We start from the raw sequence: 72089 nt of genomic DNA, 5'->3' as shown, positions 1-72089 counted from the left end.
ATTATACGGTGGTAGGTTTGGATAAGGATTAGATTTGGTGATAGGGTAACATATAATTTCACACAGCATGTAACATCAAGCGCATTTCACACATTACTTAAAGATGTCATGGCTAGACTTTCTGCAGAATACCTGCATTTCACACACTGACAGAAATGGTTACATTACAAACAGAAATGCATGAAAAGCACATCAGAAACTGTGCTACAGTGAATCCTGATCCCACTCGAATAGAGGAATCTCTAAAGTCTGAAGGGCAGCTTGAACAAAATTAAATTTTCTACATGTGAATATGAATGATTTCCAATAATTACTGTCTTGTCTTCCGGCAGCGCCACAGCAAAACAAATGGAAAAGAGATTAAAATGACAAATAATTTCCCCCTCTAACTTTCATTTCACCGCATCAGGTTTAAATTGCTCCCTTAGTCAGTCTACACATGGTCTGGAGTGTGTAATGCATAATTTCTTACATGTTTATCCTTCCTAAATACCAGTTTCTGTCACGCCACTTTGTATGTTGGAACATGAGCACACATTGTGCCTGCATCTGGACCAAAGAGTTTATCCTAAAGGCCTGAATCGTTCTGCTTGCCCAAAACAAAGGCCCCACATACAGCTCAGATAGAAAGATGACATGAGTTTTAATCATTCCATGAAGAGCTATGTACTGGTACAGTACTGACTCCTCTGACTTTGCTTACCCTTGGCAAGCTTTTTGCGCCCTATGATCCAACATCTGAAGAGCTGATAAAAACCCTTCAGTTGCCTCAAAGCAGCTGTGAGGCTTAACATTGTCAAAAAGGGGTTTTTATTTCCCTACCGTTTCGACCTCCTGTGTATATTTTATTGAGCTGTTCTCATCCCACAGCAGCGCACCGCAGCCATAAGCCGCTGAAAATGTATTTCGAAGCTCATTAACACAGGGCGGGCATGCTTGGAACATGTAGCATCCCTTCTCAGAGACACTTGTGAAAGACGGCAAGGGCCATGATGAAGGGAACAGAAATCGTTGTTTTTGATATTCAGAGAGCTTTTCATCTTTCTTCTTCTTTTTTTTCTCCTTCTTTTTGCTACAACACCACATGAGAGGATTAGGAAAGTTAATGAATTATCCTCGCAGGGGCCAAGACAGTGTGTGTAAGCTACATTATCCCACGTCTCATAATATAGAGCCGTTTGAATTTATTGAACTGAGGGCTGAATTTTCCCACACTGGTCTGACCCAGTTCAAGATTATTCCCGGTCCCCTTTCTCTATGCTCAAGATGACAATCTGAAAGTCTTTGCATCTTTGTAAGTCAAAAAATATCATCAAACTCAACCAGAAGTGAAAGTTGACTGCAGAAGGTGAAGCTTCAACACTTCTCTGCAAACTGTTTCTCTGATCTAATCATGTGTGTCTTTGTGTGTATTTGTGGTGAGGTGTGTGTCAGTGGATCCCCTGGGCAACTAATGTTGGAGATTATATGATCCCAAACTTCTCATAAGTGAAAACAGTCCAGAGAAGTGAAATATCGCTTTAAGATGTCTCCTCTTGCCATTGGCGTCTGTTTGCACTGCTTCCAAAGGCGGCCCAACATCAAATGCACCAGCACAAATGATAATAACACAGCAAGACCTTTCTATTTTTCCAAATTAGGTTGAGCTTGAGATCTGTGCCCTTGAGGCCAGCACTGTGACTCCTATTCTTCCCCAAAGATTTTTCTCTTCAGATTTCTATCATATAAGGCAAATATCAAAAATGTGATTTGAATCTTGTAAAAAATGAAAGCTGAAGGGCACCAGAAGGAGTGTAGCGTGGTGGGTGACCACGTACCCCTTCGTTTGAACTCTCTTTTACCAGCATCGATTAAGTCTGTTTAGCTCACTGTCAGCTGGCGGGACTGCAAGTCAAACCCTGGGGATTCTGCTACCAGAGTCACTGAGCTGCAGACCAAACTGCCCCGGAGGTTAATTGAAGTCTCTCAAGTGACTCGAGTGCCCTCTCTTTAATGGGTCAACCCATAAAATGTTGGATTTCTGAACAGCGATGGGAAAAAAAATGTATCCTCTTATGGGTCTTTTTCTCATCATTCCTGTTCTTGAGAGGGGAACTCGGATGTGAGCGGGCCTAAAAACACTTCACTTCCTAAACTTGAACAACAAAGGAAACATCTTGAGCAGGGTTAATGTCATAGTGATAATATGGTTTGCTTTTGTTTCCTGTGACTTTTATTCTTCTTTGTGAAAATGTCTTCTTAATTATACGACAAGTGGAACATTAAGTGGAGCTTGGGAAAAAGTGAATCACTGGGAAACCAGAGATAAAATGACAAAAATCCAAGCAAGATTCCTTTTATTCCTAATTAAAGATATTTTTAATTTTTACAAATATGCAAATCTTTTTTTAAGTTTTAAAAAAACAAGTTATCTTGTATAAATAAATACTCATGGGACTGGATACAAAATGGGTTTAGACTCTCCCCTCCATCCAAATTTTAAAATGTGTGAAGTGACGCAGCTAAACCTCCCTGGTTGACACAGTTCAACAGAAATGTGCTTTTCTGTGCTCCCAACATGGCCAAGTTAGGAGCTGTGCAATCACAAGGTTGTTTTTTTTTTTTTTGTTTGACTTTGTTCTTTAGTTATTATTATATTTAGGCAGACATTTCTAAATGTTAAAGCAGAGGCAAAGGACAGCTTTTAGTTTGTGTTTTAATGTATTTTACTATTTGAACTATTTTGGGAGTAAAAGTTCCAGTCAGCGAGCCTGAATTCTTGAGGCAGACGTGTCCACTGCAAATCACATTTTAAATATTATCTCTGATGTGAGGTTACTTACAGTGTCAAACTTTATTTTTATTTTTCATTTGGAGTTGTTTTGAATGTTTTTGTTATTGTTGAGAGAGCTGTGATTTTAATAAAGGACACTTTACGCAAAATATTTGTTCGAATTTGATTATCTTCTCTGAGGTGGCGCCTGTAGGACCAGTCAGATTTTATGAGTGCCCACCCACACACACACACAAACACACACACATCGGGTCACCCTCTTCTTTTGTTATCATGGGAGTAGACAGATTGTTCAGACATTCCTCACACCTGCAAGTGTAATGATGCTAGCTAGCCTGTTTAAAGGTGCAGTCCATAGGTGATGTTTTTTCTTTGGATATCAAAATCGACCTGCACCACTTAGCAAACAGAAAACAAGCCATGCAACATCCCAGTCTCAGTTATGTTAATTTAGTTATCGTTACTCCCACCTGATTTGCATCATTTGTTGCTGAAGTTGCCCAAATTTCTCCATCTTCTATTTCATGTATGTTATGCTATGTTTTAGGCTAACAAGATGTTACATGCTAATTTCTGAAATCTTTAGGTGTTGTTAACAATTCTCAATGTTTGCCCCAAGCATGCTGACAATAATCCATGTTAACACTATTTGCCTCTTAAATCACATGTATGTCAAAAGTGATATTGATCTGGTCATTTAGTTCTTTTGAGCAAAAACTAGTGTTTTGGGGGCTTATGACCAAGGTGCTGACCTTCAAGCTGTGGCTCTTACTGATGAGTAAACAAGTAGATATTATGGCTACACTGCAGCTACAAGATTACCGGAATACAGTCTCATCAGCAGCAGTGTGTTCAATCGTGTTGACACATTTACAACTGCTCAACCATCTATCAGTTTCAGTCAACAGTGATTACCCTCCCTACACTGAATCAGAGGTATCTACAAATTAAATCTTGAAACATCTTTAAAAACTCATTTACTTAATGCCATACAATACGATTAAAAGCTCTTTCTCCAATTATATTAGGCCAGCGATTACCAAGTTCCATAACTTACCGGACAGTGCAGTCAGAACACACATATGTGTCTGAGTTTACTTTATGTTTGTGCGTGTTTTGTGTGGAAGCAGTGATTTGTTGCACAAGGAGGTTTTTGCAAGAGCACATGTGTGCTTGGTGGGTGTTGGAGAAAAACAAGATGGTGAGAGATGATGTTATTGGCCTGCGCTCAGAATGCCTTCCTTGCATCTCTGTCATTGGTTGGGAGATAATCTTGCCATCGATTTGTAAAAATGCTTGAAGATGAAATGAGTGTCTCTCGTCCCACTTAATCAAGAGGGCGTATTGATCAGGTTTCTAATGAAGGATCATTTAGATAGGGGGGGAGGAAAAAAAGGCACCCGTATCATATCATGTCAGGGAGTAATAGGATGTCTTTATCTGAAGATTCCCGGACATTGGTAAAAGCATGCTGTACATATCTTTAGAGTAGAAACCTGCATCACTTTCTCATTATCTTATTTTCTTTGCTTAAAGACATATTCCAGATTTCAAAACAGCAGTGAATAAATGTGTATATATATATATATATATATATATATATATATATATATATATATATATATATATATATATATATATATATATATATATATATATATATATATACATATATATATATATATATATATATATATATATATATATATACATATATATATATATATATATATATATACATATATATATATATATATATATATATATATATATATATATATATATATATATATATATATATATATATATATATATATATACATATATATATATATATATATATATATATATATATATATATACATACATATGAATATATATATATATATATATATATATATATATATATATATATATATATATATACATACATATGAATATATATATACATATATATATATATATATATATATATATATATATATATATATATATATATATATATATATATATATATATATATATACATACATATGAATATATATATATATATATATATATATATATATATATATATATATATATATCTTATTTTCTTTGCTTAAAGACATATTCCAGATTTCAAAACAGCAGTGAATAAATGTGTATATATATATATATATATATATATATATATATATATATATATATATATATATATATATATATATATATATATATATATATATACATACATATGAATATATATATCCATATATATATATATATATATATATATATATATATATATATATATATATATATATATATATATATATATATATATATGTTTATGGATATAAATATATATAGATATGAACACAAATAAATGTGTAACGTGCAGACTAGTGCACAGTTTAATGTCTGTTTATTAAGTCTTATGTGTGTCAGATGTGTTGCAGCAGGGAAACTCTGAAGACTTGCAGGACTGCAAGCCTCGGGGACCGGAGTTGCCCACCCCTGATTTAGGTAAACTGGAAGTAAATCATTGATTACTTTTTTCTTGCTGCAGAGTGATTCAAGAAGAGACAGGATGCAGGATGGATGCTAAATTACTTCTTTGTTGGGGGGCATCATTTAGTGAAAATCTGCCAAAGTTCAATAGTGTTGCTTTAACTTGAAAAATTTACACCAGTCATGTAGCAGATGGTAATCAACCCTTGCAACCAAAAAAAAAAAGAAAATGTGTTGCTCTGTAGAGACGTGACATGTCATAGAGACACAGGTGATTGCAGACTTGGTCTACACACTTGTCTTCAGACCTTGTCTTTCTTTTTTACCACTTGCCACTTTGTGACCTTAAAAACCTTGGCCTTGACCTTGTGCTGCCCTTACTGGTAGCTTCATTCTGCAACTTGGAAATTTGTGTTTCTAATAGCAGCTATTATGTAATCAAAAGCTGGTAAATTACAGTCCATAGAACATATCTCTGCCTGAGAAGTTTGGATAAACTGAGGTCTTTAGCTATGGTTGATCAGTTAGCTGATCAGGTCTTTTGGAAGGCAACATTTAAAGAGTTAAAACAGCATTTTAGACTAAATCTGTGATGTATATATTTATGTAAAACTGTTTTGTTTTTTTCATCAAAGCATGTAAACATCTCCTTGTAGACCACTAAAACTAAAATATAAAAACCTTTATGCATGTTTAAGGTAGTATCTGTAACTGACTTCAAATAACGCTAAAAGCATGAAAACAAAATAGTTTGGATGAAAAATAAATGAAAGAATAATTAAATTATTGTTTACAAGCAATATTATTGACATTCGTTTTTTTGCTTCTATTCCTGAAATTCACTCTTTCTGGTTATATGCTCCTGACCTATTCATATGTCTCTTTGGATCAGTCTCTCTCTGCTGTTCTTTCTGCTTGCTGTGTCAGATAACCCCACCCCCCAAACATCCACAAACTCTGATCACCTGACTCCACTCTGCTCATCAGCCTCTTCAGATTAGCATCCCCAAACCTCCTTCAAAATTGTCTTTGTGGTTTAGCCGTCACCTATTCAGCATCAGTTTTGCTGCCTTGTTTGTTTTACCTTTCTGTGTTTTAGAGTCCGTCTTGGCTGGCTTCTCCAACTGTGACGCTACTTTTACAGCCAGCTTTTGGTTGTAAAACTAGTGTGCAGCCTTGATTAAAAAGGGCAATTCTGCTGTATTCTTCATATTCAGAATTCAGTTAAAAAAGAGATGAAAGGATATAATTAAAGAACTTATGGTGTGGTGTGTTGAGCAGTCATGAACTACTAAGAAAAAGGCAAAGTGATGCACGTGTTTCTCATGATAGTACATGTAATTAAAGAACCATAAAGGTAGCTTTAGAGGCTTTTTTGTGGTAGCCCATGCACATTTTTTAACAATATGGTAGAAGCACAAGGGTGACATGTCAGTGTTACTCTCTCGAACAGCACCGAAAGTTGAACCATCCAATGAGCCTCTACAAAGTCATTAACAGTCTGAACCTGTGCAGGCATGAAATAGAGTTCTTGGCAGCAGAGTGACCATTATGCAGAGTAAACTGAGTCATGTCCCTCAACAAAACAAGCCTTATGGACTCAGCTCCTTTTCTGTTTGTTTCTAAGCAGCTCTCACGTGTCCTTGTATCCCTAGAACTGGCGTTCTTACACAAAGTTTAAATCTGTAATGCATTTCCCATAAAAGCTGGAAAGTGCCCAATCACACCTAATGGCAGCATGTTAAAACACAGTGCTCACAGCCTCCAGGGGTCCATATACCACTCAAAGTGCATTGACCACTGTGACTGCATATAGAAGGGCACTGTGTTGTGATCAAAAGACAGCAGCGGGGCCATCAGGGATGGGAGACCAGAATCAACCCTCATTATGGCTGCGAGACGTCCATTTGAGAATTTTTAATATGTGTATCCTATTAGGCAGTTTAAGTGCTTTTTGATAATTGTGCTTTGTACTTTTACAGCACTTCAGTCTATTCCCTGTTCAATTTCCTCTTTTATCGGACGTTTGAAATATTGATCTCTGACAGATAAAAGCAAACACCATAATCTCACGCGGGTGAGCTGGAGAGTGAGTGAACGCGCAGTGTGAGGGAAATACACCGGGGACCAGTCTCTTCGCCAACCACTCTCTATTTTATTGCCTTTATTCGTCAACAGAATTTGCTTACTGCTTTGGGATGTTTATGTAAATCACCTGCAGTCTGATAGGCGGTTGATATGACCATCTCTCCTGGTGACCCCCCCCCCCCTCCCTGATTCCCTCAAATCCAGTCTCTCCTCCAGCCCACCCGTCTCCTCCCCTTCCATCAACCCCCCTTGACATTTTGCAAAATGCAGCGCAGGGGCTCCCGAGGTGCTACCGATGATTGCCGCTGCTTAAACTGCTGTCAGCGCTGTCGGGATAACAGTGATTTATCTCCATAGCACTTTATGGAAGTTAGTGTTTTCTGTTAACCTGAGCACTGAAATGCTGCATGCTGCTGGCTTGCAGTCACATTAACCTGAATCAATCACGTCTTGATTTTTCCATAAAAGAAAACCCTCTGTAAATAACACTGGAGCTATTGGCGCACTGAATACACTAAGCTCAGTAGCAGCCCTGCCGAGCTGTGGCTGATCCACAGATATCATTGTTGCCTATTTCCAATATCCTTAGGCCAAAGCGGGGATTTGATGTTTCGACTTGTGCGCATAAATTCTTCAAATTGAGCAACGCTTAATACCAGAACTGCCAAGAGAGAAGCGTGAAAAAAAAAAGTTTCAAATCACAATCTTGCAGCAGTGAAACAATAATGCATATTGATTGTGTATGAAGTGCTGTGTTCTTTGGTCTGAGTTAAATCTGTTCAGTTTTGGATGACAGGTCCCTCTTGAGATAATAAGGGCTGTTTTGATGTTTAAAGCATTGCTAATCTCCTAAAGCCTTGGGCTACTCATCCCGCTGCATATGTGCAGGCCTGTCAGTTTGAGTAGGGATGCAAGAGGATGGTCCTCTGAGCAAATGAATTTTTTTTTTCTTGTTTTTCTCTTTTAGCTTTGCAGACACTATTTGAGATTTACTGCAAACATTTGACCAACGGCCTGCTGTATTGACTGCGTTTGACAAGCGTAATCCTTTTCTTCTTTCCAGTCACTTCCATTCTGCGATCAATCAGAGCATCAATGCCCTGCAGACTGCTATGAAGTGCAGAGTGTTCGATCATGAGCCAGGCACCTTGTGGACCTTCACTATAATATAGTGATTGATTCATCTTCAAAGATATCTTAAGTGGTTGGCTGGGCAAGGTGTATAATGCGTTTTGTTGACTGCAGCCCTTTCCTTCAACCCAGCTTGCAATCCTTTAAAACGGCAGCACAAGCACACGCATCAAAACTGAACGCAAGACAAATTCACCGCATCACTTTTGATGTGATTTGTTCCCACCCGCCCGATAAATTTCTCTTGCTGGGCCGAAGTTTGATTTAAAAAATGGTAAGGCGTCAAACAGTGTACAAACAAGCACATTCCCTTTGAATCCATTTGAAATTTTATTGTGACTTTTCCATTTGGAAATTGTAAATCTGAACTTCAATCGCAAATTGAAAACTGTTCGGAGTAATCTGGCAGCAACCCTGTACTTTAAAGGAAAGTTGCAGCAGCCCTATGTTTTGACCAAACATGGAATGAGACCAAATAACAGCATTTAAAGTTTCAGTGTGTGGCCAGGCCAAATCTGTAGGTTTGCAATACCTTTTATGTCCACTTGAGTTAGTGTGTGTTCAGATTTGATTTACCTGTTTCAGCCAAAGAGCTGCTGTTGCGCTATATCTTATTCAGCTAATGATAGTCAGTAGGGGGGGGTGTGAGAGGTCCAGAAAGGGAATATGCTTTCTAAAAAACGACACAAACCTTTTTGTTATCGAAGAAAATAAAATCTGACCAAATGAAGACAGTGTTGAACTCAAACTATACAGTGAACACTTGTTTGGACTGATTCGTTGGTGTTTGTCTGGAAGAGCGTGTGTGTTGAGGTGCTTTGGTGGGAGCATTACAGAAGTATTAAAGGAAGTGTAGTAATTACAGCAGAGGCGGTGTCAGTGACCTCTAGATTGCACTATCTTGTCTCCTTTGTGCCTGCCTTTGCAGCCCGACTCATTGAGTGAAATTGTATCTTTTCACTTTGGCTCTCTTAAAAATGTGCATGGTATTGGGAGCCAGTGAGGCGTGAAGGTTTTTTTTTTTTTTTTTTCATCCCTTTTCTGAACCTTTCCTTGCAGCCTCCCCCCAGCTGCCCCTCTCCTCCGTCCCCACTGCCTTACTGGGAGGTATTTCATGAACAGCTGGGTCCCGGGAGAGGAGAGGTTAGTGAAAGAGGCGCACTGTGTATAATTCAATGATTATCAGGTGTGTGTGTGTGTGTGTCTGTATATGTGTGTGGCCCTCCCCCCTCCTATTGGCAGGTGTCAGGTGACAGGCAGGCCATGTCAGTGCCTGTCAGCTGGCTTTCTATTGGAGCAGTCACACTGTTCACGACATTACCATAAGCTGATGAAGAAGGCTCAGGCGCGTCTTAACACACGCCCTCTGATCTGAAGCTCAGATGTCACATGGGACTCTCAGACTGTGTCAACACCAAAGCGCCTAAATCTCAACACCCATCTTTTCTTTTACTCTTGGCGTTTGGGTCATCTGAAACTAGAATTGTCCAACACAGGATGCAGAATTCACTCTTAAAAACTCCTCTGGCAGGCATGATGTTTTAGTCTGCGAGGAAAAGTAGACTGAAGTTGTTGCAGGCTTGTTGGCTTCTTCGTTCCTGCTTTCTAAGCCTTCAACCTGTTTTTCCTGAGTTTGGTTCTGCTGGAGGTTCTTCCAGAGATTTTCTCTCCACTGTTGCCTGTCGGGTCATCTACGCTCAGGACGAGGGATTGAATCAAGGTTTTTTTAATCTGAGGGTTTGATTAGTTTGGCAACTTTTTATGAAATAGCATTATGAGAACATAACTACAGTAGGAATGGGACTAATGTGGATTATACTGAATTTGATTTAATTGGATTATGGTTGGATTACAGTAAATGGGATTATAACTGGATTTAACTGGACTGCATCTTTAAATACACTTGTGTTGTGAAATGATTTCGTTGTGAGGTTACTCTTAAAACCTGGAACTGAGAATTCAGTCAGTTCACTGTTGATCAATTTTGTACATTTTTAACAAACATTTGTTGGAAATGTTACACAAGCTTGGCTCAAACACACCTGACTGGAAGCCTGACGGAAACCAGTGCTGCAGCATTTAGTCACTTATTTGTTGACAGACAGAAAATTAGTCGGCAGCTATTTAAAACATAAATCCTTTCTTATCCATGGTTGGATTGTTGCCAGTGTGGGCAGGACTGCGAGAAACTTGTAAATGGAAAAGAATTTTCTCATGATAATATTATTAAGCAAGAACATTTAAATATACTCATACTTTGGTAATAAAGTAAAGTACCAGTCAAATGTTTGGACACACTTTCCTATTAAATCCAATAGGAAAATGTGTCTAAATTTTTCATTGTACTGGACCAATCATGGCTGACATCTGAATTTCTCTGGTTTTAATGAAGGGTGAAGTTGACTGTCTATACTCAGACAAATAGCCATCAGATTTGGCCAAAATCTGCATTTTCTTTGAAACTGTGGGTCATCTAATCCTCATAAAATAAATCCCTCTGTAAGCTTTGCCTTAAGTGGTAAGTGGCCCAAATTAAACCCAACTAGGCCTTCTGAGATGGACTAAAAATGATCTGGTTAAGTTAAACACCATATTGTAGCTAAATGTGCCTTCCTGACCTGCAGCTTAGCATGCATTAGCCTGCGACATCTCTTTACAAAAACTCCACATGCTTGATCATTTTGAATAAACACAGAGGCAATCTGCCCATTACCAGCTCCAGTAATGGACAAATTGAGTCTGGGGTGATTCAAAGATGGTCTTGCATTTGTGCTACCTTTAGCATGCTAATTGCTAATCTCTTCCTCAGTGGGGATCCTGTTTGAGACGGAGAAGGACAAGTGAACTCTGCTCCAACCCTGAAGTCGTTCCTCTGAGCTCCATTGCCAACACGCTGGGCCATTTGTGAGACAGGAAAGCGGACATCAACTCAAGCCAGAACTCTGTAAACCCAACTTCTTTCCTTTTATTTCTCCTGCACTGCACCAGCTGCTGTGCTTTTATCACAGCTGATGATAGTTAACAGAGAAAACCACAAAGTTATGGTTAGAGTTATGCAACAAATCAGATTAGACATATTTTGAATTTTTTGTATCATTATATCTTAAGTATATATTGTTATCAAAAATGTAAATGGATTAAATTCATTTTCACAAAATCTTTTTCAGACACACAAGCAAACAACCATAAATCATGGCCTGTTTGTTCTAAAAGAAGAGCATTAGACTCTTTTTAAGCTAAATGATCCAAACAAATAAGATTTTTTTTTTCCCCAAGTTTTAATGAGAGCATGTCTAATGGCAGCTCTGATCGATAGCATTAGCTGTGACCAAATATATAAAAAAAAAAGGAATCAATGCTAATAAAGTGAGCTCAGCCTCAGAAGAAAGCCTCTGCCTGTTTCACTCACCTCCAGATGGGCTGTCTTCCTTGTCCAGCTCTTTGTGAAACATGGCTGAATGTCTGTGACAACCAGGTCTAGGTTAGGGATCAGATCTATTAACAATTATTAATCGTCAACGTTCCAGAAAAAGCATCAGCAGCTGAAAACAATGAGAAAGCTATTTATCAAATGATAAAAGAAGAACTTAACAAAGAAATGCAAGACAGCTCCAAAAATACCAAACCAATAAGCAAAGAACACTTAATCATTCGCTGCTTTTCTATTATAGTTTTTCACAAAATAAAAGCTAAGTTCGACAAAAAACAGGTGTTTCATTTGAGCAATGTTTAGTGCAAAAGCCTTAATTCTCGTAAAATCTCGTCAGCCGGACGTGGCTTCACAAAAATTGCAGCTGATCCAATGTCGCAGCATTATTTTGAGGTTTTCTACTTGCTTTGGAGAAATTTCAACAGCTTTTCAAAGCCCCTATTTCCCCTTTCATTTACTAAATCTTTTTTTTTTTTTTTTAAAGGTGACACTTCTGCGGTGGAAACGTCGGAAAAAACACATCATGAGAACATAAAAGCTTTTTAGTGATATTTAAAAGTTTTTTTAAATATTGGTGTTTCCATTAGTGATTTCTTTCTTTTTTGGGGGGGGGTTTGCACAATTCTGGGTGTAATAGCAACACAGCTACTGTCAATCTTCCTGTTTGGAAGTAACAGAGCAGGTAAGTGTTAAATGCAATACGAACAGTGTTTTATAATCTCGTGGTGTTTTATTTAATGTATTTAAAGTGCTAATACCTCCAGTCTGCATACCTGCGCTAACGTCCACACTGTCTCACTCTCTTAAGTCTCAAGCACCTGTTAAACCATGAGGACACTTGACTGCTACAGTGTGCTCTCACAAAAATCCTGCCTTTAAAAGCATGTCTGTCTTCACTGCAAGGGAAAAAAAAGAAAAATAATACCAGAAACGAACTTGCATTGCATTGCATTTTATTCTCGGTGACACTGGCATATAGCCATGGGAGATGTGTTTACTTAGGTGTGAAGGTTTACTAGTTTCTGTGAACCTTTAGAAGAAACTATGATCTAAATTAAATCTTATGTAACTTTTTATTGTTGTCGTTGTGTATCATTCAGACCGTCCATGATCTGGTCATAGAGGTCAAGTTACACAAGATCTGTTTCATTTAATCTACATTCATGGAATAAATGTTCATGGAAATTGAATGAACCCTACCCTTTTTTTTTTTCTTTTGTTGTCATAGCGAAACTTGTGATTTGGCTTAACCTAAATTCAAACTCATGTTTCGATACACAACAATGTTTGTGAGTTTAGTTCAAATGTTCCTTTCATCACACATAAATTCACATTAACCTTTGAATAAACATTAATGTGCCTTATTTCTGGGAACAAGCAATGTGGGTTGCACACATAACAAAGACAAAACTCTAAATGTATAAAAGAGCATAGCTAAGTCATATCATATTATCACCTTGCAGAGCGAAATGAAGTTTTTAAATCTGACATATCAGTGCCGCCTGAATGAATAGATACATAAATAAAACAGGTTAATTTCATTATGACATTTTATCTTGTACAGTACATGTTGAATCAAACTTTTGTAGTATTTATGTGGACAGATCACAGTTTGTGATCTGGAGCACAGCGCCCCACAGTGGTCGAGTCAGGAACAGGTTTCCTCTCTCGTCTCTGTGCAGCCAACTGTGCTCCGAGGGGGACAGCACATTTACATAAAGGTGCAAGCACTTTGCGCCTGTGATCATCAGCACTGTTTATCGTTTGATCAGCTATGATTGATGCTCTGTTAATACAAATTTAACTTAGTGTGTTTTCCCTGCCAAGGGACCCATGAAGAGGTTCAATTACAGAGCAATCTCATTAATTCGAGAGCTTGTTACAGAGAGAGGACAGTGTGCTTTTTTAAATTCTGGAATGCAGATGTGTAAGGGACATAATTAGTAGATAAGAGTCCTAATTGGATCCTGCTGTGTGGCTGCAGAGGGTGTAGCCCTTGCTATGTTTTACAAGTTCCACGGTGTGGAAGTACACTTTTTTATAACCTGCTCACATACACGCACCATCCGTCACACACAAAGAGGGAGGGAGTCCCTCGCAGCTCTTTTGTCTTGCTGGCAAATGATTGCCACTGCAGAGGTTTGATATTTGACAAAGTTTTTCCTTTGTCTAAGGGTTTTAAAGGATAGGGAGAGTTTGTGAGAATTGGAATATTGAAGTATTTAGTGGAAGTATTTGCTTGATGTTCAAGCCCCATGTGTTTTAAACTATTTTTTTGTTTTGTTTTGGTTTTCAGTTGAGATTGAGTGCAGTAATAGACGAGCCAGCAGAAAGTCTTCTTTTTCTTTTGGCTACCAAGAATGTAGGGCGAAAACATCAAACAGTCCTGCTTGCCTGTTTCACAGCACCGTTGTAATGTTTTTATGACATGGGCTCTTTTTCCTGGACTTGTCTCCCAGGCCATGTAAAATGTCAGCAAGGTGGAGGCCTGAGAGAGGCATATCAAAAGGCAGACCACCCCTGGTCCAGAACACAGATCCAGCTTCATTGCCCTCGTTAGGTGCTCGTGTTATTCAAGCATGCCTCTCGCTTGGCCTCTGTGGAGGAGACCTGCAGTGTAGTTAAGAGGGAAGCAACCACTCGGCGTTCTTCTCTCTCTGAAGACAGATACGAGCCTGACAGCTCTAATCGTGGTGGTCCGCCCACGTCTGGAACTCCTACGCACACCTCCCTTTCTGTCAAGACTCAGCCCTGCGTGGACTGAAGGTGCAAGTCCAGAAGTGGCACAGTGGGGCTGAAAAGCATGAGCAGGAGGAGGAGGAGGCAGTTGGAGTAGGAGGTGGGGGGATATAGCCCCACACGGGGTGGCGGATCTCTCCCAGCTGTGCCCATCTGAGGGGAAAAGCAGCCCAGAGGAAGCTCCATTAGTTCCAGGGCAGCGCGGACCGTGAGTGGCTGATGGCGGCAGCAGAGCAGAAACACACTCTGCTTCTCTCCCAGCATTCACGACCCTAAACACCCAATTACTTCTCTGGAAAAGATGTCCTTGCACAATGCGCACAGCCTGTGGAGCACTGATTTACACTTAGTTTACACACTTGTTCTTTCTTGTTTTGTTCCCTGTAAGAAGGGAAGCACTGGGAATGTACGTCTTACTTCTGGTGGCACTGAACTGCAAATTCCCCTTTAGGTCGACTGCACGCTTCACAGGCAAGTTTGTACTTTGCACTTTGTCTTTGTTTTTGTTTTTTAGCACAGACTCATAGAATGAAGCTAAAGTACCTGATTACAGAACAGAATATGCAATCTTTTCTTTAAAATGATTTTGTTAACAGAGGTGATTGTGATTACATCACAAACTCTCTGTCCTTCCTCCTCACGCAGAGTGCTACAACAGGAGCTTGATCCATTTCATGAAGCAGAAATGTCTCCATTTTCATTGCACCTCCTTTTAGAAGGAGAGACGGCAAGAGAAAACTCACAGAGCAAATTGGGGGTCCAAGCCCCGAGCTGCCTCCTGATCCATATCTCTGTTAATTACCTTTGTAGTTAACTTCTTACACACCAGCCCTTTCAGTCGGGCCACTTCCCCCATAAAAGTGGACAGATTTGTGTCAGCTCTGTGGCCTCTGTATCACACGAACAAGTCGTGTCTTGCATCTATCCGCTCACCCCAGAGATATTGCTGCAGTATTTTTTCATGTGACACTGACATTTGAGAGCCTGTTTTCTTCCAACTGAAATTTAGACTCTCCGTTCATCTCTTTCATCCACATGCGGATGATTTACTCCTGTTTTGTTGAGGAGAAACACTCTGAACTTGACGGAATTGTTTAAGGCTGTGTTCCTATGATAAACATCTTCATTTTCATGGGTCAACCTCTAATGTTGCTTTGAAGGCATGACACTTTAGCCATGCCCACCATCATTTTGGTTTTATACGTCCGTCTCCCCCCCCCCCACCCTTTTTTTTGTAGCTGATACCACCTACTCTGGTGTTGAGTCTGCGTCTCCATGTGAACCCAGCTTGAGCGTGTTTGTTTATGTGTCTCGTAAGTCTCGGCCAAGCAATCTCGGCCTGGTCGCCTGCTGTGCCGCCTGTCATTCTTGCATCCATTGACATTCAGACTAAGCAGCTGTGCCTCTTCATGTTTTTCAATTAGACATCACTTCAAACCAGTCTGTTTGGAATTTAAAGGGGCTCACCTTCCCTGTTTACACATCCTGGAAGCACTGGGAATAAAATCTTAAGGAGGGAGGCATACAAATGTACGTTTCTGTTCATATGTGCTACAGGATACATCATCAAATGTAAGAGTTGAAATAAAACCGGTTGTGATGGTGCTGTTTGTTTCTGAGAAGAAAAAAGTTTCCACTCATCTCAACAGGTGTTCCCCGTGGACTTTGAGGGGAGAGGCAAAGCACCCAGCAGTGGGACTAAATAATCTAAAAGGCTTGCATTTTTCCAATCAAAACAGTGGTGTCATTAATGTCCCCGTCACCAGGCGTGACCTGGACCTAGACTGAGCCCTGAGGAGACACGCTATTGATCCGCACGGCCAAGAAAGCCAGCTGCCATTAAAGCCATGACAGTGGAACTGTACAGCATCGATCGGAAGCGCCGGGGCCACACCATATTATTTATAGAGGAGAGCTTCATCCTCTACTCTCTTATGTCTGATAATTGATGGCAAGTGGGGCCTTGCTTCCTACCCTGACCCTGACAAACTGAAAGTCAGATGGATTACATCTAACACAATTATGATTGATATTATCAGATTACGCCATGCACGACAAGGCATGCTGGGTGAGCAGAGCTGAGGTATTCACTCTTTCAAGATGTCTGGCTTAATTCCTCCAGTGGGAAAAATGGTGAGTCTGCACCGAATGGGGGAAAGGTGCATGTGGTTGCGTGGAAAAAAAAAACAAAAAACTAATGAGCCAGTGCATGCATGAGAGGTCCCAATGAGAAAGAAAAACCTGTGAAATTAAACCTAAGAGGCTGGTGGTCCTAGAAAATCCAGAAGCTTACATAAAACTAGCATGTTACAACATACCCATTTATATTAGAGTTTCCAGCTGGTGTGAAGACAGAATGATTACAATCCCAGCTCTCCCTCAGAGAGAGCTGATAATATCCTTACAGTTGACTTTGTTTGACTCCAGTAAATGAATATGTTTGCTGAAATTAAAGTTGGTGCATCCCTTCATTGATTTATTTCCACCACATTTATATGACTCCCCCAAGCGTAATGATCGGATTGAGCGCTTCACATTTTCTTCCACCTCGATACGTTAACATTGTTTAATGGTTTCGTGGTTTTCCTTTTCCGTTGGGAAAAAAAACAAAAAAACAAAACTCCACCACTGTCATGAGAGATGTGATTAAATAATTAGGTCAGAAACTCTTTTATCTTTAATATAATTTTCAGAAACTACTTTCTCAGACCCAAAAGAATAAACATGTTGTAGTTTCTGCTATAATGATATTAGATAAACTGGAGACAGTCTGTGAAAGCAGAGCCTCAAAGTGACACGCCGTTATGTATGGATGTGCATATTGTACGTGCATAAGTATGTGTATATTGTGTGCACAAGCTTCTCCCTGCTCATTGGATTTACTATGAAACTTCTTTGTAGATAAGTCAGGGTGAAAGTGGCTCAGAGCTGCAGCAGCGCTCAGCACAGACCCTCGCTGTCCCATCAATGACCAACATACTGCTCTCAATCCATTTCTTTATACACTATTATTATGAGGTTTACTAGCATTTTTTCCTCTAATCCAATTACTCCCAACGACTATAATGCGATTTAGACATTGTTTATTATTCAATTACAGGACATATCTCTCCCTCTCTAACATGCAACGCTTGCCCTTAAAGCCTCTGATTATGGCTCAAAAGTTCCTGCATACTGTGGAGATCGTCGTGGTGGGGAATTGAATTAACATGACAGAAGGAGTAGCTCCTTATGAGGCTTAAACTGTAACGACAAGCCCGTTAAAATTCATTTTCCACTCTGATTGGATTTAGTGTATTCATCATTGCTTCACAGATATGTCTGTTCTTCATTCATATTTGAGAGAACAAAAAAAAAACAAAAAAAAAAAAAAAAAAAAAAAACTTAAATCTTGCAAATTGGTTCCCGTCGTCTCTTGTTAAAATGATGGGGATTTATGGCTCGACTTGCTGCACGAGGTCTCAGTCGCTTGCCTGTCCCTGCCAACTCCAGCTTCATAAATGCACCAACAAAAATTGTTTCACTCTCCAATAGTCACAGCAATTGTACCAAATTGGATTAAATCAGCATCTGTCTTCTGTTAGATTTTTATGCCCAATTCATTAGAAAAACTAACATTCTTATTAGATACTCAGGGTGGATGTGTTGCAAAGGGACCACATGTCCACTTGGTGTTTTAATATGACGTATGTTATAAGGACTTTTAGTATTTGTTGGTCACCCTGTTGTGGACTTACTTTGCATTTTTTTGTATTTAATTTACTTTTTAACGAGTTTGTACAGTGGCCCTGAAGTGCAAACTACAATTACAAAACAAAAACACAACACAAAATTAAAAAACAGCAACAAATTGAAAATAACAACAAAATAAAAAAAAAATACACAATGACAAATTAAAAAACCGCAATCAATTAAATTAGCACTACCAAGACATTCTAAAAAGCACAACAATTAAAAAAACATGAACAAAATTATAAAACACAATGACAAATAAAAAATGACAACAAACTTAGAAAAAGCACAACGACATTAACATACCGGAAGAGGCAGGGACCAGCGGGCAACAAGAGAAACCAGTGATTGGAGGATGGTGCCAGATGGCTTTTGAACCGGAAGTTGTTTTATATGTAGCGCAGTTTTCAAAGCATGAACGTAACCCGTAGCCCAAACATAGCTGCTGCTATCCATGAATATTTTGATTATTACACACTTTACACAAAATGTGTCTCTATCAGCACACTAAAACTACTTCCAACACTTCTGTAGTATTTAACACAACTGATTTAGTACTACTTCAGCCTTTCCTCTACTCCAAACTGAACGAGGTACAAAAGTACAACAACTTCCGGGTCAAAAGCCGTCTGGCACCATCGTTCAATCAGCGATTTCTCTTGTTGCCCGCTGGTACCTACCTCTTCCGGTATGTTAATGTAGTTGCGCTTTTTCTAAGTTTGTTGTCGTTTTTTATTTGTCATTGTGTTTCATCGTTTTTTTTTTTTGTTTTTGTTTTTTTTATTTGTTGTGTTTTTTAGAAATTTTTATAGTGTTAATTAAATTTGTCGTGTTTTTTAATTTGTCAATGTGTATTTTTTAATTGTTGTCATTTTCAATTTGTTGCTGTTTCTTAATTTGTTGTTGCATTTTTTTTGTTTTGCTGTTGTGGTTTGCACTTCAGGGCCACCGTAAGTTTGTCTAGATTTTGCAGAATTTGCATTTACAGAATTAATTTACAAAATGAGCATCCTCTCCCCACTGATGGTAAGATGCAGTGAAGTACATATAATGTTTAGCCATTTAGAAATTAACACAAGACCCACATTTCTGTGGTTTACTGTATCAGTGCGGCGGAACAGTTGAGATGATTGGAACCAGTCCAGTTTAACACCTGGATTCCCAGCAAGGCCAGTCCCATCTCACTATGATGAGCTGGTACAGAGTTTAAAACAGAAAAAGGTGAGTTACTTCATGACAAAAGATGACGAATGTTAAACAAATATGACAATGTGCCAAGCAAAAAGCAACATGTGGGATCCTCCTGATAATCATCTTAATTTAAATTCCTCTCCTCATTTGTGATATTTGATTTCATTTTTCACTTCAGCAAAAGGGGGGGGGTCTTGTATGTATGGTCAGCATATGGCACATATTAGATTACTCATATACTGTCTTTTGTTTTCTGCGGTATCATCTTTCTCATGGAGGGCCTTCATGCAGCATATGCTCTTCCTCAATGCTCATATCACACAAGCTATTGAAGTATATCAAGTATCTGATACCAGCAGCCCTTCATATCTCTATTAAGGACCACTTAGTCTGAGCACTAACACGCTTTTTCATTTCCAGTTAAAAATTACTTTAATGCTTTGAACGTGTTGCCACAAATCCATTTACCCATAAGTAGCTGCATAACCTTTTGTAGTAAACATGCTCATTAAGAGAAATCTGAGGTAATGTTTTCATGAATTTTATCATAATGAATATCAGTTGTTGACTAAGAAAACTCTATTAACATCTATTTAAAAGTGAGTCTTTCTGACAGTTCACTCTGAAACTTGCTATTTCCAATTATTTATTCTGTTGCAATGATGGTTGTAAACTCAGCATCAGTGCATCACTGGATGAGCTCAGATCCAGACAGCTTTAAAAGTTCAAGTTAGTTCAACTTAGCTAAACTTTGACTGCTTCATGCCGTGACGAACCCAATATAGATGAACTATCCCACTCAGCCATGAACATCAAAGTACAAATATTTCTGACCTTCCTTCATGCTGCTCTACAGTTCTGTGTTGCAGCACAACAAGGAAACAGTGAACACAACAAAGTACTGAAACACTGGCATAATACTTTACTGATGGGAAAAGAGTGACATCATTCTGGACGCTATCTGAACTACACAAGGCCTCTTTTTTGCCCCTCAAAAAGACATAATGGCAGCTTGTCTCTTTTCTGGTGTCTAGTCTTTGTGTTTCTCCTCAGGAACAGGAAATCCACAATGAAGGCAAACTGTGATGTGACAACAGAAGAGGTCATATAAACACCAACCTGTCATTGGAGGATCTGACTGATGTGTTGGAATGAAACTGCAAAATCTGTTACTAAACAGAGATAAAACAGCTGAAGTGCTTGGATTAATATAAATATTTCTTCTAAAAAATTGTTTTTCTAAAGCACCACAGTCGCACCTAAAAATGTATCCTGAAACTATTGTTCTAGTTGGGAGCCATGTATCAACTGTGCACAGAGAGATGAAGTTCTCCTCTGTTCTTTCCTTCTTTCCACGCTGTCTAACCTCTGCGTTACTTATGATGTCACTCATCTGATTTCATAGTATTCCTGTTACTTACCATGCTTCCGAGCGTCCCACCTCCTCCCCAACTCCACCTTCACCAGTTGGCCATATAGGAGCTTCCACAGAAGTCTGCTTCCTCCCACACTAGTGTCCTGACTCCAGATCTTTCCTATCATCTCATATAACTTTCTGTCTGAAACACCTTAATGCCTCATGTCACAAATCTGCATCAAAACACTTCAGAACTTTCTCCATTTTATTTCTTTATATCTACTGATTCCTTTTTTTATTTATTTGCTTTTATTCACTCTTGTTTGTGCATTTAATTTGATATTATTTATCAAAATTTAATTCTTTATCGTTCTCATTTTATTTATTATTACATTGTACTTGTTATTTTTTCAGATTTTTCACCCTGTATTCATTTCATTTTGTTTTGTTTTATTATTTTATTATTATTTTAGGTCAATTCATGCACTTAGCGGTTAATAAAGCATCAGAGTCAGACTGCCAAACTCTAAACTAATCTTCTAAACATCAATGAATTTGTGTCTGTCAGTTCAGCTCTTCTTATTGAAATATAATGTTTATGTTCTTTTTCAGGTTTTCAATTCATCATCCCCTTTCTGTTTAATAAATACAAATATATGTATGTATATATATATATATAAATATATATATACATATATATATATATATATATATATATATATATATATATATATAGATATATATATATATATATATACATACATATACATGTGTGTATATATTAGTAGAGATGTGTTTGCCTCAGTATGTAATGGTGCACCTTCCTAAATGAATCATCAATTGTCTCATGTCTCTGTCGTCATCTAAATTGTATTATAAAGTCAAAACGCAGTCCGATACATCTTCAGTGCAGCTATTGTGGCAAGTAATTGAACATATCAGTTCACAGAAGCTAATAAGACCTGGTTTTGTAATGTAAGAATTGTACATTGACAAACGGATTGCATTTACTTCTTTCTGCCCTGCTTATTATCAGTAAGTTGTAATATAAATATGCAAATCTGCTGCTTGAACTTTACAATCCTCCATTGAGGCTATTCATCTCCTTTAAAGTGTTCATTTACATGTGGAGAGCCCCCATGCATCAAGCTGTGTCATTTTGAAAGCAAATATTAATCAATTTTGCATTGTGCGTTGCCTTCGAGCAGTGTGTAACACACACAGTGTCACTGCTGGGATTGATGCACGCAAACATTTTTCCACTCAAACTTCTGATAACTGCGAAAAACGCTGCCCCATTATAAGATATCTCTAAGCTTTATTATATCAGGGGCACACATGCTCCTGCATGCCCCACTCTGCAGTCGTTTTAAGTAGTTTTGTTTACGGAGAAAACAAGTTTTACTCTGATGCTAATTCCCTTTATCCCACCAAGATACACCCATGGACAGCTGTCCAGCCTAGTTTCTGCTGGGGACGGTTGGACATCCTGTTAACATCACAGAGGAGCTTTTCTTCCTTGCTTTGGACATACAGGAAGGCTTGTTTCAAAGCTATAGATACAACCTTTCTGGTGGATGACAGCAGAATGTGCAGAGCCAGCTGGTATGATTGGCTTGTTGGCAGTTGCACATGTACTAATTGACACTAAATCATCCATATTGTCCAATTGGGACTGACATTGCCCAGTTAGTTCATAATACCTACTGAGCCACGCGTGATAATCTTTTTAAGACAGACTGATGGTTGTCTGAGTCATGCAAACGGGTCTGTTTTAGCCAGCATGGCCGGTTACTGTTGACCGCAGAAGAAGCTCATTAACCTCGTTCTACAGAGCTGCAGCATGACTGTTCAGTTCATTTGGAATAGGCTGAAATAAGTTGATGATTTTCTGTATTCAGGCACTTAGTTCATGCAAGTTTTGTCTCAGTATCTTTATTTGGCGCCATGAAGCGCTTAGTATTGTGTTGTGTTTTTTTCACACCACACACGTCAACCACTGCTCATTCATTCATTCATTATCCTAACCGCTTAGTCCAGTGAAGGGTCGCGGGGAAGCTGGAGCCTATCCCAGCTGTCTTTTGAGCGAAAGGCCGGGTACACCCTGGACATCTCACCAGTCCATTGCAGGGCTCAATGTCTGGCCTCAATGCAGGGCCGACTTCGCCAACAAAGGCCCAAGTCCTATTTGCTCAAATGCCTGGTAAGGACATATATCTGTCTTTTTGTTGGGGATGAAAATTTTCATAAATGGTGAATATAAATTTATCAAACACAGATTGCAACATCTCAGACTATTTTCTATGTTCCCCGCATGATTTTTCTAAATTATTTGACTGGTTCTCAGTTTAATGTTTTAGGTTGGAATAGTCGAATAATCGTTTCTTTGAATCATCATTGTGACTTACAATATATTGGGAATAGTATGACAGTGTTGGCATTGAGATTTCTGCTAGATAGACAATGTTTATTTTGCAAAGAGTACAATAGAAAGAAAAACAATGACTGCACATATAAACAGTGTAGTTTTTAGATTGATTTTTGTTGTTTTGTTTCGGCAAGTTGGAGGTTTTCTACAGGTGACCGTCAAAAGACCCCTCATGCTCAATAAACCTTTCTCCTGATTTTACCAGCCCTGAATAATTAGAACAAAATGCTTCCCAGTTAAAAGAATTTAACACTTTGTATCAAGAACTAAAAACCAGTCCACGTCTGTCACACTGTGGCTCACTGGACCCAAATTGCACATGTGGTGTAATGAACATCCTTAACAAGGAGCAGAAATGCCTCCTCACAATTTACATTTTTTCCCAAAAATGCTCATCATTTTATATTAAATTATGCTTGGTGTTTCACATATGCAAGCTCCAGTCTTGTTTTTCTGGATCTAAACAAATGCTTAATCAAACTAATGTTAGAATAAACATTACACGGGTTTCTGTGTGGCTAACATGAGACAACATGTGGTCATCTAATGATAAAAGTTTTCTAAATGCAAACAGTTAATGCATCACGCAGATGGAAATTAGAAGCATGCTAAATCTGGTGCAGACATCTTAGATTTTTTGTGAACAATCAGAGCAACTGCATGTGGTCCTACCCACCTTACACACTGCAAATAAAATATTATATTACTATCAAGAGTTTCTATCAAAAGCATTCATGCCTGATTTAAACAGACCAGAACTTCACACACAGGGCAGTGTGTTACTTTACTTTTTTCATTCATTCATTCATTTTCTAAACCGCTTTATCGAATTCAGGGTCGCGGCTAATTTAGCTAATTAACAATAAAATAATATCAGAGGAAGGAATAAAAGAAACAAAGAAAGGGGCAGAGCAAAAAAGAAGACAAGAGTCAACATCAGACTGACTTTTACTAGCTGGAGAAACTCAGAGAAGAGACAGGATGCAAGAAGGATACTGAATTAACCGTTAGGGAGCGTCAAAGTGTAAACATCTGCCAAAGTTCAGTAGTGGGGCATTTCAGCCGCTGTTTCCCATAATTGGTAAGTATACAGTTGAGTTTGAAAGTGGTGACAGAAAGCTTACAAAGTAATTCACATCAAACCATTGGAAATAAAAGGTGCAGTTGTGCTGCTGTGACATCAGATTTTTTTTCAATTGGTGCTTAACTACAGGCAGAACCTGCAGGACTTTATAAGTCATCACACCGAATAAGATTATGAGGCTAGTCTGCTGGTTTTTGCAAGGCTGGTAACAAACCCTACCAAGCAATCTGAAAGGCTTAGACAAGAATCCTGATAAAGCCAAGCTAGCAACTATGTATAAATGGAGCATACAGCAAATACAGCAGCCTGCCCCCATTTCCCTAAGGGCTGCCTCCTACTCAATAGCGTCAGACACAGCAGACAAACGATGATAAAGTGATCCTTTCATGACTTTGACAGGCACGACAGACAGCAGCAGGGCTGGCCCACGCAATAACACCAGCCAGCCGGGCTCAAAGCGGAGCAATGAGACACGCTCTTCATCTACAACAGTGCAGTCAAGGTAAACACCTACGCAGTCACATCACTAATTATCCCCAATGGCTTGTTAATAACAAAAAGCATATTGCTGCTGTCAGATCAGCTGTATAGGTCTATGATTTTTAAGCTGATGAAAATATATTTGTACTAAGTTTACCAAGGAAGCAGGGGTTATTTTTTTATTTCTTTTTGCTGTTTTTAAAGTCATTGTGGTGTAATGACATTCCTGGCAGAGAGTCCCACTCAAGCTGTGTTTCTTTTAGCCAAACTACATTGTTTCATGTTTTAATACAGAGTGCAGCTACGCATACGTCCCAAATCATTCCATCTGAATTTATGAACCCGTGTTGTAAAAGAAATGGGAAGACAGACCCCAGTTCAGTTAAACCAGAGGTAAGATTGCTCATTTAGAGACCATCAACATCAGGGTCATTCATTCCAGTCCCATAAGAACATCAATCCAGCAGGTTTTCCATGTTTCCTGCTCCAACACACCTGACTCAAATGGGTCACTGTTCAGAACTGCATGCTGTTAGATCAACTTATTTTGATTCAGGTGTGTTCAATGTGTTTAAGCAGGAATAAATTCAAAACTTGCTGGAATGCGGCTCCTAAAGGACCCTAATGAGTAACCCTGATCTGCATAGTTTCTGTTTGATCCAGTGCAGATCAAAACATACCTTAATACACTCCATCTTTTGATTAAAGCAAATGTTTCTTTAGATCGACCCATTGATATAAGACAGGTGTGTTGCAGCAGGGAAACATCTAAAACCTGCAGAACACTCCAAGAGACCAAGAGGTCTGCAGTCAGTGATCAAAATTGTGTCTGATCTTTCTGATTTTCAAACATCTTTTGTGCAACATGTAGATATGAGCAATATTTTTAATCGGAACCATTATAGAGTGGTCACTGCTTCCTTTTGTCTAACAAGTGTTGTAAAGCACTTAAAAGAATCATATTTAACGTGAACAAGCATCTAAATGACAAAGGTTGCGCATAACATATCAAGGGAACGTTCCAGTCATCTCCAGTAGCACAAAGCACCAAGACATTTCAGCATAAACAATCCATTTCTTTCTTAATTGTCGTCATATTGCGGTATTGAAGTTCAGTCTTCCTTAACATATTCTTTGTTTTGAGACCTTTTTGTCTCAGGTAATGGAATGTCAGATCAGTGTGAATCCTGTGTGTTGCACAGTGTTGATCAAAGTGACCTCTGCACCTCTCTGCTCTTGCAAATCAATACACACACTCAGCGGCAGCTGACAGAGGCAGGCGCAACATATAATAAATGACAATTCACCATCACAATGGCAAGAGCATATCTGACAACTGCTGCTCATAGCAGTCATTTTCATGTGATGCCAAGTTGTTATGTTCAAAGTGGGATTCATTTGCCAGGACTGTCTCGCACAGATGTTGATATTACAAGGCTGACTTGTAAGCACCTCATCCCCCAGTCATACGTTCCTGCTGAAGCCGTCCCAGACAAGTGCTGACAGAGGCGGCGGTATTACAGTTGTATCTTTTTATTGTTGTTGTCTTTCAAACAGAGCTTATATCGAAAGCAATTTTCCTCTTAAGGGAGCAAATTGTTCACAGAAAATTGTAACTGCCATCGCTTGGAGATGATTGGCTGCATCTTTTGGCGTTGGCAGCCAAGAATGGAAGGATTTCATATGCAGGAGGGGGAGAGAAAGGTGGGGAGGGAAAGGAGCAGCGCATATTAATGGATGTGTTGTGAAAAATGAGTGTGAATTTTCACACGCTCCGGATGATGAAGATGGCTGCTGTTTTGCTAGGTGGAGGGGAAATAGAAATGTGATGTGTGTGTTTTGTTGATGTGCAGAGGAGCAGAGGTAAATGTAAGGTGGGGTTTGAAGTTGCAGCTTTTATTGGAAGCTACACTGTGGGACTATCTGAGAAACTAAGACTGGTCACTTTCCTGTGTGTGTTGCTGCTTTGTACGGATCAAGAGGATTTGCTTCTGCTGGCATTTCTCCAGATCTGGAGAAAGAGACTTTTGGGTTGTTTTGGGGCCTGAATTGTTTGCGATAGCGATGTAGTTTAGTTGTGGTTCTGCTCAGACATTTATTGTGTCGTGGAATTAATGCCCTTCGACTGGATTTTCAGCAATTTTGGGAAGATCGTTTTTTCAGGCTTAGAGTTCTCACACGCATACAAGGGAAAATAAAAGTTAAAATAAAAGTTAGTGCATGTTTATTGTGTTCTTTTTTAGAAGTTAACAAGATAAATATCACACATACATGCTCAGAAATACCCATACACTTGTTTTTGGTTGATATCATTATCATTTAAAGTTATAGTTACTAAAACAAGACCTCTCAACTCCACCACTGACTGCAGCTTCTTTGCGCCGACACATTTAACTAAGTTGGTTGGACAAACACAAGAAGCTAAGTATGCTGAATATGCTACATAAAGTTACATTTTCTAAAAATATTCTTAACTTGTTAACAAAAGTTGTGATAGTTGCTTAAACAAAACGTAAGGTACAATGGAAACGTCTACATAAATCAGCAATGTTTCTTGGAATCATCATTAAACAACGGTTTGAGATGCCGTACGTAAGATGTTTCCCAGGAGTAGAGAGGCGTTGTGGTTTGCATCGCAACCTCACAGCTAGAGGGTTGCTGGTTTGGGCCTCAGCTGGGAGGGACTCAAATACTGCAGTTTGCACCTCGCTGTTGATGTGCAGGTTTTCTCTTGGTACCTCCGCTTCCTCCTACAGTCCAAGAACATGCATGTCAGGTGCCTCTGAATGGGCAGGAAAGGTTGTTTGTCTCTCTGTGATGGTCTGGGACGTGTCCCTGCTGGGACAGGCTTCAGCTTGCCTGTGACCCGATTCAGAAGATGGATGGATGATGTTGGAGGAGATGAAACTCATCACTCTATGATTTATTTCAAATTATCAAAATTATATTAATAAAATCTAACATGTTGACAAAACTTTCTGCCTTATTTATTTATTTATTTATTTATTTATTTATTTATTTATTGTCCCTAAACTTTTCTATAGGATATTTAACTTGCATTCAATCAGAGGTGTATAAATCAGGTGCCATAAAGTAAAAGTCCTGCCATGTTTTCAGATCTACCTGTGCATTCAGAAGAGGTGTTTTCACTAACAGGCTCATCCACCTGCAGTGGAGCTGAGTTAAATAAATTCAGTTGCTTTGGTGACTGGTTGGAGCCAGACAGGACTTTTACTTTATGGCGCCTGGGTTATACACCTTTGTATTTAATCAAACATGTAAAAACAATGAATGGTGTACTGGTGGAGATACACACACGTAAAAACAAGATTGCTAGATTTTTCTCCTTTCAGTCTTCACACTTTTTACACATAATTGTTTTTTAAATGGCACTTTTGTTTTTTCTTCATACTCTTAACATCTGGTTGTTGTTTGAAAGAAAAAAAAAACCTTGATCATGGTTTATACATGAAAATAAAAAGTATTATGTATTTTTACAGGTCGTTCATTTAGACTGATAAATACAACCTGTGGATCCTGCTCTTAAGTACAAACAAAAGGAGATGCATTACTTTTTGAAAACATTGTTGTGCAAACCTTACAATATGGCTCTGGAGTTTTTACATTGTGTTAGTATCAACTGGTGCTAAGATCCTATATTACTGCGTACTGAAGGAAACATCTTGAGAAGATCAGAAGAAACAAAAGATTTTTCTCTTTGAATCACGCCTTCCGTTTCCTTTACTTTCTGCTTCACTCACGTTCCTCAGTTTAGGCACTCCTATTACTTAGGCATATTTAGTCAATGCAAAGTCCTGGTTTAGTTCAGGATCCACTTCACCCACATGATTACTAGAAGCTTCATTTTGTTGAGTCGTTGAGTTGGTTTTAATGCCATGTAGCCACATAGCATGGTTTTCAGGGTTTTCCACCTTCTGCGGAGGGTTTGCAACGACTCTTCAAAGCCCTTCTCCTTCATATCACTTTTTAGCTTCTTATAAATCTCAGCGTTTCTTTGTTGTGTATAATCGGGGAAGATGGTTATATTTTTCTCTTTAATTATTTGTAAAAACATTTCTGTCTCCTCCTCCGTCCATCTTTCAAGTAAAGATGACACACCGCGCCATCTTTACTTGAAATAAAGTGCTCACATGACCCCTTACGTCACAACCAGGAAAGCGTAACTGTGAAAAGTGTTTGGCCTTCTATATCAACACGTCTGAAAAAGCACCTCATGGGAGCTTAAAATCTTTTTTAGCAATATTTGAGAGGTTTTTCAAAGTGAAGGCATTTTCATTTCCTGTGTATTATATTTAAGTTGTATGTAGTCTAGTGGCAATGAAAGCTAAAATCTGTCTGCTATGTCAGACTTAAGGTAAGTATTTTTTTTTTTTTACCTCTGCAAGTCAGTTAAATAGCAAAACTTAGCAAGCCTCACTGTAGCCTGCTTCATCATATCCCTCATCTCCTCTTCCTCCTCCTTCCTGCACTGAGCCCAACAGCTCTCTGTAGTTGCTGCTAATTGCCCGGAAAACTGACATCTCTCCAACTATGGACATAATGAATTATGAAAGTGGCAGACCAAACCCATGCTCCCTGTGCACACACATCCACACCTTCCCACACACCCCCAGTGAACCTGTTTGTTTCGTGTGAGCTTGCCTCATCCATTAGGTGTTATTGTTTTCTCCAAACATGACATTGATTCAATTTACCACCAATCAATTTGAAATGGTTCTGACATTCAGATATGACCTTAAAGCCAGGCAGACCGAGAACTATGATTAGGATTAAACTTTTGTTAATGAGGTGATTTCTCTTCACACGGAGCCGTGTGACACCGAGAAACAGGAGTGGTCAGTAAAAATTAGATCAATTATTGTGAATGAAACCACTTTAATTTGATTACCTTTGCTCTTGCTAATTTGTGTAATTAATAACCTCCTCACAGCTGCAGAGAGCAGTTTATTAATATCAATCTATATCTGTGCTTCTTAATGAAATGGCAGGGGCCAGCCCATCCGTTCTGCAGGTAATGTCATAATCAATGGTGCCCAGCACATGTTAATTACCACAGTTATTAATTGTTACAGTCGGATTTGAATGCTACATGCTGTCAGCTCCTTTGTTCTACCATGTATGGCAATCAGTGGATTGAAAATGGCAAATCTAATTAGCCATTCAGCGAGCAGGCTGGGAATCCAAATGAGACGGTATCAGCCCTGACAGCTGGCAGCCGAGGCGCCGTTCACACTGGGCTGCGAACAAAACCAGCATTATCCACTGCCCCGGGAACAACAGGAAAAGGCATGTATCGCAAACTAATAAATACATTCACAGCAGCAGCCTGCCATATCACACAATGGTCTAATGAAATGCCTGCTTGATGCCTTTGTTTGGGTACAAGGAGTGTTTATGCATTTATCTGTACAGGGAGCACCTCGTCCATCCAGCAGACAGCGGTCATCTCTTGGCAGGATGGATATTCTGTACCAGTGACTACTCACACATCAAAAAAATAAAAGAGATATGACTGTTAAATATGTATGGAAAGAAGTTACATATGTTTTATATGAATTTAGTTAGTATTGTATCACATGTGATAAAGTTAGTGTCATGTTTAATGAGCACGTATAGGGCTGATTTTTAAAACTGCTAATTTGAAGGCAAGATTTTGCATCTGTAATGGTTTCTGACATAAGAAACATTTTAAAGTTAGCTAGAAAAATCTACTTTTAGTCCTCTAATCCACATTTTTTTAACACACCGTGTCTCTTTAAGACGTTTGCCTAACATGCTTTGATGCTCGGTTTGAGCAAGTAAAGGTGGGGAGATTATAAAAGGTCACTGATGAGAGAGGTAGGACATAGTTCTCTCTGTCTAATGTAACCCTTCTCATTACAATAGAAAACAGTACACAGTCAACAACAGATAACCACATTTAGTGGCTGTACAGGGTTAAAGCTATTTGTTCTGATCGCAAGATGCTGCATCAGATTATTTAATCTGAAATTTCACTTATTGTAGAAATTATGCAGTCATGTTACTTCACGAGGCTAGTAAAGGTAGGGATTATGTAGCATTAACAACATCAAATGGTAAGGTGAAATGACAGCTCCAATTGTAAAAGGTCACAGGTTCAATTTCCACAGCTGCCTGCAAACTGCAGAGACATGGAACCAGCATGCGAGCTCACATTAAAGCCTTGAAGAGTCACGTGTCTTTGACACACTGACAATAAAAACAGTTCTGTTATTCTTAATGTTAGTCTGTATGTTTTTTAAAAATTCAATCACTTTCATGTTATTAATCAAAAAAACACAAGAATACTGAACCCATTAAGGAATATTTAGTATTGCTTAGTTTGACATCTGAAAGTAAAAAAATTTTAATTGACTAATTGAAAGAATAAATTATTAAAGATAAAGCACTCTGTACCGTCCTTTCCCAACTTCATATAAAGGAGATTTTTATACATACTTCCAACTGAAGAAAGGACTTTGAAAACTTGATTTTTTTATTTTCCATTTTTCAAAAGCAAAGGAAAGTAGATTTAAACTTATACAACATAAAAGTGACTAACTATAATCTGTATTTGATTTGAGTAAACAAAAGTCAATCAAAGAAATTAAACATGGTCAAAAATCATAGCTTTCCTAATGTTACACCACACGTCCAGCTCCCCGGATGTGACATAGGTACCTGGGTGTTTCAACAAAAAAAATAAATTTCCATCACCAGGTTAAATGTCTTAATAATAATCCATTAAGCATACCATAATTCGTAACTTGGAATGCCATCAAATAATAAATCAAATAAATAAGTAACAGCCAAAGAAAACAAATAACATCAACGGCTGCTACAAACTGTTGTAAGTTCTTTTAAAACATGTTTAATGAGCTATGCAACACTGGGATCAACAACTGCTGCATCTGTTTTCTTAGCTCTTCATGTTTCATAAGCAACATGCTTCATAGTTATCCTGATGACTTCTATCAGCCATTTGTACCCAGCTTGCATGGTATGACTCCAGAGTCACACAGACACAAGCATCCGTATTTACAGCAGACAGCAGCTTGCGTCTTCGTCCAGAGAGTCCCTGTAAATAATGTAGTGTTAAAGGTGGCAGCCAAGAGGAATTAGAAGGCGAACAGGTGGAGGACCCCCACCCATACAATAACCCCTCCACAGCACATTGCCATGCCAAGTCTTGTATTCAGCATCCCTATCCTTTTTCTTAACACCACAGGTGCTGAGCTCCAATGCTGCAGGCCCTGGGGGGGTCGCCGGCCTCTCCTTTCACCATACTCAAAGCAGTGATGGGCAATAAAAACACTTCACACCTTAAGTGAAAGATACGACTTTAAATATTTTACACACATTCTGCATATGCAATTTATCCACACCTGGCTCTTAGGAGCAACAACATCTGGTAGCTGTTGCTTTAGAGGCAATTAATTCTTCATCAATGCACCCAGGTCCTTTCTGAAATGCAGGAGAATGACTTATGTGTTCCTTAGACGGGCACAAATGTGAAGTTCACCATATAGTCTGATGGCAACAAAAAGTGCTGCAGGTTGAATGGAGACTGGTAGACTTTTAACATAAGGAAGAAGGAAAGGAAGTGTCTTGTACTATATTTGTAAGTTTACAAGGATTTCTCATCATCTGTGCAAGCATGACCAATGGCAGAGTTTCCTTCAAAATGCAAAAGTAGAGAAGAAAACCAAAATCAACTTTATCTCATCGTAGAGTGAGACCGGAAAAAAGTAGGTAGTAACTGTAAATCTGTGCAACATGTCTGCAGGCAAGGCTTCTCATGCAGAAATGGCACAAAAAGTCTGATATCCTGAATTTTTATTACCTATGAGGTTTCTGAGTCAGATCAGGTTCATACTGTGTGTTGGAACATAATCATCAAGATAATAATTAAAATTATACTTAAGTAAAAGTTTTTCTTGATTCCCGTTGTTGTCTTATGAATTATTACAAACTTGATTGTCATGGATGGCAGTGGTTTTTAAAATGTTCTCTGTTCGAACACCATATGTGAAAAAATGTCTCCATTACATTTATTCACAAAATAAAAGTGATATTTGTACGTTTCAACAAACAACAATCACGATTTGCGGGTGTTTCCATTGAACAGTCTGCAGCGCATAAGCCGCACTTCTCATAAAATCTCGCCCATCTCACAAGAATTGTGGTTTATGCAGGGGAGTCACGTAGCGTTATGGGTTTTCTACTTGCTACGGAGAATTTGCTTCGTACTTGTCAAATCTTTTCTCTCTCATTTTCTCATCTAAAACTCAGAAATTTGCTGTTATTTCTTCCACACCGCGCTGTTTTTACCGGAAATGAACTGGTCATGACCCCTCCAGTCACGTTCCGGGACACGTAAATGCGGAAAAAAGTGTTTCAATTACAATTTTGTGATATATATTTTTTTTTATCAAAACATCTGAAATACCACCTCGAGAGAGTAAAAACTTTTTAGCGATATTTGACTTTTTTCGAAATGTAGGAGTTTCCACTAGTGTTTTTTTTAATTGCAAAATATAGTTTTTTGCATTTCTAGGTGTAATAGGAACGCTGAATAAATGAATAAATAAATAAAATAAACAAAATAAATAAAATGAATAAATAAAATAAATGAAATAAACTGAATAAATGACTGAAAGATATGAAAAAGTACATCACATTTTGGTACAATTCCACATACAGACAAAGAGCTAACCTAGCAGTCTAATAATATTGTGGGAAACAGACGGTGCTGCATCACACTGTTGTCTCATCAAGTTCCAAAGGTCAACGAATGCCAATCATGTCTTTCCTCACCTTCTTACAACGTTCACCCATGGCAAACCAGAGTTCAAACAGAAGGAAAAAGTAACACAAAGCATGTTGAATAGAGGGAAAGCCGTAAAGCAAAAAGCTTCAGGTCACATGATCCGTTCCTGTAAAGTTGAAATGCCCCCCCCCCCCCCCCCCCCCCCCAGGGTGCAAACAACGCATCAAACTTGTATATTGACCCGGAAATCATCCAATATTACTCAAATGTTTGGGTCAAAAGTTACACAGTGTCCCTTTAAAATAAAATAATCTTACTGCCTATTGATCTAAGATGTCCGATTAACTTTGTTCTTAAATTAACTGGTGATCCAGAAAACTTACATACTTTAACCATCGACATATATGTAATGCTGAATTATTTTTTGTGGGCACACAATGACCATAATCCACATTTTTGCCTACAACTTCTGTGTCAATCTAATATTAGTTTGGTTTCATGCAGAAAATGCAAGAACTTTCAATAACTTTGTTATTTGTATGTGATAAATATAAATTATTTAAACTTGATTGAAAAATACAAACCAGAAATGCAGAGGCAGAAATGCTAATTTTGTGTCCTGACGAGACCCAAAGCCAGAGGCACTTGTGTCCTCCTGATGAATCAAATAGATCTACTTAATGTCTGGGTGTAATTTTGGAGGGTGATGTGTCCATGGAAAGAAAACTGATCTGGGTAATGGAGAAAAATAACTGTCTTCTGAGGCCTGAAGGAAAAAGAAAGAAAGAAAGAAAAAAAAATACAGCAGAGATTTTTAGATAGCTTGAAGTGACTGAGTAACTGCAGAGTTAATACCTTTGGCAATAAACATTTAGGTTGATTACACTACTTTGACTTCATCAGAACCTGACCTTTGAAGACACTAAATAAAACCAGTTACCATGATGGAGTTAAAACAACACCGGAGTGGTATATTGAGTTAGGACTGATTGGCTTAAAACCATTCATGCTGCACTCTTTTTCATCTTTAGTGCCGGAAATCACTGCTTTCCTGTTGTCTGAATGGCCTTAAACATTTACCTTCCCTGCACACTGATAGGATTCCTTTGTTTATTGCCGTCTTTTCCCATGGGAATGTAAGCTGATTAGGAGTTCAATGCTAAGTGCGAACTCCCTTGAATTCCCATATACTGTAGAACAACAGGGGACACCAGATTACCTCATGAGATGGTGTTTGCTGTGACCATACTGCCACCAAGGCCCGCGTCCAATGGCGTGGAAGTGAGAACCACAGCAATGAAATCTTGGCAAGGTTAGAAAAGAACAAAACAGTCCTCTGTCAGTGAGAAAGAACAGAGAAGCCAGACATTTCTAAATATGCACCAAAATACAAGTTTCTGTTTTGAGAAAATTTTACAGTTTGAGGTCAAGTGGACACAAAACAAAAAGGAAAAAAAGAAAAAAAGAAGACTAGCAGTGGTGCTTTGAAACAACTGGAACTATAATCATAATGTACTTCCTTCCTAAACCTTCTATTTGTTTGGGTTTGGCTGTTGTTTGGGTGAAGCCCAGTGCAGGTGAGGTCAAACTACAGTAATCCTGTTCATTGTTAGTTTGCTGGGAGGGTGGGGTTAAGGTGTTAGGTGGACACTGCTTGTACTGGCTGTTTATCATAAACACAGCCTAGCCCAGAGAGGTCCATCTGCTTTGATTTTATTTAGTGATTCCCCCCAGGGACCCTGAGCTGGAGCGAGAATAACAATACTTGAGCCCATCTGTTCCCGTTGAAGCCAGCCCCGGCTAAATTACCACACACTACGAGCGGCTGGCATATGCTGTGGCATAAAGCTACAAGAGGGCATTGTGCGCCAGCTGTTGTGTTGACAAATACTTATCTGGCACTTCTGAAGTCAGCTTGCTGAGCTGGTTTCAAGTTTGTCTTCAAACTAAACAGGGTAAGGTGTTAAATAGGGTTCCTGTGGGGGAGGTGCATGCACAATACGTGCTGATTTATCCTTGAGTATCATTTTGTCAGAGATTGTCTGGAGAATTGGGTCACTGGATGAAGATTTAATCCACACATATACAACTTAAACCAGCCAAGTGATCAAAACAGACAATATCTAATCTTTTTCATCCTCCTGTAAGCATAACAGACTGTAATCATATTGTTTTTATGTTTACCACTCGGAGGATGATCTTCATCCGAAGGCCCAAATTGGGCTTGATCACTGTAATCCTATAAGCAAGGAATCAGATCCCCTCGGAGATGAGGGAAAAAAAATACAGCAGAAGAGTTTTCTAAGACTAAACGCTAAAATAATTGTACTGCACAAAAAAACTTTATTTCATTGATGGTGTCGGAGATTTACGTTATAAATGCAGGAGAAGTGACATGGCAAGGTGAAACATAACAGGCCTGTGCAAACTGCTAAACAAACCATATTTCCTCACAGGTTGTGCATTTTGCAGTCATGCACAAAATAAACCCAGTTTATTAAGTGCTACGCGGTAGGTAGTAAGGTTTTCCTTCATTATTCGCTGCTGATGCAACACTTTGCACAGAAACTACATGAAAATAATTACGGAAAAATAAAGCTTTTAAATGCCATTTTTAAAGGGATACTTTTTTTTTGTTTTTAACCAGGATTTTGTTCATTATATATAAACTGTCTTTATTGCAATACACAGTAGAGTGCGCTCAGATGAAAAATGTTCTATTCATAGTTTTGGTGACACTTTACAATAATGGTACAAATCACATAATTATTAAATGTGTAACTCATGATGAACTAATGTATTTATTAATAAAGACATCATCATGAATTCCTGGTGCTCATCGTGAACTAATGATTATCTCAACATTGATTCATGTGTTTACTTGATCCTTAATTAATAATCAATTAATGAACATTAGTTCACTGTTAATTCATCAATATGACATATTTGCCAGTTTAAATAGAAACATATTTAATTCCCTGCTACTTATTTTCTTTTCATTTGATTTATGCAAGACACATTAAAAGAAGTTCATTTGGGTGAACATGAATGTAAAAACACTCTGAGTGACAATTAATAAAGGTTTATTGTAGTAGGTTTTTTGTTTGTTTTGTTGTTACTAAAGTAGCTATGTATTTGATATAAAGCATTTCCCTTATATACCAGTGTCTTATCTTTATTAAATATACTGCATTAATACAGTGATATTAAAACCCCTAATAATCACTCCAAGCGCTTTTACATATCCATGTTACCAAAGTGAACTTCTCTGAGTGTGTGTTGCTTTAAATAAAAATGAAAAAAAAAGTAGCAGAGGATTAAATGATATATTTCTATCTAAATTGGCAAATTTGTTGACATATTGATGAATTAACAGTCAACTAATGTTCCTCAATTGATGATCAATTAGAGGTCAAGTAATCACATGAATCAACATTGAGATCATCATTAGTTCATGATGAGCAACAGGAATTTGTGATAGTCTTCATAAAATAATGCATCAGTTCATTGTGAGTTACACATTACTTAAGTATATGATTTGTACTATTATTGTTAAGTATTACTGTCACTTTAAATCATAGTGGGTTTAAAATATAGTGGATTTTATGTCACTTCAGATTCGATCAGACTGAATCAGATTTGGTTATAAATTCTGTTGGTCTAATCCCAAAATACCAACAACGAAATAGTAAAAGAAATAATATGAAATGGAGAAGTGCTGGCAACTTCTGGATCTCTGCAAGAGCTCTGCAGTTAGCATCCACTATTCATTTTTAGAGTTTCACTTGATTTTTATGACAGATTCATGCTGCTGTGAAACCTTTTCAAGTAATTTGTAGGTTTGCATCACGATTGCAAATTCTCCAAACCGAAAGCTTTGGGCTACGGCTAGGTGGAGCACATTTACATTTGTATTTATATGTAATAATGTAACTTTTTAACTAAATGAAGAGATGCGAAAAACAAAAGTTCTTTGCCCGCAGATAAAAAGTATAAAATTATTTTAAACAACCCTGCTTCATAACCAGAAAATTTAAGTTAAACTAAAATCTTTTATTACCAATGATAATCAGCACTAACACCTTTATTATCGAAAGTTGTTGCACCTCCAGCATCATTGTTGTCCTAACATGACCTTAAACTGAAATTTGAAGGCTTTTTAACAACGGCACACTGGCTGAGAAAATATTATGCTCATGCGTGAACAAGTCGCAGTGACACTGAATCCAACACGGAAGATGCTTTCAGGTGTTCTCAAACGTACTCACAACAAGCAGAGTACCCTTCAAAATGGGCTTTATTTAGTTAACATTTACAGGAACATCACTGACATTAATTTCCCACCTGTTACATATGTCTATACTGTACAGATGCAACAGAAAGACAAAAAAAAAAAACATCACAAAATCCCGTCCTCCTTTCTGAGACTTCAGTCAAAGAGAACAAGACTCCAGTCGGTGGCAAGTTCCAGCAGTGCAGGAAAAGCTCACGCAGGGCGTTCCACTGTCAGAATCCCTGCGACAGTGGAAATGACCACAGAACACGTGTAATTTAGGGGGGGGTTGGCCAGCCTTTCGCATTTTCTTCGTACTAAACATCTAAAAATCTATAATTCATTTTAGGAAAAATAGATAAATGTAATGCTGATGCTCATGTCTCAAGTTGGCTGATTTTCTCCAGTTGTGTGTTCCAGATGAAAAACAACTGGTTTGATTTCTGTACTTTATAAACCTGGAATATAATCGATTCCAACAGGATCTTTTTACTTGATTCTTTTTAATTAAATATTCTTTAAATACACATATTTAAAGGTTAGGTTTCCACCACTGTGCCTCTTCATCTCGCATCTTTTAACCGCTCAATGTGTCACTATTAACATTCAGTAGTTGTTTTACGACAACAGAAAGTACAAGAACTCACTTAAATATACAATGAAAGAGGACAAGGAGTACCCAAACCTTATAGTATCATAAACCTGGTTGCTTTTAGTTTCTTTTTTTCTTTTTTTTCTTTTATTTAGACAAGTTTTGTGGTGTTATTAGATTGTAATAAATAACTTGATCATGACTGTATTGTTATCTGTTGCCAGGCTGGAAACATTGCATGTCACTCTTTCATGAAAGGCAGCGAGAGTCAGTACTTGTTTCTCTTGGAAATCAGACCTGCCAAAGACGGGCAGAGAGAAAAAAAAAACAAAAGGCTTTGTAAACATAAAACATAATTTAGATTTACTCATTAACACAATGAGCGAGATGTTGCATTTCTTTACTTCACACTCTCTAAGAAACAGCCAGACTTTTCCACTTTTTCACCTCATTGACCCTATGAATGCATGGAGCGCTCCACCAAGCAGCTTTACAACAGAGGCCATTGTACAAATCTCCCATCATGCATTTATCTGCCATCCACCCTGCATTAGCAATGCAGGCCATTCTTTAAAGCTACAGCAGAGGAGCAAATTTGTATTCTGTAACAAAACCCTGATGCCTCCCAACCAACATATTAGCACTCCCTGTGCTTTCAGATGGAATCCTAAAACCTAAATGTTTCCTGATCTGTTCGCTTGGGGTTGAGGGAGGGGGCAGTACTTGCTATGTGACTGTATGGAGAAGTGAAACCTTCACAATGGGCTACACCTTATTCTGTGAACTGTAAAGACATTTAGAGAGCATGAGGAGGAAATGTGATGGTGCGGACCAGTTCATGTAAAGCAGAATAGCCTGGTCTTAATGCGACTGCGCAGGGGGCTGACCGTTTATTCTGCTGATGTGACTACCTGGAGAAATCTACGCTACCAAGAGATTTTACACAAGTTTTTAGAACAGCACATACAGGTTGGATGAGGTTTGCGAACTGTGTTGCTTCTTTAATGTGCATTACGGAAAGCTCCCATCGTTTACAGTGATTAAGAATAGCAGGACTCCTCTTTTCTTAAGGTAAATGAGGTGAGCTGGGGTCCTCCCACAAGCTTGTCTTGTTTATTGCTGCATTTTCATTGTCAGCCATTCGCCTCGCCGTCCATCATCTCCTTCCTCCCTAAACTGGGAGTGAATCCTTACAATGCTTTCCTCTGCTTCATTAACCACCGATGCTCAGCTGTGAGACACAGGAAAGCTACATAGGACTACATGAAGAACACAACACTTCAACTAATGCACAGTGCAAATAGGCTTCACCCACTCTCTTCCGTCTCCCCAACCTCCACAAACGACCAGGCATTGAGGAGAGGAGGAGTGGAGAGGTTTACTCTGGGTAGCGCCCCTGCTGTCAGGCAGCTCCTCTTCAGTAAGTTTGTCTTTCACTTTACGGTCTCTCCAGGAATCTCCTGCCCTGAGGGAGGCGCAGATGGAGTGGCTGAGGGGCAGGGGAGGAAGTGTACAGGGTTTGTGAGAGCATTCTACTTGTACAGGCTCATTGTCGGGCTCTGGTACATGCACATGTAGGCGTCGCAAAGCAGGCGTCGCGCCTGACCCTGGATGCTCTTGGGGTCAAGGGTGTGCAGCTTCTCTGGAGTCATTTTCAGGTACGCTTCCACCTCTGGGCAGGGAGACACCTGCGGTATGTTGAAACCATTCTGCCCGCCTGGAGAACCGCAGGCAGCATCATTAGAAACATCACAATGAACACACAACAACATGTAGCGTTGGTTAATTCCAAAATTCAGCTCAGAGATGTGCTCTCGTACGGCGGCAACACCCACCGTCACGATCAGCCATGCTGTCGAAGAAGAGCCAGGCAGAATCTGCGCTGCCGTACTTCACGAAGGCCACATAGTGACTGGTTTCGATGCACAGCACGGCGAACAGCTCCATCCTCTGACGGGGAAAGCTGCCCTGACGCCCCATTCCTTCTTGTAGCTCCTTGGGGACGGACAGTTTGCCGTGCCGATGGGCCTTCCTCCTCGGGTGGAGGTGAACCTGAATCATCATCAGCAGAAACACACGATGACACTTGAAACTTGCAACAATATTCTGTTAACAGAGGCGGTAAACAAAACAAAATTAAAATGTTTTTGTTGTTTTATTTTTGCAGTTTCTCCATGTTTCTATGGAACAGACAGATTCAAGGTAATGTAGCTTCAACATTAGTGAATAAAGGTGCTCCTTCTGCTGTGGGAGACGATCCGCTGTCATGCAACGCGCTCACTGAGAGAGTCATTTCTTTGGATTTGGCGCCACCAAGTGGACAACACTAACTCTGGCAACACAGTTGTCCTTTTTTTTTTTTTTTTGTAAAGCAGCAAAAATGCCCTCTGTTGTTTACCTGTGTATTGCACTTTTCACAGAACTGTTTGATCTTGCCAGCCGTGATGTCCCCGTCCTCGTAACAGTCTCGGCACTCGTACAGAGCCAGGCCTCCACAGATACGACATTCCCTCGGAGCTGGATAACAAAACACAAACTTTTAGCGGAGCTGACACACTCTGCCGCTGTGCTTTAAAAAGTTAAGAACAGGTTGGAGAGTTAATGAAAAAAAAAAAGGTGTGTGTGTGTGTGTGTGTGTTTGTGGGAGGGTGGGGGTGCCTTCTTCTGAGCTCTAGTGATAGCTCAGAGGGATTTCATAACCAAATACCACGCAGCTCTGATCCACGACTGATCAGCACATCACACTGACAGACTGGAAGAAAAACAGGAGCTACAACTCACTGTCTTCAAGAAGGTCTGTGATATCTAACTCCAAGGACGGAAAGATCTTGTTGAACATTTTGAAGTCTTTGCCAAAGCGGGGCATCTGGATGATAAGGCAGGAGGGAGCCTTGGGGACGCAGAAAAAAAAACAGAGACAAGAACTTTAAAAGTCAATAATAAAACAGTTTAAACATATTAGCGAGTATAACATATAAATAAATGGGTAAATGAAGTAAATTCACCTCAGCAAACTTCAGGTCACTGTTGATGAAGGACCACTCCAGGAGCTGCTGAATGGTGGGAACCCCGACTTTATCCTTCTTGTCCATGAAGATTTGATAAAAGTAACAGTCCTGGACCTTCTGACCTGCTGACCTGGAAAACAGCAAAAAACACTTGTCCCTTCAAGTTTTATTTAGATGGAAATCAAATGTAAGTAGCTGATAAATACTGTATTTCTTTTCAGTAACTCTGCATCACCGGCGTGCTGGGACAGATACAGTTCCTCTCTGCTCCGAGCACAAAGAGGAAGACCACATACTGGTGCATTACAGTTGTGATCATAGGACTGATTCTCTTGTAAGTTATCAGCAGCTAATTTGATCCCCATGAATGTGGCTGCTGATTGGTCCTCCACAGTCTGCTTAGAATTAGGAATATAATGTTAAAGAAAGAGAGGAAAACTAAGAAATTCTCTTACTTTTAATGTAAATATAAATAACACTGTAAGTCAGAAGTATGTAACTGACCAGCATCCCCCTTCAAGGTCCCAGACATTATATGATTCTGTGGGGAAAATGATATTCAGAGTACAATACCAGTAAAAATTTACTGCAATTTAGTGCTGTTCTTTAAATAAACTGGGGATTTTCATTCAGCTGTTTCAAAGCCAACATTCAGCCGCATTGCCACGCTTGAAAAAGACCCAGCTTGCACATTGCAGGCATCGGAGCAGCTTCCTCTCCTCATGTCAAGCTCTTCCTGTTTCACATGATGTGCTTCGAAACATGTCTGAGGAGAGAAAAGTTACAGAAGATCCCCAGAACTCCCACCAGCAGAGGTACTCTTACTGTGCGGTGGTGGTGGGTTGTTAGTGCCGAAGGAAAACCTCCGCGAGGCAAAAATAATAAACGCTCTGATATGTCAGGCCAGAAACGAGAGCTATAACATAGCTGACAAAAAATTAGAGTTATACTTATCCTTTAATAATTAATTCATTAAACAGTTTCTCTTCACAATCATTTCTGGACCTCATTCACCAAGATCTGTTTATCTTATTCATTATTTGCTGTGACTTTAAAGTTCTGAGTCAGAAGAGGAAAGAGTAACCTCAGTTACCATTAACTCTGCTCATCTAGATTTTAAAGTTAAGATTATAAATAAATCTGTAGAACCAGTTTGCATAATGACACAAAAGAAATTCTTCTCGTTCCTTTTTCAGTCAAGTCTCATTGTGAGCTCTGCGGCGCAAATGTGTTCAGATCTACATGTCTCAGACTTAGAAAACAGCTGGTGGCGCAGAACAAATATAATAATATCACTTAATTTACACGGACTAATTCTGTACCTATAATAGTTACCAGAACACATTGTATTCAGATTGCATTTATCATTGCTCTGGGATAAAAAATGTGTGTTATGAGAAACAGCTCAACTTGCTCTTACCTTAGCTTTAGCAATGGATCCACCCTCAGTATGTGATGGAAAAGTATATTAAGGAATTCCTCTGGATCTGCAGTACAAATTCACATGTTCAAGTAATTGATCAATAAAGCACAACTTCCACCAATAAAGTTCCGGGCATAAAGTCCTGTTAACAAGCAAAACTTATTTAGGAAAAAACTGTACCTTTTTCTTCAGACGTAAACCCAGAGGCAGCTTCTACTTTCTCCAAGATTCTCCTGAGTTTCATCACTTTCGTGGCACAAACGTACCCATGTCTAAGAAACAGACAGAGGACGTTACACGCTGGCTAAACACTCACATGTGATCTGCTGGCTTCTGCTCTGATTGTGTGATTTCCATCTAATGTGCATTCAGGGTTTGATGAGTGAGATGACTTAGATGGACAAAACTTCCTTCTTTGCTGCTTTACATCGTTTACATTTTAGCCTCTTATATAAGGAAAAGATATATAAAGATCAAGGTTATTTATTCGAAATAAGGGGATATAAGTGTCCAAGACGTGCAGTAGAGTTCCTCACATGCGCAGCGGGTTGACTATCTCTGTGCGCAGTAGTTCTTGAGTTTCTCTGTAATATTCTACGTCAGTCTTTGATCGTGGCCTCAGCAGAACCGTGTCCAGTACAGAACTGAAAGAGAAAAGACTGCAAAGCAGAAAAGAAAATCTGTATAAACCTGCATAGTCAGTCGTTACGACTGGAGTCCAGAGATCAGTAGAAAAATGCATTTGTGACTGACCAGAAGAGCGTTGAGTCCAGATAGCAGGAGTTGTAGTGGCCCTGAATGCCTTTCTTTTTGCCCACCATGACATTTAAACCATCATTCTCTGTGCGTGGAGGTGTGTTCTCGTGTACGACCTCACTCAGATAGCCCCCGAATGCTGTAAAGGCAGTAAAAATAAACAGATTTAAACACGTATGCTAATGGAGCATTTGTTAAACTCGTAAATGGAAGCATTCATAAATCTACCAATGGAGTTGCACCGCTCTATTGGGTTGGAGGAGTGATGCAGTGATGGGAAGCGGGAGTCAGGCCGGCAGCACTTGAGCTTGACAAAAAGAGCTTTTTTGGGAGGGCAGCTGAAGTAACGAGTGCCTTTGAAGGTGCCATCAGTGCAACCGGGACACTCCTCTTCCTAAAAGAAAAGGTCCAGATCATGTGATCTCATGACTGTAAAACCATCACCTAGATGTTGTAAGGATGGCGGCTGTACTGTTTTTATCTTTTACTATCAAGAGAGCAGTAAGGCAACAAGGAAAGTGAAACGTTTAGGAAACTTTGCCGTAACTTCCCCAACTCATCATCCTGATTACGTTCCCAAACAATCAGAAATAAATTAAAGTCACAAAAAAAAAAAAAAAAAAAAAGTTTAGAAAAAAATAAAATAAAAAGAAAACCTGCAAACCCATAGTTGGTCATTTTCTAATCAATAAAATACAGTGACTTTTTATAACACAATTTTCCTCAATAGAATCTAGAAAAGTGGTGATTTAAACATAAAAAAGTAGCTACAAAAAGAGGGCAATCTATTTCTAATGAATTCCCATTTTATGCACAATCCTGTCCAATACTTTCCAATAATGTTCAACAACTGGAAGCCTGAATGAATTATGCATTTATAGTCTAAACAAGCTTCACCGCCAATTATTTTCATCTTGTATTTTAAAGATTAGAAGTGAAAAAGGAACAATAAAAATTAAAAAAAAAATAATAATAATTGAGAGTTGTCAACACATGACCTCAGCACCACATGAGATAAACCAGACATGTCTCCTGATAGATTATAGCTTATTTGTTATAAAACATGGTCTGATATTTTTCCACTTATCTTTCTGTCTTAATCTAATTTCCACATTTATACTGGGATGTCTCACCAGCTCCAGCCCAGCCAAAGGCTCCAAGAGGCCAGAAGGCAGACCCACCCAGCGGATTACACCGCACAGGGGAGGGTTTTCCTTCACCTCCACCAGAGAGCCCACTTCCAGACCCGGCTGTCCTCGAGGGGGTGTCTGAGGCCGGGGCGAGGGAGGGGCAACAGGAGACGGGGGCTCGGGCTGCTCTCCCATCACAGACTGGACCGAGAGGGAGAGGGGTCCATGACTCATGCTGTCGACGGGTCCGGGCTTCCGGTTCAAGCTGAAGGGCAGCGAGTGGAACTTATTGTCACTGGCCAGCGAGGAAGGAGGAGGGGCTCTGGAGGGTGGGGAGGACTGGTTGAAGTCGGGGGGTGTGTCAGTAAGTGACTTGGCAGGATCCTCTCCAACTGCAGAAGAGAAGCCAGAAAACCAGAGCTTTATGCACATTTTTAGTCCTCTATGTCTGTTTTTACCAATGCAGACGTCTTTGTGGAATAAACTGGATATCCCTCTTTTCCTATCGCTGACGTCTCCTGGTCAGAGCTCAGTGCTATCTGGGAACTGGAATATTTGGCAGTCAGCAGATGGTTTAAGATAGACTTACAGATTATTAACACCAATTTTAGCATTTGAGAGCATTTTCATACATAGTAGTAGATGATTCTTTTACCCTGGAACATGTGCAGTCCTAGAACTTGGATGTAAGCTGGATATGAACATATCCTGGATTGACATAACAAAAGATTTTTTTTTAAGTCAAATTACTAGTTTTCAATATTTTCTCATGTTTTTAATGTTTAAAACTTTTATTTTTCCTCTGTAACAAAGCAGGTTTGACGAGTGTTCTGTATGTTTACTGTCAAACTCTTCACTCAGTACGTAGTACAGCCATCTTTGTCAGCAATACTCCTACCAGCTGATTAAAACTGAACTTTCTGATCAAAAAGGAAAATACAATGTCTGACCCGAACCCAGTGCTTCTCTTTACACCAACAATAGCACTGCTGCTGTGGTGGCAGAATCATGCTGTGGGGATATTTTAAATCAGCAGAGCACAGGAAACAGGTCAGAATAGAAAGGACATACTGTATGGTGCTAAACATTAGAAAATTAATGAGGAAAACCCTGCTTCAGTTTTCCAAAATTTATGAAAGTGAAACAGAAATCTAGTGCAGGACAATTCAGTTTTAAGTTCAGGTTGTCACAAAATGCCAAAAGGGGGTGGATCATTTTTAAGCCACTGTAAAGTAATATTGCCCTGATTGTTAACAGGTGGCCTATTAAACATATTACTGGAAGTTATAGCTAAATACTTAAATCTTTGTCTCATCAGATCAGAGGATTTTGAATGTTCAGATGCCTTTCAGCTAACTCCATCACGCACGCTATCATGTGTTCCTTTGATGGATAATGGCTTGTCTGACCATCCAACCACTACTGCTCTATTGGTGTATACTGGAGTACTGACTGGTTGGCTGTCCTGGAAAGACAAATAAACTCAGTTTGATTCATTGGGTTCACTGGATTCATGGTTAGCTGTCTGACCGACAGACTTCAACCCAGATTGATCAGTTTTCAAATTGAAAAATGAAATGAACATGAAGGCCTGATCCTTGATTTATTCATCCATGAGACTTTGTTCCAGTAAACCACAGTTCAGTCTCTTCTACCTGTTTTTGCCACAAAAGAGTTGCTTCTGCCTGGAAACTTGACCATGTAAGCTGCAAACTGGAGCCATGTATGCATGGCTAATGCTAATGCTAACGCTAATGCTAATGCTAGAACTGCAGATAAAAGTTTGCCATTAAGTTGAGCTGTTCGTCCAGGAACTGATCTAGAAACTCTCTCTCTGGTATCCGTCATGTTAGTGAGAGGCAGGGAAGTTACTCTGGGCCTCCCAGGTGCATGCTTTATGGAATATACCATCTGATGTTTTTAGTTTAGTTTGTCTTTTTTTCATGTGTTCTGCAGGTTTTTCCTATAAGCATTGAAATTCCAACAGACTTGTGCTTTTTTTTTTTTTTTTACATCTTTTTGGTCTTTGAAAATCTGCCATGCATATCAATTTGGTTAAATTTATTGTTGATTGAATTTAAAGAACATGAGAACGGCGCCATCTGCCAACACTAAACCTGCTGAATCATTTCCAAACTTAAAAAAGGGAACTATGCTTTTTGACCACAACATGCACCCTCGAGCTACTAAAATGTTTTCATTTTGTGCAGACACAGAGCTTGCAAGATTGAAACTAATTTAATAGTTTTTAACACTTCTGCATGTCAATGAAATAGATATAATGTAAATCTGTGCTGTAAAGCAGAAGCACTTTCAGGTGTATCCATTATAGGCCTCCAGTAGACAGCATTATCATATACAGGAACTACAGCTCCATGTTCAAATCTTAGTGACCCTTCAACCTTCCTTCCCTCTACGCCACTTTCACAATCCTGCAACTGCTTCATAGAGAGCACTACGGCCGAATCATGCCTTGTTAGGGGAATAAAATTAAATGTAAAAAGGACTTGTTACTGCAACAGAGTAAAAAATACTGTGATTTCAAACCACACATTTATGGCTTCCAGATTGTTTTGAGAAGAAAACATTTCCTGCATTTGTTTTTTTTTGGTAAAGTCTGAAAATGACCACAAACACTTTTTTCACCATTTGAACCTCTGAAATAACTATCAGTGTGTATTTAAACCATAGACCGTATATGAAAGATGGACGGAGGCTCCAGCTTTTAATTTAACAGCAATACAAAGTTTACAACTTTGAAAAATACCAAGTATACAGTAAAGCTAAATGCGTACTTTAGTAGGATAAGTACCGTGCAAGCGATCATCAGGCAAGAGGTAGTTTTTAAACTGATCATTTAAAATTATTTATTTGTGAAAGGAAGTGGTAAATACTTCAAATTACTAAACTCATCCCTAAATATTCAATGTAAAATTATGATGACTTTCCCTGGAACTTAATGGACAGAGCACGTTTTATGCATATCATCGAACAAACAACCTATAAATTGAAATGTAAAAGCCACTTTTCAATCAAACATTCTGCATTAGATTTAATAATGTTAGTTTTACAGGTTAAAACTCAATTTAAATTCAAATGATGCAATAAATTCATATTTTTCAATCGTGTAATTACTTATAAACCACTGGTTTCTGCTTATAAACAACTGGTTTCTGCTTAAACACTATTGGTTCGTGTTTAAAAGCTACTTTGGCCGCATGGTTGTTTCATAATTGTTTTGTTGTCTCTGAATTCTAATTTTAGAAAGGAGGGATACAGAACAACTTGTGCTGACTGAGCTGTCAACAAATAGTAGCATCATTCCTTTTTTATCCACAAAAATCACTGCTGAAAAGAGAGAGAGAAAAAAAACACATTTTGCAGTCTTTTCTGCAGACTTCATGACATAAATGAAAGTGCCAGAAGCATAAAAAATGAATAATTATGGCCCCAGATGTAAAAAAAAAAGTGACCCTGAAGAAAATTAAAATGATTACACATTCACGGGATGAGTAAGCAGTTGTGAAAACAGCATGTCAGCATTTATGACTGACCTCCTAATTTCTGCAGTACAGTGAGAGAGATTACATAAAGAAGGATTGAAATACTTCTGCAACCTCTTTTTGTTTTGCCCCAGAAGATGGCACCCCAATCATGGGGGTATTTAATTGAAATCCCAGACATTAGTATTAGTATTTTAGTCTCCAAGTTTGCAGTTAAATTGATGCATGATTAATGTATAACGTTTTAATCATGAACAAATTAACTGGCACTGCAAATCCAGCATGTTATATATACTGTGTGTATAAAAAAAACTCCTGGTCCCAGTTCAAAATAAAGTTGTTTCACAACTGGCAAAAACTAACAATGGCATGAGTAGTGGAATTTTATAAATAACAAACAAACAATCCAACTTGTGTCCCTACACCAACGTAAACAAAGAAAACAATGAGTCAATGTGGAGCAATGGTCCTGACGCCCACCAGCCGAAGCTTTTACTAATGCTCTGGTATGCAAACACTACCACACAGAAATCTGAATCCACAGAAATTTGACAGTGATTGATTTATTTGCAGCGCTGAGCATTATTAAAAGCCTTTTGCATCACCCATTACATCATGCCGCAAGAATACAACACTAAAATGGAGATGAAGGACAAGACGAATGGAGAGGCGTTTACAGCAAGCTCCTGCTACAAACTACTGGCTTTCACTCTGCAAAGCATGTTTGAGCGACATGTTTATCTCAAGTTTGTTGCACCTCACATGGCACTGCTACCAGAACTTTCTAACGAGTGGCCGAGCCATTCCTCTCATGCTAATTACAGCACGAATCAAAATACATTTTCCAAGGGTCTCCGATTCTTTCGCTAGCTGAGTAATATCAGAAATAAAAGCAAAATAAACTTCTTTTTGTCATAAACCCTAAATTATAACCATAAATCTTTGTATAGTTTCCGATTGTTTTGGGGGGTAAACCAGAATAATAAGATGTGTAAACAAATCCAGTCTGGTACTGTTTTGGAAAGTTTTTAGTCATCTATCTCACGTAACAAATGTGTCACTGCAACAACTTCAATGTTGTGTCAACATGCAACATCCTCAAGATTTCTTAGTTTGTGTTACAACACTAAGAAGTGAACAGTCACAGTTCACAAATGTCCTGCTTGTTGTAGTTCTTTCTAACTTAATGTTAAATGTATTTACAGTGGCTATTTAAGAGGACTTAAATTCAATAAAGTGAGGGAGTTTTTTTAAAACATTAAAAACTAGAACAATGATCCCTGCTTTATTTTCAAATACCTTTAAGAGATCTAAAACATGTTACTTTTGCAACCTGCTGACGGCTGTTTATTTTCAGCAATAATGTAATAATGTATCATGATGGTTGGATTTCTTATACTAACTAACCTGGTGAAGACAGCAGACAGCACTAGCAGACTCTTACAGAGTAAAATGAAGCTTAGTCACAGAGTCAACTAAAATATAGTGTGCAATAAAATAAATCTGCATGATGCTTCACTTTAAATACTAGCTGGAAATGCATATAATTTCTTCTAAAAAAAACAACATTTAGATCTATTATGATACTACATCTGTAAAGCGTGTTTAATGTTAAGCTGACAATGAAAATATGAATTCAAATTAATAGTGGCCTTAATTTATACATATAATAAACTAATTCACATTTATGAGAAACCTTCTGGTATTTATTACCAACACTTAAAAATGCAATTTTTAAAACAAAAAAAAGTATTTGTTACATAACAAACCGGTTTTGACTCATTTATTCTAAAGGCTAAGCTACATTTGAGGAGACTTACTTAGATAAACACAATGTGCCATATATATAAATATTAGCATGTAGCTTATAAACAGGAGCTTGCAGGTAAGATGGCTGATCCCAGAAGTACCAGTTTTTACCTTCATCAATGTACCATGTGCTTTTGGATTTGGGCTGAGCTGGGGGATCAAGAGAGCTGCCATTTAAAGTATAGTAAAATTCAGACTTGCTTCTACTGCCGCACTGATGACCTAATCCTGCAAGTCACACAAGTACATGGGGGGGAAACACACAGTAAGCTTAATGTGTCTCAAGTGTGTGTCCTAAATTAAGTAAGAACAGTGAAAAAAGGGGGACAACAAATCCTTCAAAAAGATAATGCATCAGTGACTCCAACAACATTTTTAAAAAATTAAAAAGAAAAGAGTAAAGAAAGGCTGGATTCACATCAAACCAAAGCAGCTGTACAAAAATCATGAATAGCTGATGGAATATTGAGAAAAGTAAACACTTAGAAGAACATCCCACCGCAGATGTTGTGCATGTTGTTGTTCTTCTCTTTACTTGCCTAAAATATTCTAAATGTAACTTTAACTGTATCCAGTACCAAAAAAAAAGGTAACTTTGAAGATTTGTGGAACATGTAAGGAGAAAAAAATGAAAAACAAGTTAAAACTAGCATTCATAGTCTCACAGTTTTGATGGGATGCATCTTTATCATCAAACCAAGCTATAAATATGTCAGCTAGCTTAGCATGTCAGCAGCAGCGCGGTGTACCTTTGCTCTTTGGTTTGCTTTGTCCAGAGGACGACTTGTCGCTGCTGGTGCCTCTGGAGGCAAAACTGTGCTTTTGCAGCCTTTGGTCCTGCATGGAATATTCTGTCCACAAATAAAGCCACATTAGAGGCACGAAACCGCTGTCTGCACACGTTTAAAGTGACACACAGTAAGTATTTTCCACAGTTCACTTGCAATGTAAGCAAACTGAAGTAGTTTCATTTATGGTTATTACTATACCAATGTACTTTTTAAGACACACATACACATAAAATTAAAAGCCTCAAGAGTCTAATTTTCCTTTGCTAGCATGACACTTCAATTTAGCTTAAGTTTAAGACTAAATATATTCTCTAGAAACCATTAATCAGCAATCTTTTCCATTTGCTAAGGCATAATATTAAAGATAATTCTCTATGTCAAGTATCAAACTCAGAACCAATAAATACCTAAATTTGTTTAATGATGCATTTTAAAGCTTTGTCAGTGAATACATCATTTATGCAACCTGTCCACAGACTGCTAAAAGAACGTTTTACAGAGTTGGAAAATTCACTAAATTACCAATGTCATGATTTCCTGAACGCGCGCCTGAAGAATCGTAGAGGTGGCAGCAGCACACATGAACAAATCAATATGCCACTGTGGAGAACAAAGAGCCAGAGTATCTCACTTGACTTTCAAAAACAAGTGAGACATCAACACAAAAGGCTCTCTGTTCCCGCTGTAAGCAAAACACAAACTCAGACTGCTCAGAAGGAGCTCAGAGCTGACCCAAGGGAGGAACAGCTGAATGATTCCAAAACTTCAGAAGTTTCAAGCACACTGGCATAATGTAAACACAGAGACAACAGCGGGATGACTCACCTGGCATTACGTCGCAGATGGGGACAAGTCGAGTGTGCTCCAAACTGGCAAAATTACACAGCAGCTTCCCATCAATTACACCATCCCAGTCCCCGATAGGATTGTCCTGCAAAAGTTGGAGACATGTCAACTTTGAACAATCCCAGGTGCTCCTCTCCAGCTGTAACGCACTTGTGCTTGGATGCACTTCCCCTTCTATCTCTATGATGATGAGTGAGGTTGAATTGTCTTGTTGCTCAGCCTAGAGATCCTCGGTGTTATGATAATCCAAAGAGTTTATCTCATCTTCATCAGATACACAAATAAAAATAAAATAATAAAAAAAAAATCTTCCAACTCAGATCCTCCCCCATAAAAGCTCCACTTCATCTGCAAGCACAGTCTGAGTTTTCTTCCTCCTCAGTGTGGAATCCAGGATTCAGAGGGACAGTCACAGACACGCTGGATGCTGGTGCCACAAGCTAGAGAAGTCAGGGCGAGGCTGGACGCAGAGTGAGGCAGAGCAGTGGGCTCTCCTCAGCTGCCTGCTGGCCCCTTGCCATGCTGTTGGGTCATACAGCGCTAAGTCTTTACCTCACTCCCCGCGTGACTGCCTTGCCTTTGTGTGGGAGGCTCAGATGCACTGAGTGGGCTACTGCTGCTGCAGCTGCTGCTAACGATCAGCAGTCAAATGCCTCAGTTATGTGCTTCAATCTCACTATGACTGCAACACCACTCCCGCCTGACGACTGTAGTCATGGACAGCAACTACTGCAATCTGAGGGACCAAGACATGTTCCTTGATCACTGATAGAAACAAAAACAAAGCTACTAAACCTGATCATTAACATCATTCACTATAAAGAGTCTGATTGAAAACATTGAACAGTTTTAAATATATTTAATGTCATCTAACAACATGAATATTCATGTGATGTTTGGTGCCGGGGAAGACTGGCAGAAGTTACTGATCCTGACAAAAAAAAAAGATGCATATATATGATCCAATGGGGCAACATGAGTACCAAAGCAAAAATCTGAATCAGTCAGCTGATCATCACCAGATGAATGGATGTGTGTGAACAGAGCAGGAAACTGCAGAGAACTGACAGCAAGTGTTTATGCTGATGACACCTGCTTCATCATATGCTTTCCAGCTTGCCTGTTTACTGATTACTCATCCTTTTTTAATGTTATACTAAATTCACAAACACATTATATTAATCTATGTACAAAACAGTCAAAACAGATAAGCCTAATCTCCCATCTTAACTGTGTTTCAAACAAAACAATTGGTTTTAAAGAGACAGTTTTTGAATCATATGACGCAGCTTGTGTGGACAGAAAGTATCTCACAAGCAGACGCATCTCCTGACATCTTGTTCGCATATGGATGAACAACTGGAAGACAGCCTCAGTATGTGACTTTCCAGACACTGATCTCAGTTTAGATACCTTGTTGCAGCTTTGTGTTTAGCATACACAGATGTCGCTGGTATCTCATCTCTTAGAAGAGATGCGAATGAACATACTCTCTTCCTGCATAAATTATTGAATTTGACAGTCGAGCCAGGAATCTGCTGAGACATACCAGAAACATCTTGAATCAGAGGCAGCAAGAAAGCAAACATCAACAGCTCAATCTCAACCGGCTCTTTGTGACAGTGATGAACAGCAACTCCAATCAGAGCCCGTTCTGGATGACAGAGCTCCTCACCGCTTCCAGACTCCCTTTAGAGGTACTTAGTTTCTGCTGCTAATATTAGCAATCATTCTTTCAGTCACTACCCACAAACTGCGGTGGCTGGAAAGTAAATTGACAGACTGAACTGCCTAGCCGCTCAGCTCTCTCTTCACCACAACAAACTGGGACCTCAACACACCCTCAGACAGAACCAAAGCCTCAGACTTAGAGGTGCTTAAACAGCTGAAAAAACAAATCAAACAGAAATCTCCAGGTGTTCAATAATTATTACCTCAAAACAACAATTTAAACTCCTCTAAAACGATTTTATAAACCCTTTGTCATTGCTTGTTCCTAGATCATTTAGATGTACAGTAGTGGTTGTAGTAACCTATTTAACATAAGGTTAAATTTACCATGTCAACTCCCACATAGTAGCCCAAGCTTTCATTGCCTGGGAGCAGATCACAAAAGATGATGGTTCCTCTCTCGGGTCCCTCTCTGGTCTGCACCACAACCCTGGAGTTGATCTCCAGCGGAGGAAAATCCTGATCGTCTTCTGGCGGTCGGCTGCGATCCCCCTCCAGCTCACTTTCGTCATCCTCCCACAGTTCAAGCTTGTCCAGGGCCACAAACACACCGCATTCATCCTCACAGCGGAAGAGCTGGCGGCCCTGGTAGGAGCCCTCCGTGAAGCCCTGGCCCCGACCCTCCTCCTGGCGACAGGAAAAGAAGACGAAAGAGGACGAAGCAAGTTTAGAGAAGGGACGCGACACACGAGCAACTTATTGTTATATTTAAGAGGGCAGGTAGCAAAGCTGCTTGCTCAGCATTCTCTGGTGAAGGGAAGTGAAGATCCTGGAAGCTGTGAGAGCTTTTGATCGATTACTGCAGCAAAAATATGACTGCCATTGTAAATACAGTGAAAGTTTTCTCATACAGACTGGGCGCTTTCACAAGCTGCCCTAAATAACACTGTGCATCTTTTTACACACACACTCTGAATTTTAGAACCAACATTTGGCATTTCCACATACAACATGGCATTTATATTGAGCTACATTTTGAATGCTTTAGCTCCATCAGCCCACTCAAGAAGACTACAGCTGGACTGAGTTGAATAAAAACAGCATTGTGCTGCAATAAAGCAACGCTTTGTATTTTGTTACTTACTGTACTGTACATACAGCCCAGAATAAATGGCATGAAATCAAGCATCCAGATTTAGGGCTGAGATTATTGGGGAAAAAAAATTAAAATGTTGTTGTTATCTGCTTAAATTAACATTAGTTAAAACACTGCAGCTTTGTTCAGTCTTCGCTAACAGATCATAAATAACTAACAGCTATGGAGAGCCTGTCTCTGTCTTTGGAAGTAGTTTTAATTGGACAAAGTTCTTATTTGTAGGAAATTTGTAAAGATTTCCAAACCAAACATCCAGATCTGGACGGTCAACAAGCACTACAAATAATCCTGCATTTTAAGCTAAAACGCGTGACACACAAAGATGTCAACACTCTCACTGGAAAAGCACTATAAACCTAAACATTCAGACCGTCATTTGGTTCCTGCAGCACTGCTTCGAGTTCAGCATAAGCAGCTTTTAATAGTCATGAAAAAATGTATTTTTCATGTTAGAGGTTAAATGTCAACTTCTACAAGTCAATGTGCAAACTAAGAAGCAGAGAATGCAGTTGCAAGACATTTTTTGTTGTTGTTTTGTTCTGTTTATAATTACATACAAGTTTCAGATTCAGCTCAGATTATAATACATTGACATTAATATTCTAGCTAAACTACATAATTCCTCCAACCTTACTTATCTGATTCTCAGACATAAAGAAACCTCTCTTTGTCCCTAATTCTACTTTAGAAATTAAATCCATTTTTTCTTGTTCCTTTCTTTATCACGTTCATGTCAGAACATCATAATATTTTTTTTAAATAAAGGAAAAAGTTTCCCAAATGTTAAGCATCACATTTAAATTATTTAAACTGAATCGTTTTAACAATGTCAGTTTTGCCTGTATAAATATTTCAACTGGAAATCTTATGCAAAAAAGTGGGCAAGCACAAAGAGGGTGTTCACTAAATAGAAAAGAAAAAACACAAGCTCTCACCAGCAGCTCCACTCCGAACCAGATTCCAGAGAGGGCTCTATCAGGAAGCAACGAGCCCTTGAAGCGGACCACACCAGGCAGTGGTTCATCCCCTGAGCGCAGTTGGACGCGCACCTTGGAGCCACAGTCAATGTCACGGACGCGCTCCAATCGTGACTTGTCGCAGAGCAAGGCGTAACGCTCCTCACAGTTGGTAATGGGGAAGAGCAGCTCAGCCAGCTTCTCATCCAGCTCTACTACGTCCCGCTCATCCAGGCTCAGCACCACGTTGGTCTGATCCAGAATGCGGAGACTTTTCTTGCCTTTACATGGGGGAAGCGTTCGCCCCAGGCTGTTGCGTTCCTGGCAGGCCTGGCCCAGACTACCACGGGGAATCCTCAGGGTCTTCTGGGGGGGCTTCTCCACAGTGCATTCCTTCACAACCATGTAGAAGCGCCAGTCCTCCCTGAAGCCCCCACTGGGCTTCTCCTGGCTCCACAGGGTAGAGCTCATGGCTGCATGGTAGAGAGCAGGTCCAGCGCCAAGGCAAGCTTGACCGGTGGCCTGGAATAAAACACAAGTTTGACTCTTAAGAGACTCAAGCCGAGGACAGCTTTTGTTTAGACGACTGTACAAGTTGGAAAACAAAATATTTCAATGTGCAGCATTCACAAATTGCTGATAGCATGATTTAAATAACACAGAAATGCTTTTCAGAACACAATATCTCAATATCTCTCCTATACAAAATTACTGGCTGACTATAATATAAGTACTGATTTTTTTTTTTTTTTTTTTGTTGTTGTTAAAAAAAAAAGACTTTACTATAAATATGTGTATATGTTTGATAAATTAATATAAATGGCTGGTTAATGAACATTACAGAAAAAATAAATGCTACCATTTGAGATAAATATTTAGTAACAGAGTCATAACTGCATTTAAAACATTGTTAAACAAAATGTCTTAACTAGTTTATTACTGTCATCCACAAATCTGAGATCCAGTTCATTTCTTGTGATTTGTCACCAGTTACCTGAAAGCTTTTGAGCATCCAACAACATGAACTCCTTATTTACAACACAGGTTGTGTCTTTTAGCAATATGTGTAAATACTCAGCACTACTGATTTTAAGGCACTAAAAATAAAACCTGAACAGACAGTTGACTTTTTCTGACAGTCAAGAAAGGACTAATGCCAGACTGCTGGATTTCCCCCATATCACACCTCAGATATGATGTTCAGCACAGATCACAATGCTTCTACATCCGTTATTTGTTCCAGATCTGACAGCAGAAACAAGTAGCTGAAATTATTGCACTTTTGTTTAATGAAAAAAAATCAAACATCTGCTTATAAAACATACAGTAGTAAGCTAAGATTGTCATAGCCAGTGCAGACAGAAGCACGATTCAAAAAGCCAAATCTCAAAATGACTTGCTAGTGGTAGCCTAAAATGACATATATTTAGCTTTCTATTCCAGATGACACAAAGCTTTCATGACATTTCTTCCCTTGACAACCACAACAGCATTTTATCATCGGACTGAAACTGTCAGTCAAAGGCCTTTTAAGAGAGGGAAGTGGGTAAAATGTATCAAATTGTCACTTATTTTTTATGTAAACAAAATGGACAACTTACCTTCGATACACTTCAGGTCAATTAGATGCTAGAGATGACTGACATTTCATGCACCCATCCTAGATAGACAGAGGCTTCTGAAGACAAGTCAACCTGTAATAACCTCTGATTAGCTACACGGCTAGCTGACGCTAGCGTCCTAACTGCTAAGTATCACAATAAATTTGGCCTACAGTGATGGTCAGCAACAAGCAGGCTGGCAGACATCTGCCACCTTCTAAAGTGTTGTAATAACATTTAGATATGTCTGTCCCACTTTTAAAATACGTGATACGATGCGGTGTATCTCTGCATCTGTGCGATTTATTATTTACAGACGACCTCACCAGAGTGGATGCGTGACGTCATTGCGTTCTCTGACAGGCATTGGTCATTCGTTTTTGTTCTCAAGCGCTGATTGGCTATCTGATTTGTCAATAGCCAAGTCCCACTCTGAGGGGTTTTCCCATTGATGGCAGGAAAAATATGGTTAGGTTGAAGTGCAGGTTGCAGGCCATATGATGCTGACTGTTATCAATTGCAGGCAGTGGAGGAAGAATATTTATCAATTTAAGAGAAAATTCTTTATAATATGAATAATTCCAATCTATTAAAGTAGGATAATTTGGGAGAGGGGGCTTTTTTCAGCATGAGAAGTACTGGTATATTGCACAGTAATCTTTGTATTCTCCTATATTAAGCATGATAAATATTTGTAATTACTGGCTGTACAAGGGCAGTAAACATTCCTTTAATTATCATAGGAGTATAAAAAGAACATGGTGATTTTATTTAATTAATCCCCATTACAACCTAAAATTCTTTGTGGTTGTTTAAAAAAACTAATAATCAAATGAAAAATTATCTAATCAAATACTGTTTTATTATTGTAGCAGATAGTGATGCTGTTATGGTCATGTGAGTTAAAATGTAATCCTGGCATTTCTCAAGCATGAAATCCCAGCAGAAATGTGTCTGTTTTGTATATATTTGAGAATATTTTGCAGATATTAACCAAAATAAAATTAATGCCATATTTTACAAAAATTTATTTTATTTTATTACTTTACATTCTTTACATTTCTTCAGAAAATCAGTCTTGATTCACGTTGTTTCATTTCCTCAACCTCTTCCAAACTGAGGTGATTGTTTTTCAACCTGGAGATGAAAAGAAAAAGAAAAATCATTTTGTAGGCAAGCAGTTTAAAGTCAAAATCTTTTAATTAACCAAAATTGATATAGTCTCAACTTCTCCCTGGTACCGATTAAATAAGCACAGCATGCCTTGACCTAAATTCAGAATGCAAGCAACCCACAATTGCACTAACCAAACAGGCCTATGATGTGACACAGTTGGAATCTTTATAGTTTTGAGTCTATATTTCTGTGTGCATCACGTACCATACCGACTTCATGTGAGGATTTTTTTCTAAGGCTTGAATCAGAGACTCCACTCCTGTTCTGGTTATGCAGTTTTCTGTCAACCTTCAACAGGAAATGTGTAGGTGGAGAAATTTAAGCACCATCGATGAGTGAATGCAAAGTGGCAAACCAGCTATTTGATGAAGTGAATCTTACAAGAATTTGTAACATTTATTAGAGCTCTCCTTAAATTTTTAACACTCACCAAAGCTCCTCCAGTGATGTGCTGTTCCTGATGATATTGGAGAGGGCGCATGCTCCTGCACTCCCCACACCATTACCTACCAGGCTGTCATTTGTCATAATTGTGTAGAAAAAAGATAATAAGCAACTGGTGCAGATATACAATACAGAGGACTCTTCCAGAAACATACAATACAACTTACTAATGATCACAAATCAGCCATGTAGTTATCACAACTCATCATTAAAGAAGAAAAAACTCACTTCGTATTTACAATGGAACCTCTGTGATGTAAGGACAAAAACGAACATTTTGTCATCGAATCAACTGGCTTGGACAGAATGTGTAAGCATAAGAAATTTGATCAATTTGGCTTATTGCAGCTGAGCTTTGCTTCATGTTAGCAAGCCTGGACTCCAAATTCTATAGACTTCAATCACCTTAATCTTGTGTGGGATGTGTTCAGTAAGCAAGTGCAATCCATAGAGGACCCGCCTCACAATTTACAGCACTTAAGGAGATTTGTTGCTGACTGCTGGTGCCAGATACTACTTCATACTTTCAGGACTCTCGTGGAGTTCTTCAAGGATTAAAGCTGCTTTGGTGGAAAAACATAGGGATCTGCCCAGATAAGTTGGATGATTGTAATTTCATGTCGGATCAGTATGCATGTAATATATACAGGTAAGTAGTATATTGTTTGATTTTCCACATTGTCAAAGTTTATATAACACATGCTGGTATTAAAAAAAATCATTACCTGAGCCATACAAGAGATTTGCTGTCCTGTAAAGCACTTGCAAGGGCTTCCACTCCTGCATCGCTGATCTTATTTCCCCAGAGCCTTTAAAAGCAAAGGGCAATAAGTAGCTGAAAACATACAAAGAGTACAGTGCATGAAGCATGGCAGGGAAATTCTCACCCTAAAAACTGCAGCGAACGATTGACTTTCAGTCCCTCTGCAAGCTGCTTTGCTCCGTCTGCTGTAATATTGTTGTTTCCCAGCCTGAAAGGACAAGAAGAAGCTACTCTCCTGTGTGCTAAAGGGGCATAGTTAACAGTAAAGTCCCATGTTGGTTCCACATCTGATGACTGCTGTGAATACTGTGCTGACCTTAAAGAAATTAAATTCTGCTTGGTCTTCAAAAGATGGGAAAAGTGTTGCGTGCAAGCGTCTGTCAGCTTGTTGTTGAAGAGGCTAATGAGGAATAAAAGGATTATGCAGTGTAGCTGGTATCACGCAATTCACAACTTCAAACTAGCAATCGTGACAAAACTTACGCAATTTTCTGAAAGTTCTCACACTGGTTTACTTTAGCAATAAGTTTGCCAATGCCCTCATCCGTGATGTTATTGTTCCTGAGACTGAAAAAGCAACAATATGCACTGTTAAACAAGAGGCATTTCTTCTGAGTTTGTTCAAAGAATTACCAGATGTTTAGTTAAAAAAAAAAAAAAAAAAAATCAAGTAATAAAACTGTGCACTCACTGCAAAGAGTTACAAATGTGCATGCAGGGAAGAAGCTGCTCCACTCCAACATCACCCACAGAGTTGTTGTCCAGCTGGAGGCCTACAGGGCTCTTTAAATGCTGGAGCACATAGGCAAGTGCGGTGCACTCCACAGGGCCGATGTTACAATACGTTAGTTTCAGATGATCCACCTCCAGCTTATTCATGGCATCTTTTGCAATCTTGCTCTCCTGCATCTCATAAATACATTTAATAAGCCAGACAAAGCCAGGCATTGCATGCATGCTCTTCTTCTCCCCTTGCACAGGCTGGGGGATAGACCGGAAGTGTTTCTGCATGCCTTTTGAAAGGCACTTTGCCACCTGTCTTCCTTTCTTCTCCACCATAGCCCTTGAACAGCAGTTGAGCCACAAGCTTTGATGGCGGTGGGACAGTAGTCCAGACACGAAGGTTGCTGTTATCTGAAGATTTGGTGTTTCTGCCGTGGCAGCATCATTCTCCACCTGCTGTGGTCTGTCAGTGTTGGATAGGCAGGCTCTGAAGCATGTACCACTAAGTTCTGTGTCCCCTTTGTCCTGCAGCTCAAAGAGCTCACATACAACTGAACGGTCAATGTTACTTGACAAAATGATAAATAGAGCAGCAAAGAAACATTGCATTGTCACATGAAGGAATTCATAACAACTGCTGTCACTTGGGGACATTTCTTTCCTTTGGATGAGAAAGCCCATGCAAATGTCCTTTTCATTTATACCACATGTCTCCAGGTCTGTACCTGAAAAGATATAGCAAGTGTTGGATATCCCTTCATAAGCAAGCTGTCCTAATCGCAAGACCGTATTCAGGTTCTCCTGCAGCCAGCCTACCCTTATAGTGCTCTTCAGGGTGCTTTGGTGCTGGAAAAAGTGCTGTAAGATCATCAGGTAAACATCAGTGACTGTTTGTGGGCTTCCTCCTCCACAGCCTAGCAGCTGCTTGTGGCACTGTGAGACTATCCAACAAAGAACTGGGCTATGACATAGTCCTAGTAAAGCTGTGTTTGCCTGTAGGGATCCTAACACCTTAGCAGCAACAGCTGGATCACTATGATGTTTTCTTACAAAGCAGTCAATGCCGGTTGGGGAAAAGCCTTTCAGGAAGACTTCTTTGCGAAGGTGCTTCTTTAAGCAAGGACCTACTGCTTCTGGACGACTAGTGACTAACTTCTGCACCCCTTTCATGAGTGAACCCTGAATTAGGTTGAATAATAGCACATGAACAGGTGCCCGTTGGGTGGGACAGCAGAGTCTATGGTCATCTGCAAAGCTTTGCTTCAGCTCATCCAGGCCATCAAAGGTGAAGAGGATGAGATGCGGGTGATCCTGGATGAACTGGAAAATCTCTTCCTGGTCCCTGTCTGGCCAGCAGCAGTGCTGAAACAGCAGCTCTTGAAGAGACATTTCACTCTGCTCCGAGTTCAACCTGCGACAGCTGAAAGGAAACAGGAGCAGGAAGTCCAGAAGAGCCGCTCCCTGAGCCCAAAGCAGGTGCAGCTTCTGGAGCAAGGTGCTCTTCCCACTGCCCGCTTCCCCAGAAACCAGTACGGTGTCGGCCTCCTCGTTCACCGTACCCAGTGGGCCAATGACATCATCTAGGCCAAAAGGCTTGTTGTCATGAATTTCCAGCTGGACCTCGGTGAAGATGTCATCCAGAGACATGTGGCTGGTTCCTCCGTAAGTACTGAGGAAGCAGGACTGTGCCGACACCAAGCTGCTCAGCTTCTTCTGGTATTTCAGGAACTCTGAAAAAAGGTGAAAAAGGCATAGATGTCAGCATGTTTAGAACAAAACAACAGTGGAGAGCGCACAAAAGAAAACAAAAGTGGATAAAAAATGCTTTTCTGTTTGGTGAATGTTATAAAACATAACAATAATCACTTGACTCATTCTTTACAAACAGTAATATTCATACTTCCCAATATAGGGGAGCACACACAACTCATTCTGCACAATGTTTTTTCATTGCTACCAAGTTCTATTGTTGCTGCTTTACCACTTCCATATTTTCAAAGAAATATGGAAGTGTGGTAACAGTATTTAACCTTTTATCATATTTTTAGACGCCACACCCAGAAATTAATAGAGGGACAATTTATCTTTATTTATTTATTATTTATTATTTATGTAGCTTTTGTAAAACAAAGCATTGCTTAAAGGTAAACCAGATGTTTCCATCTTTTTCAGTCTCTGTTGTCTTATAAAAGTAGTGAGGTTTTGTTTTAGATGTCAGCTGAATGAGGCATTAACAACTGTAACAGAAAAAATATATATTTTTGTCTCCCTTAGCGCTCAACTGAAGTGATGAAATATCTCACCAAAAGCCAAAAGTAAAAAGTTCAAACACAGAGGAACTTATTCTTTTTTTTTTTCTCTTCTTTTTGTCTTTTTACATTGATTATTTCCCAGCTCCAGTCTCTCACATGCTCTTGGGGTCCAAAGTAGTACTTTTGTTTGAACATCCACACCTCGAAAGATTGGCAATATGTTTGTGAAAGCTTTCTTCTCTTCTGAATATTTTTTTCTCACTGTGAAATGATGGACTTCAAATAATTACAATAATGACATCACTACCCTTCCAAAACAGATGATCAGACACAACTTTCTCTTGAAGATCATTGCTGAAATCTTCCTTCCTTGACATTGTTTAAAGAGAAACACCTGAAAATCTTCAAACCAGTAAACTGTCAAAGCTTCTGTACTTTCTATAAAGTCATCACACTTACTGATGAAGAGCTAAAAGCTAATTTGACCCACAGCACCTGGACGCTACTTACTACACTATGAAAACGTTAAAAGAGTGCACTTCATTTTTACATCACTTTCGCATTTTTCATTTTTTGTGTGTTTACCTTTATTTTTAAGACCTGGTGAGAAAAAGTTTTTTGGTTTTTTTCTGTTTTTTAAAAAAAATTATTTCCTCATATGGAAATCCTTAGTATTGGGAGAGCAGTGACCTTTTATTTTGCAAAGAACTGAAGACTTTGAGCATTGCTAACAACATACCTTTGGGAGGAGTCCATTTTTCCTGCTTCAGTGCACACAAAGATTGCCGTCTTTGCTTTACATACTGCAGGACAACTGTTGCTGCTGCCTCGCCTTTGGATCTGACATGGTCGAGCAGACGCCTTGCCTGACATGCAAGCAAAATAAACATGAGCCATTTTGTCTGAAACTGGATTGTAAAAGTGCATGAGAAACAGCCTAAGATGGGCTGTTTCCTCTCTAGTTTGTTAATACAAGACTATATGAAGACTCTTTGCAGGTTAGGAGAGGTAATGTGCAGGAATATCTTTGGGAAATGCAAAGTTTAGTGGTAAGTGTGGGAAGTTTCAGGTTATAAAGACCTTTAAATCCAGGTTAAAAACATTGCTTTTCTTGTGCACCCAGTGGTGTAGTGGTCCCTCAAGAAGCGGGTATACTCTCAAATTTCCGCCCTTGTTTTAAAAACAGAAGAAAAATAGTAGCCCAGAAAATGCTGTTTCAGAAAAAGTGACATGTAAGACTATTTAATTTATCCAAAAAAAATCCATCAGTATATTTGCTCATTGTCGCATTGTAACCAGGTTATGGACTAGCTGGGGTAGGTGGTCGGGTTTCCCACCGTGGGTGATACACGTGAACGCATCTTCAGCGGTGCGTCTTCCCCTTCCCCGTTACGTTCGACTCCTGTGATTAGTGATCGATAAAAGGTGTGCACGCCAAAGGGTTTCTGGCTGCTGGAATGAATGAGGTGTTGGAAAGGAGTCGGTGGTGGTGTCCAGAGCTCCGTTTGAATAGGGGATCAAACTGATCAAGTGAGTAGCTACGTTCTTATCGCAGTATGTGACTTAAGGATGGGATGAGTTTAATCTGTGCGTTTTCTATTTGCAGTTGGGCCTCTGCTGTTTAATTTATGCTCTCGCTCTTAATATACAATCGGTCAGTGCTGCGTATGTACAGTGCTCAGTAAATCTTAACTGCAGTTTTTGTATTATTGGTGCCCGATGACTTTGGGTTAGGTTAAGTGGACGACTTAATTTCTTTACTAATGTTTGGTTTTGTTACTAATTTTGGTTTGTTGTGTTATTTTGGGTTTTTTTTTTGGGGGGGGGGGTTCAGTTAACCTGATCTAAGCCTGTCTGGTGCTTTATGTCTCTAGAAATTGAGCTATAGCCCATTTTAAAAGTTATTATAAAAAAAAAACACTTTTTTTTTTTTTTACAAATAGTTTGTCTAATAAAACATGTTTTTACTAGCTATTTTTGACTCTGTTCCTTCAGTTGCCACACCTACCTGCTTTTGTAGTTCGTCCTAGGTTTGGACTGATGGTGATTTAGGTTGGCGTGCTTTTTCATATCTTTACACCATCAATAAAGGTAGAACTCGGTTACAAGGGAGGAAAAGTTATGAAATGACTAAAACAATACTGGCACACAGACAATGAGAGACAAGCTCACAGACATGTATACATATATTTTTATTCTGTCAGCGTTCAGGCTAAAGTTAACGCAGCTGATGGCTAACTGCACCAGTGTAGCATCGGGAACCTTAGCTGAGCTGCTGAGAGACGTAGGTACATGACTGGGGACGTTTGTAATTGTAAAAGCTGCATCACAGGGGGTTTAGAAGTGGGTATACTCAATGCTGACTGAAAAAGAAGTGGGTATACTCCATATACTCGGGTATACCCTGTACTAAACCACTCATACACATATGTATTAAATTCAATTCAACTTTATTTATATAGCGTCAAATCACGGCAATGCCATCTCAAGACGCTTTACAGACAGAGGAGAAAACATAATGAAGGCCAATTCATAACAGCCTATATAAGGAAACCAACAGATTGAGTTGAGTCCAACTCAATCTCCCATCCTGAGCAAGCACACTGGCAACAGTGGGAAGGAAAAAACTCCCTTTTAACAGGAAGGAAACCTCCGGCAGAACCCGGCTCAGGACAGGCAGCCATCTGCCTCTGCTGTGTGGGGGGAAGAGGACAGAAAGACAACAGACAACAGGAACTGCTACTCCCGGCCAGGGAGACCTGCTGAGACAGGAGACATACATGTTAATGATGCAACACTGTTATGGGGGGGGGTAAAAGAAAGAGATAAAGAGAAAAAGAAAGAAGCTCAGTGTATCAGGAAATGTCCCTCAGCAGTCTAAACCTATAGCAGCATAACTAAGGGATGCTAACCATCCCTAGCTATAGGACTTATCAAAAAGATAAGTCTTCAGCCTAGTCTTAAAGGTGGGGAGGGTGTCTGCTTCCCTAACACTAACTGGGAGCTTATTCCATAAGAGAGGGGCCTGATAACCAAAGGCTCTGCCTCCTGCTCGGCTCTTTGAGACTCTAGGAACCACAAGTAAGCCTGCAGTCTGCGAACGAAGTACTCTACTTGGTATATAAGGAACAATGAGGTCTTTGATATATAGTGGTGCCTGGTTGTGGAGGGCTTTATATGTAAGGAGAAGGATTTTAAATTCTATTCTAGATTCAACAGGCAGCCAATGAAGAAGCATATATAGCGTGAAGAGTATTGGTCCAAGTACAGAACCTTGAGGAACTCCATGACTTACTGTAGTTTGGGAGGAGGACTTGTCATTTACATGAACAAACTGAAGTCTATCAGATGAATATGATTTAAACCAGCTTAACGCTGTACCTGTAATTCCAATCACCTGTTCTAGTCTCTGTAACAGAATGTTATGATCGACTGTATCAAATGCAGCACTAAGATCAAGCAAGATAAGTACGGACACAAGTCCTTTGTCTGAGGCCATAAGAAGGTCATTAGTAACTTTCACCAATGCTGTCTCAGTACTATGATGAGCTCTAAATCCTGACTGAAACTCCTCGCATAAATTATTTCTGCTCAGGTGGGCATGTAGCTGAGCTGAAACTATTTTCTCCAGAATTTTGGACATAAACGGGAGGTTAGATATAGGTCTATAATTTGCTATCACCTCTGGATCCAGAGATTGCTTTTTAAGTAAAGGCTTGATTACAGCAGTTTTAAATGATTGTGGTACATATCCTGTCACTAAAGACATATTGATAAGATTTAGTAGTGATGTATTAATTAAAGGGAAAATGTCCTTAAAGAGGCTCGTTGGGAGAGGGTCTAAGATACAGGTGGATGGTTTAGATGAAGCTATTATTTTAGTTAATTCAGAGGGTTGGACAGGACAGAAACTATTTAGACACAAGTCAGATCCTGGTTCTAAGGATGCTTCGGAGACCACAACAGGCTCAACATTATAGGTAGAAGGAAGAGTATTGTGAATATGATCTCTAATAGTGTCAATTTTATTCCTGAAAAAATACATGAAATCATCACAGCTAAGTGAGAAAGGAATACATGGCTCCACAGCGCTCCGGCTCCTAGTAAGCCTAGCTACAGTGCTGAAAAGAAACCGAGGGTTGTTTTTGTTTTCCTCTTATCAATGATGAATAATAAGCTGTTCTTGCCGTACGTAAGGCTTTTTTGTATACAATTAAACTTTCTTTCCAGGTTAAGTGAGTCTCCTCTAGTCCTGATGAACGCCATCTGTTTTCCAAACGCCTTGATGCCTGTTTTAGAGCTCGAAGCTGGGAATTAAACCAGGGAGCCTTCATAATCTTACCTAATTTCTTCTTCTTTAGGGGAGCAACATTATCCAAGGTTGTACGCATTGAAGCTGTTATAGTATCAGCATGTTGATCAATCTGAGCAGGAGTAAGGCTTAAAGGGGGACTCTGTCATGCTAACACATGGTAGATGTGAAAAAATTGATTCAATTGATTGTTTAAATTTTGTAATATTATTGTCTCATAAACATCTCCTATAGTAGAATTTATTTTTGGTCAGTGAGTAATCAAATAAAGTGAATTCAAAGGTTAACAAGAAGTGATCGGACAAGACAGGGTTTTGAGGAAATACTTTGAGCTTATCAGTCTCAATACCATATGTTAGAACAAGATCAAGAGTGTGACCATGAGAGTGAGTGGCTCCATTGACATTTTGTGAAAACCCAATTGAGTTTAGAATAGAGCTAAAGGAAATGTTTAAACTATCATTTTCAACGTCAACATGAATATTAAAATCACCTAGTACAATGACCTTATCAGTAGTCAGCACTAACTCAGACAAGAGATCAGAGAATTCGGTCAGAAACTCGGAGTAAGGTCCAGGTGCGCGATACACTAATGCTAAAAGGAGCGGTTTCTCTGAATTCCATTTTGGATGAGATAAATTTAATGCCAGGAATTCAAAGGATTTTTAGTTAGTTTTGTGCTTAGGATTAATTAAAAATTCTGACTTAAAAATAGCTGCAACACCTCCTCCTCTGCCTGTAGTTCTAGGAATGTGAAAGTTTAAATAGTTAGCTTGCGTAGCTTCATTAATACTAACATAATCCTCTTGCTGGAACCAGGTTTCCGTAAGACAGAATAAATCAATGTGGTGATCACCTGTCAAGTCATTGACTAATAAAGACTTATTTGGGAGGGATCTGATATTCAGTAGGCCACACTTTATTGTCTTATTTTCAGATTTTATTAGATCCATTGTTTTTATTTTTATGAGGTTTTCACGATTAACCCCAGAAGTGTTTTTGTGTTGTTTAATTCTTACTGCTGGGAAGTTGTATAAGGTCGGAATGGGGTTTTGGGTGGGCGGCGGCAGGCGGGAAGCTGCAGAAAAGTGTGTAGGACTACAATTCTGCCTCCTGGTCCCAACCCTGAGTTGTCAATTTAGCTGACTAATAAAAGAGTCCATATTGCTAGATAAGAGAGCGGCTCCATCCAACGTGGGATGGATGCCATCTCTCCTAATAAGACCAGGCTTTCCCCAAAAAGCGCTCCAATTATCTATAAAACCCACGTTATCGGGACACCACCTAGACAACCAGCGGTTGAAGGATGACATGCGGCTAAACATGTCATCGCTGATTAAATTTGGCAAGGGACCAGAGAAAACTACGGAGTCCGACATGCTCTTGGCAAAGTTACACACCGAAGCAACGTTAATTTTAGTGACCTCCGATTGGCGTAACCGGGTGTCGTTACCGCCGACGTGAATTACAATCTTACGGTATTTACGTTTAGCCTTAGCCAGCAGTTTCAAATACGATTCGACGTCGCCCGCTCTGGCCCCAGGAATGGATTTGACTATGGTCCCCGGTGTCTCTAGAGCCACGTTTCTGACTATGGAACTACCTATAATCAGGGTTTCTGCCTCAGCGGGTGTGTCACCGAGCGGGGAAAATCTGTTAGAAACGTGAACAGGTCGGTGGTGGCCAGTGGGTTTTGGTTTGGGGCTACGCTTCCGCCTGACCGTCGTCCAGCCCGCCTCGGCTCCCGGCTGCGCGGGAACTGCTGAGGGACGGCTCAGGATGGCTGCCCTGGCTGGTAGCTCCGCACTGGCTAATGGGGGCTTGCTGACTAACTGCTTCCCTAACTGAGTGCGGAGCTGGGCTTCTAACTCACAGAGCCTCGCCTCCAAGGCTGCCAAGCTGCTACACTTAATACACCTACCGTTATCACTAAAGGAGGCGGAGGAGTAGCTAAACATCAGACACACCGAGCAAGAAAAGGCAGGGGACCGGGGTGTGGGAAGAGAGCTAGCAGCCATGCTAAAACCGAGTGCTTGAGCTGTTTAAGTCAGTAAACAGAAAGCCAAAGATCCCAAAAATAAATGCAATATATAGAACAGTGGTTTGGGAAGATATTGTGCGCTAAAGTGAGTGGTTGGTTAATAGAAGTTGATAGAAGTTAGAAAGAAGTTAAAGGAGCCAACGGCTCGTAGCAATCCGCAGTGACACACGCTAGGGAAACAGGAAATGACGCGTCCACACGGTAACTTTGAACTGATTTTATTTGTTAATATTTTAATTTAATTTATTACTTTCTTGTGATTTTTGCTATTTGCTGTTTTTTTTTTTATGCTGCTGTACACCATCTGTAATGCTTTTGGTGTTTTATGTAAAACATGTTGACTTGTCTTGTACATGAAAGGTGTCATACAAATAAACTTGCTATGCCTCCCCAATAACATTTACTTCACTGATGTGTTTTACATATCCATATGTGCATTTACTGTACCTGTTGAGAGGAAGTGTAAACAGGCAGCTTCACTTCTTCACACTCTGCTGAGGAAAAGTGACCTGTTGCAACGAGAGCTTGCAGAGCACCATCAATGCACCCTTGAAGTTTGCAGACAAGACTCGGCCTTTGAGTCAAGAGGGTTTCAGTCAATGTGTTTTGAGCTGCTTTTTTATCTAGACTGAAAGAGCATTCTGAGGAGAAAGCAGAGCCCTGTTCTTCTGGCAAGACCTGTTTGAGAGCAGCAATGAAAATCTCGCAGCTGTCCGCACCCTTTGTATAAACCAAGTCGAGCAACTGCCTGGCGTTGGCATATAGTGTCCTTCCTGGTACCCGTACGTTCTGGTAGTCCTCCCATTCAAGCTCCCCTTGGGAAAGCAGTATATCCAGAACTCTTTCCAGATGTTCAGTTGAGCCACTGCTGCAGAGAGAATGCAGAATCTCTGTACGGCGTTTCAGCACAAGTTCCTGGGCAAACATGCTTTTGGCATGTCAGGTCCCATGCTCGAGGCATCAAGCTTGTTCTTCTGCTGTTGTGTCACAGCCTATTGCAGCCAACAAAAACATGCAAAAATCGTACTTTGTCTCTCAGCCTTGCAATAGATTCAGTAAGAGAACCACACATACCATCTCTGAAGCTTTTTATAGGTGACATGTATCCTTACTATTACTGGCTATCTTGTTTCACGCACCGTTACTCACAAATAAAACATTGTAATCCGACCATGAAGAAATGCAGCACAGTTTAAGCTGAACTGTCCCTTACCGTAGCATTTCAGCAGCAGAGCTTTCTTCCCTTCATCTGTCTTTTGGGTAGCTATGTTGGAGCAAAAGACCAACCTCTTCCTCATTTCACATCAGAAAGTGAAACTTTGTCTGTTACCAAGTCCTTTTGTTAAATGGAAAGTTAATGCTGGCAGTAAATGAAACACAACACCTGAAACAGCATCCAAACACTAATGGGACTGATCAGGACAATGTATTACTGTGCTTTCCTTCATGTTTGGAAACCCTGTTTCAGTGATATTGCTCAGTATTCAAAGGTGTTTAAAAGCAGTTTGTCCAAATTAATTGCTCATGCTACAGTGAGATTTCCAAATCTCCCTGCCAGATGTTAGAAACTGCAAATGTTTGAATTCAGAAATTTGGGGGATTTTTTTTAAGTACAGATATAAGCAGAAGCTCTTGGTTCCTGACTCTGGTTGTAGTTTGGTGCTGGAGCCACTTGATGGAAGTGTTGCATAAATAAACCCCAGCCTGGGTTGCAGAGGAAATTGGATTTTTCTTTAAGTTCACTCATTTCATTATTTTGCTGCCATCCTGCCAGCAATGTCTTTGTGCACAAGGTACAGCAGCTTAATCAGAAATTCTCTGGTTATAACAGGTGGGTTCCTGAAGGGTTGTCAGAAATACAAATATAATCATCGTGGTACAGTAATATTTCTGCATTGTCTGAATAGAGACAACACTGAGAACTGACAGCTGAGGCGGCATGCTGTGCATATAAAACACAAACCAGCTCATAATGCTTCCTTGCATTATTTGATGTCACAACAAAATGAGTGCATGGATGACATGTTAGCCTGTCACATGATTTTTCATCAGTTGCCATTGCAGCTTCCTCCTGAGTGATATATAATGTAGCTTCATTGTGTTCTTTGGGGGAAAATCCTCAAACACACACGGACAGGAGTAATCAAAGACAATCTTTCAAAGAGCAGTTTCCTTTCTTCCTCTTGTTTAAGAAACATGAAACTCTACCTCAGGGAGTATAAAACAGAGTGCTTTCTGTCAGGCGTCCTACCTCAAACTTTAAGGTGGAATTCTGTCATCTAAATCACTGAAGGGGGTCCAGAGAAGTTTGAGCGGATAAGGAAAAAAAATATATACGAATTTGTAAATAAACACATAAAAATCAAATTCCATGAGATATCTGAGTCAATCTGTTGTTTTACACTGGAAATCTTAAGACTCTATGTGAACACTTGGAAAATGGATGGCTTCATGTATTTTGACAGATATCGGATCTTGTGATTCGTAGTGGTTTTGTTCTTCTGTATCACTTTGCAGAAGATTGTTTCAGGATAATTGTCCATTTTTCATTTAATTTTTCCTTGACAAAATCAAAGTGGCAGATGAACTGATCCTCCAGGCCAGGTCCACTATATACTGAACTGCATGCAGTTTCCTGTGCATTAAACTAAAGTTGATGCTTCTGTGGAAATCATTGGCCTCTGCACTGTGCACTAAAACTGGCCAAGTACTAAATAACTTCATCTACCAAGTGACTTTTTAACTCAATGTCAACAATGTGGGATCCTCAGCAGTGTCAGAGCCAGATGGCTTGGCTTTGGCCTTTTAAACCATGTGCATTCTCTCTGCGCAGATATCAAAAGCATATGTAGTGTCAGCGTTAGACCAGTTGCACTGATGCTGTGTGATTGTTTTGCCAGAACTTCCAGAAGCAAACCAGCATTTCTCATTTTCAGAGTAATCTGGTCAGTAAAGCAACAAGGATGAGCTCAGCAGGGATTTTTAAAAAAAACTACAAAAATTTCAGCAGTCGAGCTGTCCATGGTTGCTGTTGTCTGACTGTCTTCCTCATCATGTGGCACACTTTTTCTATAGGAGACAGAACTGCAGTATAGCAGCACACAGCATTGTCTTGCTGAAATAACCACTTACACCTGTTAAAAAAA

The 72089-nt window shown here is 39.3% G+C and overlaps 2 protein-coding genes across 3 annotated transcripts; both read right to left on the bottom strand.

The window, feature by feature from the left end:
• Nucleotides 1-38013: 38013 nt before the first annotated feature.
• On the bottom strand, nt 38014-57534 carry cyld (cylindromatosis (turban tumor syndrome)). Of its 2 annotated transcripts, XM_079244120.1 has the most exons (17): nt 57233-57534; nt 55611-56153; nt 53907-54206; nt 51828-51933; nt 50961-51062; nt 50323-50439; nt 44903-45291; nt 43998-44163; nt 43767-43908; nt 43550-43672; nt 43194-43285; nt 43011-43077; nt 41588-41720; nt 41364-41472; nt 40981-41099; nt 40418-40634; nt 38014-40299 (listed from the first exon to the last, which is right to left on the bottom strand). In XM_079244120.1, the coding sequence occupies exons 2-17, from the start codon at nt 56100-56102 to the stop codon at nt 40115-40117; spliced, it is 2859 nt and encodes a 952-aa protein (XP_079100246.1). In that variant the 5' UTR covers nt 56103-56153; nt 57233-57534; the 3' UTR covers nt 38014-40114. The 2 variants fall into 2 exon arrangements, with proteins under 2 accessions (XP_079100246.1, XP_079100247.1); XM_079244121.1 differs by lacking the exon at nt 50323-50439.
• Nucleotides 57535-58296: 762 nt separating this feature from the next.
• Nucleotides 58297-69893, bottom strand: nod2 (nucleotide-binding oligomerization domain containing 2; the record flags this gene model as incomplete). Its single annotated transcript, XM_079251135.1, is given in 11 exon segments — nt 58297-58369; nt 58613-58696; nt 58839-58922; nt 59578-59661; nt 59740-59823; nt 59932-60015; nt 60099-60182; nt 60307-62068; nt 63330-63456; nt 69391-69860; nt 69863-69893. Coding segments are annotated over 11 exon segments (2967 nt in total).
• Nucleotides 69894-72089: the final 2196 nt, after the last annotated feature.

The sequence above is a fragment of the Telmatherina bonti genome (genome assembly GCF_933228915.1).
Source record: "Telmatherina bonti genome assembly, chromosome: 1".
NCBI lineage: Eukaryota > Metazoa > Chordata > Actinopteri > Atheriniformes > Telmatherinidae > Telmatherina > Telmatherina bonti.
The sequence above is the reverse complement of the archived record's forward strand: the minus strand, read 5'-3'. Positions and strand labels throughout refer to the sequence as shown.

Coding starts and splice junctions, on each gene's coding strand:
- cyld (XM_079244120.1), bottom strand. CDS start 56,102: ATGAGCTCTACCCTGTGGAGCCAGGAGAAGCCCAGTGGGGGCTTCAGG. Junction 43,078..43,193: donor GTTTACGTCTGAAGAAAAAG/GTACAGTTTTTT, acceptor TTTGTACTGCAG/ATCCAGAGGAATTCCTTAAT. Junction 41,473..41,587: donor GTGACCTGAAGTTTGCTGAG/GTGAATTTACTT, acceptor TGCGTCCCCAAG/GCTCCCTCCTGCCTTATCAT.